Source organism: Ictalurus punctatus, chromosome 5 (genome assembly GCF_001660625.3).
Source record: "Ictalurus punctatus breed USDA103 chromosome 5, Coco_2.0, whole genome shotgun sequence".
In the NCBI taxonomy this organism is placed as follows: Eukaryota; Metazoa; Chordata; class Actinopteri; order Siluriformes; family Ictaluridae; genus Ictalurus; species Ictalurus punctatus.
This window is the reverse complement of record NC_030420.2, coordinates 20,327,989-20,400,077: the sequence shown is the minus strand read 5'-3', so window position 1 is coordinate 20,400,077 and position 72,089 is coordinate 20,327,989. Positions and strand designations below refer to the sequence as shown.

The following is a 72,089-nucleotide window of genomic DNA, read 5'->3' as shown; positions in this document are numbered from 1 at the left end:
TCTTGAATTATATAAAGAGCAGACACCTTCTAGCTAGTCTCCATCTTCATACTTTCAGATCACTTTCAGATAATTAAATGCTACAGTAATTGCTGTAATACTGTCTATTGCTATTAGTTATGCCATTTAAGGTGTATGTCAGCAGTGACTAATTGTCACTACAGTATATGTGACAAATATTGCTGTTATTTTTCTGCTAATTAGTGCATGTTTCTTTATAACAGCTCCACATACAGGTTTTGTGTAGAAGCACAAGTTATCATTATTATAAAGCTTCAGGTTGGATGAATTTTACAATATTATCTTAATCAGCGGAGTTTGTTCCAATTTCCTTCAGAACTAGTGTAGTTTTACTGTTTGCTCATTTACTTGCAAAGTACAAAGAGCAAACTTGTAATCCTGCGACAGTGACCCCATAGGTTTTTTAGACAACAGATCCCCCTTTTTGTGCTCCCAGAAAGCACACAAACAACTGGTCATTGACCCGTCAGTTGGCAATCATGTCCACATAGCACTAACTGGACACAGGGCCTATCTAGCATTCTCAACACTAGCACCCTCACTGGAAACAGGCCTGATCTGATGGATAAAGGGCATGGAGTGCTCATCAGTAACCTTCACTTGCATAGTCTGATGAATGAGCTGCAGTGTCATCTATAACAGTGACACTGTTGAGAAAACATATACTGTAGCCATAGATTTTGTTAATCATAGGCCAACACATTCTTGCCAAAGCCACTGTCTCTGCCCTATCTGTGTACCACATTGGGCAAAAAAGTGTCTGACTGTTTGCAGGCAGATTTCACCTTTGCTGTAGATGTTTGGAATGAACTGATTCACATTCTTGTGGATTTGCCAAACCCTAGGTTTAGGCTTGCTGCAAGACAGCATGTCTACTCTCTGATTTTATCAGCCTGGTAGGTACGCAGCCCTCAAAGATAGAGGTGTGCATGTTGTTTGCACACCTCAACACTGCTTGTGATTTTGTGCCCCCCCTGGTGGTTGTAGTACAATACTACTGTAGAGTGGTTGTTCCATATTAGTAAACGTTTAAAGGATTCCTGAAAATGTTGCTGTACTACAACCCCAATTCCAAAAAAAATTGGGACACTGTAAAATATAAATAAAAACAGAATGCAATGATGTGCAAATCTCATAAACCCATATGTTATCCACAATAGAACATAGCAGGCATATCAAAAGTTTAAACTGAGATGTACCATTTCAAGGAAAAATTAAGGTAATTTTGAATTTGATGGCTGCAAGATGTCTGAAAAAACTTGGGTCGGGGCAACAAAAGGTTGGAAAAGTAAGTGTTACTAAAAACAGCTGGAGGAACATTTTGCAACTAATTAGGTTAATTGGCAACAGGTCAGTAACATGATTGGTATAAAAAGAGTATCTTAGAGAGGCAGAGTCTTTCAGAAGTAAAGATGTGATGGAATCTGGATGGAAGCATATGTTGTTCTAAAACCTGTATATACCTTTTAGCACTGATGTCGCCTTTCCAGATTTGCAAGCTGCCCATTCCTTCTGCACTAATGCACCCCCATTCCATCAGAGATGCAGGCTTTTGAACTGAGCGCTGATAAAAAGCTGGCTGATCCCTCTCCTCTTTAGTCCCCTTTAGTTTAGAGGATGCAGCATCCATGGCTTCCAAAAAGAATTTCAAATTTTGATTTGTCTGACCACAGAAGAGTTTTCCACTTTTCCTCAGTCCATTTTAAATGAGCTTTGGCCCAGAGAAGATGGCAGCGTCTCTGGATCACGTTCACATATGTTTTTTTCTTTGCTCATGCAGTGATTTCCATTACAGAATCATGCCTGTTTTTAATGCAGTGCCTCCTGAGGGCCTGAAGATTACGGGCATGCAATATTGATTTTCACACTTGTCCCTTGCGCACAGAGATCTCTCCAGACTCTTGGAATCTGTTGATGATATCATGTAATGTAGATGATGAGATATTCATAGTCTATGCAATTTTCTATTGAGGAACATTATTCTAAAATTGCTCCACAAATTGTAGACAGTTTTTTTTCGCAGATTGGTGAACCTCTGCCCATTTTTACTTCTGAAAGACTCTGCCTCTTTAAGATACTCTTTTTATACCAATCATGTTACTGACCTGTTGCCAATTAATCTCCAGCTGTTTCTTTTTAGTAACATTTACTTTTCCAGCCTTTTGTTGCCCCCATCCAAAGTTTTTTGAAACATGTTGAGGCCATCAAATTCATAATTACCTTATTTTTTCCTCAGTTTCCTCAGTTTATACATTTGATATGTTTTCTATGTTCTATTGTGAACAACATATGGGTTTATGAGATTTGTCCTAACTTTTTTGAAATTGGGGTTGCTATACTGCTTTCATTTCTAGGATGCTGACAAGAAGGCTTGTTTTTTCTTCCTTTCATTTTCTGGTGTGTCAAACAAAAAAAAAAGCCCAGTCAGGTTCTCTGGCCTCAGGTTTAGCTTTGGATATTTCAAAACCAATGCTGGGATCCCCTGGCAGTCTCAGTAAAACATGGTTTAGAGGCTAGCTTACCAAACTGCCACAAAACTATCTGTTCTAGGCTGCCATGGAGAAACTAATGTGGGCCATGGTGTATCTTGCATAGCTCCTTCAGATTTCTCTTTACTGGAACTAAAGGGTCCAAACCTGTTTCATCATGACAATGCCCAATGACCTCACAAATTAAGGTCGACAAAGACATGGTTTTCCAAGTAGCCCGAGCCCTGACCCCAATGCCACCAAACACATTTGGAATAAATTGGAATGCCTACTGCACACCAGGCCACCTCACCCGACATCACTGCCTGATGACCTCCCAAGAGGTGACCTTCCAAGCCATGTTCCTGTCACAGGTCGAAGAGATGATCTCTCTAGCCAAGTTCCTGTCTGAGGTCAAAGAGACGACCTCTCAAGCCAAGTTCCTGTCCACGGTTGAAGAGACAACCCCTCAAGCCAAGTTCCTGTCTGAGGTCGAATAGACGACCTCTCAAGCCAAGTTCCAGTCTGAGGTCGAAGAGAGGACCGCTCAAGCCAATTTCCTGTCTGAGGTCGAAGAGACGGCCTCCCAAGCCAAGTTCCTGTCCGAGGTCGAAGAGACAGCCTCCCAAGCCAAGTTTCTGTCTAATGTTGAAGAGACAGCCTTCCAAAACACGTTCTTGTCTGATGCTGATGTCAACGAGGCGACCTCCCATGCCAAGTTCCTGTCTGAGTTTGAAGAGATGGCCTCTCACGCCAAATTCCTCTCCGAGGTTAAAGAGACGGCCTCCCAAAACATGTTCCTGTCGGAGGTCGTAAAGGCGACCTCCCACGTCAAATTCCTGTCTGAGGTTGGCGAAGCAACCTCCCACGCCAAGTTAGTGCTAAAGGTCAACGAGGTGATCTCTGACGCCAAGTTCCAGTTTGAGATCGACGATGTGACCTTCCACACCACGTTCCAGTCTGAGATCGACGATGTGACCTTCCACACCAAGTTCCAGTCTGAAACCGACGTCACGACCAACCAAGTTATGCTCACACCAGAGTTTGTTGACACGACCAACCAGTTTCTGCTCATGCCTGAAACCAATGTCACGACCAACCAGGTTCTGTTCACAACTGAAGCCGATGTCATGACCAACCAAGTTGTGCTCATGCCAGAGTCTGTTGACACGACCAACCAAGATCTCCTCAGGCCTGAAACCGATGACACGACCAACCAGGATCTGCTCACGTCGGAAGCTGGCATCACAACCAACCAGGTTCTGCTCATGCCTGAAGCCAACGTCACAGACAACCAAGTTCTGATCACACCCGAGTCTGCTGACATGGACAAACAAGTCCTCATGCCTGAAACTGACGTCACGACCAACCAGTTTCTGCTCACGCCTGAAGCTGACGTCACGACCAACCAGGTTCTGATCACGCCTGAAGATGACGTCACAGACAACCAAGTTCTGATCACACCCGAGTCTGCTGACATGGACAAACAAGTCCTCATGCCTGAAACTGATGTCACGACCAACCAGTTTCTGCTCACGCCTGAAGCCGACGTCACAACCAACAAGGTTCTGCTCACGCCTGAAGCCGACATCATGACAAACCAGGTTCTGCTTACACCTGAAGCTGACGTCACAAACAACCACGTTCTGATCATGCCCGTGTCTGCTGACACGGATAAACAAGTTCTGATCAAACCCGAGTCTGCTGACACAGACAACCACGTTCTGCTCACACCCAAGTCTGCTGACATGGACAACCAAGTTCTGCTCAGGCCCGAGTCTGCTGACACGAATAACCAAGTTCTGCTCAAGCCCAAGTCTGTTGACACCGCCAGGAAGCAGTGTCCCTCGAGCTGACACTATTTTCTTCTAATCTCTATACTTTAAAATGATAGTTTTTTTTTTACCTTTATAACATTTACAAATATCCCTGATACTACTTTAGATAAAACAATCATAACGTTGTGCTGTCGCTAAGTTTTATTGATTCTTACAAACATCCATGACTAGCTTGTAGCCCGCTAGCATCACCTTACCGCTAGCCTTGTTTACATTTCAGATTTATCTCATTTACCGCTGTTTTTTAAAGCAAATAAGTTGGTTGTTTCTCCACTTTTGAGTGCAGATGAGGACTCGCTCAAGCTGCACATGGTGCTGCTGGAACTGGAGGATGTGGAGAAACAGATCCACGGCCTACTCGACACACAGGCCTAGCTGCTGGAGCGAAGAACCACGCTGGAAACATCTTGTGTTTCTGCCTACACAGGGACCGTGCACCCAAGACTTTTCCAGCCGAGGTCTCCGTCACGCTGGCGCCGACTCACCACGGACCTTGGGTGCACCAGCAGTGAAAGCTGAGAGCCATACCCTGGGTGAGGACCTCTCCACCTCCGGTGTTCGAGATCCCAACCAGGAACCGCTTCGCCCCTCTCTGTCAGACCAGACCAAATGCTGCAATCGTTGGGGACTCCATTATGTGAAATGTCCGTGTCGCTTCAACAAAGGGTAAGGTGCACACACAGTGTTTTTCTGGTGCTCGTGTCCTTGATGTAGCTGCGCAGGTACCCGGGATCCTGAAGAAGGACGAGCGCATTGGAGCAGTCGTGCTGCACACGGGGGCAAATGACATCAAGCTGCGGCAGACAGAGGTTCTGAAGAGGGACTTTGCCAGCCTGATCGAGATGGAATGAGGCAGATCACCCACCACGGAGACCTCTTTCCACATACAGACGTGGAGCTGAAAAGTTCAGTAGACTTTAGTTTCTTGGTGTAATGAACAGAATCTGCTGTTTGTTAATAACTGGAATCTGTTCTGGGAGTGTCCTAGGTTGTTTCGTCCTGATGGCCTGCACCCCAGCAGCCTCGGAGCGGAACTGCTGTCAGACAACATCTCCAAGGCGCTACACACCAATCATTAGCAATGTTCAATTAATAGTTCAACACTTGTAGTAAATACTATAAAGACTGTGTCTGTTCCCCGAGCTATACAAATACATACAAAATTTCGGAAAGTTTGTTTTAGTAACCTAATTAACATAAAATTATATCATAGTGAATGCACATCCAGCACCTTTAATCTGAAGCTAGGACTATTAAACATTAGATCTCTTGCGTCTAAGGCTCATATTGTTAACGAAATCATTACTGATCAGGAATGTAATTTAATGTGTTTAACGGAAACTTGGATTAAACCAAACGAGTACATAGCATTAAATGAATCCAGTCCTTCTGGATACAGTTATGTACATCAGCCTCGTTCAACTGGTAGAGGAGTTGTTGGTCTCATCCATAGTCAAAATCTAGGCGTCACACAAAAACCTAGTCATAAATTTAATTCTTTTGAAATTCTTTATACCAGTATAACTTATGTAGCCACAAAAAATAAGCCAATTCCTCTAATTATTATTTACAGACCCCCAGGGCCATATACTGAATTTCTTACTGAATTTGCAGACTTTATCTCAAACTTGGTTGTTTCTGTAGATAAAGCATTAATCGTCGGTGATTTTAATATTCATTTTGAGAACAGCGGTTGTGTCCATCTAAGATTCAGTAGGGGTTAATCAGAACGTGATCGGACCTACTCATAATGGTGGTCACACTCTTGACCTCATACTAACATACGGATTAAATATAGAAAATGTCATTTTTCTGCAGACTGAAGTTGCCTCAGACCATTATCTTATCTTGTTCATAATACGTATTCATCATAATATTTCCACCTCGCCTCGCTACCGCGTAAAACGTACTTTCACATTAGCTACTGCACTGAGCTTCATAAATAACCTCCCAGAGACATCAATTAGATTTGGATCACCGTCTGATCCGATAGAACTCGATCAGGCGAATGGTTAGAGTGAACACTCCGCTACACGCTAGATAGAGTGGCTCCACTCAAAAGAAAATTAATTACAGAGCAAAAAGTAGCACCCTGATATAATGATAAAACGTGTACCTTAAAACAGACCACTTGACAATTAGAATGTAAATGGAGTCAAACCAAATTGGTAATATTTCAAACAGTATATAAGGAGAGCCTACTGAACTATAGAAAATCTCTTAGTGATGCTAGAAAAGTCTATCTCTCCACCTTAATAGGAGATAACAAAAATAATTCGAGATTTCTATTCAACACAGTAGCAAAAAACTAGGAATAAAACCACTACAGAAAGAAGCACTCAATCATTACATAGCAGTGAAGATTTCATGACATTTTTCATTGGTAAGATTGAAAATATTAGATGTGAAATTCAGGCTATTAAATTAAAACTGGACAATATTATAACTAACCCTATAGATGATAATATAGAAATATCAGATCAACATTTAGAATATTTTACTCCCCTTAGAGAGACCGAACTAGCTACATTAATCTCTTCAGCGAATTCATCAACTTGCATACTAGATCCTGTACCTACATGTTTCTTTAAACAGATTTGTCCTGGAGTAATTGAACCACTTTTAAATATAATAAATTCTTCCCTCAGCACTGGCTGTGTACCTAAATCACTTAAATTAGCAGTTATTAAATCCATGATTAAAAAACCTGACCTTGACCCCTCAACTGTCCAGCTATAGACATCAATCCAATCTCCCCTTCATCTCTAAGATCTTAGAAAAGGTTGTAGCACAGCAGTTATGCTCATACTTGCATAGGAATAACATTCATGAAATGTATCAGTCAGGATTTAGACCTCATCATAGCACAGAGACAGCGTTAGTTAAAGTAGTAAATGACCTACTACTGGCCTCTAATCAGGGTTGTGTCTCGCTGCTTGTGTTACTTGACCTTAGTGCAGCTTTTAATACTATAGATCATACTATTCTCCTTGATAGATTACAAAATTTGTTTGGCATCAAGGGAACAGTCCTCTCCTGGCTCAGGTCTTATTTGACCAAACGTTATCAGTTCGTAGATGTAAATGGAGACTTCTCCACGCATACGAGGTTAAATTTGATGTTCCACAAGGTTCTGTTTTAGGCCCACTGCTTTTTACTTTATATATGCTACCTCTAGGTCAAATTATTCGTAAACATGGAATTAGCTTCCACTGTTATGCTGATGATACACAGCTGTATGTTTCAGCGAAGCCAGAGGACAGACAGCGGCTTAATAAAGTTGAGGAATGTGTAAAGGACATTAGACGTTGGATGCTAACTAACTTCCTTTTACTTAATTCTGATAAGGCAGAAGTACTTATATTAGGACCAAATGTAGCTAGAAGTAAGCTTTCTGATCTCATCGTAACTCTGGATGGACTTTCTGTTTCATCATGTACAGCAGTAAAAGACCGTGGAGTAATTATTGACTCCAGTCTATCATTTGATGCTCATGTAGATAATATTACTAGGATAACCTTCTTTCATCTCAGAAATATTTCTAAGATAAGAAATATATTGTCACTACATGATGCAGAAATATTAGTTCATGCTTTCGTCACCTCTAGGCTAGATTACTGTAATGCCTTACTGTCTGGATGTTCCAGTAGGTGCATAAACAAACTCCAGTTAGTCCAGAATGCAGCTGCTAGAGTCCTAACTAGAACCAGAAGATACCACCACATCACCCCGATCTTATCAACACTGCATTGGCTCCCAGTGACATCTCACATTGATTATAATATTCTATTATTAACCTATAAAGCATTAAATGGTCTCACGCCACAGTATCTAAGCGACCTTTTGGTTTTCTATGATCTGCCACGCCTACTTAGATCAAAAGATGCAAGTTATTTGACGGTACCTCGAATAGTGAAGGCTACAGCAGAGGGAAGAGCTGTCTCTTATAGAGCCCCACAGTTATGGAAAAGTCTTCCAATTAGTGTTTGGGACTCAGACACAGTCTCTGTGTTTAAGTCTAGGCTTAAAACGTATTTGTTTACTCAAGCCTACCATGACTACCCTTTCTGTTGCGCTAAGCACAGTCCTAATAATCTTTTCTCTCCCTCTCTCCTTCTGTCGAGCCACAAACGATTTTATGGAGATACTAGAGATCCTGATCCTTTCTGCTCTCCGGACCTGCCTGATCCATTTCGGATGTCCTACCTCTGGATGGAGCTCTCATCTATTCCAATTCCAGATTGCTGGAACTACGGCTGCTTCTAAGGCCAAACAGACTTCATATAGAACCATAATGAACTTTTGTTACCCAGATGAGGATGGGTTCCCTTCTGAGTCTGGTTCCTCTCAAGGTTTCTTCATCTTAACATCTTAGGGAGTTTTTCCTTGCCACCGTCACCACTGGATTGCTCAATCGGGATAAGTTCGCACTTTTAATATCTGTATACCTGTTTATATATTTCTGTAAAGCTGCTTTGAGACAATATCTTGAAAAAAACACTATATAAATAAAATTGAATTGAATTGAACCGCCAACCAAGTTCAACCTGCAGATTCGATGGAGGATGACGCTCCGCTTTCCTGCTCAGCTGAGGATACCGCACAGTCTCCTGGCTCAGCTGAAGACATTTTGCCCAGTGGACCAGGACCACCATGGGGGGTTGTTCTGTCACAATTGCACCTTGAGCTAGCACTGCTGTATTGCAGTGTGCTCGGAAACCCGAAGCGGCAGCTCGTTTCGCGAGTTCGTTGTGCTAGCTAGAAGCGTGAGACCGATTCGCGAGCTCTTAGAGAACGCATGCTTTTGGGTCTTCAGTGACCTTGACTTTGTTTGCTTTGGACTCATACTTTGTTATGGTTTATGTCCTGTCTCCGCCCCTGTATTGTCATTGGTTGTTTCCCCTTATGTCTGCCATCATTGTTTTCAGCTGTCTTGTGTTTCACCCATGATTACGTTTGTCATTTAAACCCCTCGTGTCTCTTTGCACTTCATGCAGTATTGAGTGTTATCACCGTACCAAGCGTTAGTACCCTGTTCCTCGTTTAGTTTCATGATCTTTGACCTTGTTTCTCTTTCTTGATTCTAGCCTTGCCCAGTTTATGCCTGTTTGCCAATCGCTGGACCCATTGCTTGTTTCTTGACCTCACCATTGTCTCCTCTTTTGGATTCGTCTGCCTGTCTCTCTCTAAATAAACTTTTATCTGCACTTGCATCTGTCCTAACCTTCATTAAGTGGATTACGTGACATTATGCTACTGCATTATACTTTATTTTCAGACTGCTCCAAAGTTGGGGTACCAGCACTCTCCACCAAAGTGGACCTCAAGCTTAGAAAAAGAGGCAAAGCCACTGAAAGCACATCAAGATCTGTCTCTGCATGTGAGGTAGCTGCACTAAGCTTACCCAAGCTCTATACTTCATTGCAGTATTTTAATGCAATGTTTGTCTTCCATGAGAACCATCAGCTGAGTCATCTGCCCATTTCTTTTCTGGTCCTAAACAATTTGGGCATTGATCATGTCCATCATCTAACTTCATTGGGGCTTGTCAGAACAAACAAATTGCCATCCTGACCTGAAAACAGTTTGGGAAAGTTGGCAAAACTCCTTTATGAATTTATGGACGCATTGCTAGATGCCAACACAAACAATAGGCCACGTGTCTGTTCAGTAGTCAACCATGGAAAAAATAGTAATATGTTAAATACTAAAAATAACATCACCTGCAGTGCACATTAACAAAATATAGTATATAGTGGGGACCTGTTATAGACATGCGATCATGGTCTCAAGGAGATGGCCTTGATATTGATATCTGGCAGTCCGGAACAAAAGTAAATAAAATATTTATAGCTATTATAATGGTGTTAGTTTTGAGTTTAAATCCGTTTCCTGATTTATTTAAATTAATACGATGTACTGTTTAGGGTGCATTATTATTAATAGTAGTATTATTGCTATTATTATTATTATCTAGCGAAAACATAGAACAAGTATAAACAATGATAAACTGTTATGCTGCTTGGTAATCAGCATGCTTTTACCAACAATGCTGTTGGAAATAGCAGCAGCAGGAAATATGTCTATCTATTAAACAACAAATATATTTGAGGTGCATTCTTTTCAGAATTGACTCTCCTGTGTAAAGGTAAATACTGTATGTGTACTAATGTATGCATATAAAGTTTGGCAGGAATATTTTAAGAGTACATCTAAATGTTTATATATATATATATATATATATATATATATATATATATATATATATATATATATATATATATATATATATAGAGCGGGGCACAACCTAACACGGGGCACGTTCTAACAGGTTTTATATAGTAGATTCCACTGGTATGGCGAACCTTCCTGTCTTTATTGGTTGCCATACCAGCACTGTGTAAAAAACAAATCGCACCCAAGCTCAAACGACTTTGGAAGATACCAAGGGAAGATCATTTTACCACAGCGGAAGTCGAATTTCACACATACGTTAATTTTCAGCTCTGTGATTAGTGTTAATGCAAAACGAGGCAAATGTAGTATCATTTTAATCTTTAATCTCTCAGTTACAATCCTACATAGTCTCTAAATGCTTATATAACCTGCTGAATTTAATATAAAATGCTGAATCTCAGTTGTACACAGGGGTCACATTGTAACGCTGTGTTAAAACTTGCCCCACTATTACAAGAAACTATACTATTCTGTGCAGTTAGCTATGTAAATTTTCACAATACACTTTTATGGTTTTATTTACTGCAGCATGAGAAACAAACCAAGACGGACAAGGATGTACCTGTGTATGTGTTATCTCTTTGTCTTCATTATGTTGGCTTTGTTCTGTGCTCATTGTCAAGCATTAAAATTTGTTGTATGTAATTTGACATTATTTCATATGACTTTGATTTCATAAATTAATAAATGTTTTTACTGACATAATATCATAGGTTATCTTATATGTTTTTTAATTAAATCAGATTAAATTGTTAGAGGGGGTTTTTAAGCTGTCATACGGTCATGTTACAACGTACCCCTCACATGTTACACATTCTCACAGTTCACTTCTCTTCTTTCTGGTTAAATAAATGAAAAATGTATATAATTTATTCAGGAAACAACACCCCATATTTGCACCAGACATTTGTAAAAATTTATGTGAAAAAAGAAAAATGCTTTAAACCCTAAGTACTTTTCCACAACCTTGAGAAAACAAAAAGGACTTGTGCCCCACTCTCCCCTAAGGAGTGAGCTAAACTAGCTAGCCAGACCTTTTGATGTTTTACAGAATGAAAGCTCCGTATTAAATTTAAGATTGCCCATTGTTTAAAATATATATAACTGCTGCAAGGGTCTATAGGTAACACAGCTGACTGTGTAGCTACAGTAGAAGTGTATGAATTAACATGAGCTATCTAATGAACCCAACAAGCTAGTGAAACAAGTGGTTGTTTCACTAACAAGTGGTGTTCAGTTCAGCATTGCTCACTTGCATTAGTTAGTTTATTTATTTGTCAATTGTAGACATATAAAAAAAACATAAATTATAAAGTAATTCCTGTTATTTTTTCATCACATTACTTATTCACCCATACTTAATTTTCTTGATCACTACTCAAGTGAATTATTAGTACAGTAGTAACACGTTTACTCAAATGTGTTTTGTACCCTTTCCATCACTGTTCATGTTAGACAGTAGAATCATGATTAACTGCACTCTTAAAAATGTACAGAGTACACTGACCAAGAATGACGAAACAAAAATGATTTATTTCCCTTAAAAATCTTACCAGTGGGTTAGAAACTCAGTGAAGGTCATGCTGACCTGACAGACCAGCAAGACTTCAGTTAATCCCTAATGCTTCTAATGAGCACAGTACGTGGGAAAGTGTTATACAACGTGGAAATCTGGATGTGGATCAGTTATATTTTATATAGCTGTCTTCCACAAAAAAAAAAAACGTTGGTTTTTAGAGATCTTTTAAATGTCTGCCACAAAAAGCACAACGCATTACTTCGCACTGACTCATCCCATGCTGTCAGATAGCATCTCCATGTGAGTCACAGTCAATCGGAAGCTGCTGTATTGAGTGATATGTATACCCGAACGCGCGTCTTTCGGTTCGCACGTGAACTCTGCCCATAAACATCACGTGTTATGTAACGTTAGCGCAATAGCGCGTACTTCGGTGCATCCTAAGTGGCTCCATACTGATACAGCGCACGTGTTGACAATAAAGACCTTGGTGTAAACAGGAAATAATGCAATCACAGAAAGAACGAAAAAAACCATGATGCATGGTCTATATACATGGTATACGTTACATATAACAAGAAGCACAAGCAAAGGCGTTCTGAAAAGATGAACAAAGACAATAAAACAAACCCACAATAATAATACAAACAAAAAAGCTCAAGGTGTTTCAGGGACATTCTCCCATAACAAGATGGATACATTTTTACAGCGATTCCGTCTTCCGTTCCCAGTGTATTTTACTCTTTGAGCTCAGCTCTCTCTCCTCCTCTCTCCCTCTCTCCTCCTCCTCCAGCTCCATAAGCGCCCGGATGTGAACCCGCAGCTCCAGTCAGCACAACATGGTTGCTTGACTGAGCAGTGTGTTAAAGGAGCCTGCTGGAATCTCAGCGGGTAGCTGCTACAGAAAACCTGACCTTTTCTCCCTCAGATTTCTAGCTTAGCGAATCATTTTGGACTATCCTCTCAATTCTAGGTAAGTAAGAGAGCGGATTTGGATGTCGTTAAGACGTCGATGTTTAAATAGCCCAGACCGTATTGAAATTCAGCACATGTTTAAGAAGTAACGAAGCCTCTTGTTATGACAATGCTTTATAATATCAGTCCTGTCTTTGGGAAAAAGACTGCGTGCTTAGAAACAGCAGAACAACGTTAGCACGAGCGCGTTCGAGTAGTCCGTGGGGTTATTATTATTGTTTTATCCGGGATTGTATTTGACAGTATTGTCGTCACTGAGATTGCACGTGAATCGGATGGAGCAGGACTGAACTGGGTTACACGGACCGGGCGAGATATTTTCGTGTAAATGGTCTGGAAGTGAGAATTGACTCACGTCCACGTTACGGGAAGCGCGTGGACACACTGTTGATGTTTATAGTCTGATAACGATATTATTAACCGAGACACTGAGCAGTTAAGACCTGCGTCGCTTATAGTGCCCTTAAAGCGGTTTGAACAAAACATGGCTCCTTTCCTTCTCAGTTTATAGTTTATAGAACCGCGCGCGCGACTGTCGCACATTGTAAACGCTGTAGCTTGGATCATCTTCTGAGATAGACAAGACAGCGGGGTTTTTTTTTGTTTGTTTGTTGACCGGAAGTTTGCGTTTAAATAAACGCGTCGATACTCTTTCCCATCCTACTGAGTGAAATGATATCTTCCTAACAGAAAGGCTTACCATATGAAGAATGCAGGATACATGCTACAGCTGGCTGGTTTAGACCTGTGCGAGAGATTGGCAAATGTCTTCCTCTGTTTTAGTTCTCACAGACGAGCAGCAGGTTGTAGAATAAATGAACAAATATAATATTTGCCTTCTACTTAAACCCAACGTGTCAGAGCTTGACCATCTCATTTGCACTCCACACAAAAGAATCCCTCGTGGAAATGAGTACTAGCATTTACATACCTGTAGCAGGGTCTATACATGTTATTCAGCTACTGTTTATATAGCAGGGCTGTGCTCAAATAAGAACTGGGATATGTCTTGGCACAGGTGTAAGAGTCAGAACTTATCCAGTCACAAGTATAAGCAGGAGTCGGTTGGCCAGAATTGGCGTGATTCTGCTGTAGGGAGTTTATGTTAATTAAAGCCTTTGCACAACTGCTTCTCCCTTGTGTATAAAGTTTGGACCAATCCAAAAATGAGTTATACTTCTAATATAGGATGAGACAAGGTTTTCCACAATATGGATTGTGAGTCATCACCCGCAGACCCGTCACTCCAGCCCCTGCGCTTTCCATAATACTCTGTCTATGCTCTGAATACCAGTGGACTCACCAAGGCCTTGTGTGTATCCCTGACAACACTTTTCTGTCAGTGTGGCTTTCCCACAGTCTCTTTCCCGCAATCTGCCCATTTTCCCCACCGATCTTTTGCTGCACTGTACGTCTGGTAGTTCATTGATGAGTGTTCTGGTAAATACAGTCCACATAAATAGTCAAGGACAATAACATCAGAGGAAATGCAGTTTATAGAAGCATTTTGTGAGCAAAAAAAATTGAGAGGCCATAATGATTAATTTACTAACCACAAATGTTCTGGTTAAAATGACTCAGTGACTCTAAACATAGAAAAATGCCTTAAAAGGCTGAGAATATAGGGCTTAATTACTTTCTAGTGATGGACTACTCTCACAGGACCAGACATGATCTCTAAAGAGAAGCCACTAGTGAGAAATTTTACTTTGGGATGTACTAGGCAATGGACTCTTCTTTATATATATATATATATATATATATATATATATATATATATATATATATATATATATATACACACACACACACACACACACACACACACATATATATATATATATATATATATATATATATATATATATACACATATATATATATATATATATATACACACACACATATATATATATATATATATATATATATATATATATATATATATATATATATATATATATATATACATATATATATATATATATATATATATATATGATAATATTTCTAAGCTAAACCAATGCCTTATAATTTCAGAAAGAAGTAAGAATGGCATTGACCGAAAACAAGCATACACAACCATATATATATAAGCCAAATTAGCTGAAAAGTTGCCATTAATAACCCTTTTCTACTCGAAACCGTGCCATGGCTCAGCTCTGCAAATGAGATATAATCATCCTGATGGATATTTTCCATTGCCAGGTGAAGTGTCATATTTATCTACCCATGTTGAATTAATAGTTGAATTTGAATCTGAATTTAAATGTGCTTTTATTGCCCTAGTACTATGCAAATCAACATATGGCTGAAAATGAAAATACTGCACACGGTCGATTGATCAAACACACTAGTCACAGAATTGTCCTGATTAATGTTGCTGGCTAGAATTGCTTCTCTGATTATTTTTATTTATTTATTTATATTTTTTTGCTGGTGAATTTAAGAGGTCAGCAGTGTAATGATTTTAATCAGTTTTAAACAGTAAATTATTTTTGTTCAAATAATTTTTTTTTACCCACAGTAGCATTTTCTTATCCCTATTTAGCTTGATCTTACATTTCTTCCCCCATAATTCAAATCCCAAATGGATTTCGAGGGAAAGCCTGTGGATGTAGTGTTGTGATAATTTTTGCAGCAAGTGTGTTGCAAAGACTGTCTCCAAATGTGTATTATCCAAATAGATATTATCCACACTAGGCACTGTGAGACTACCAATGGACAGGCAACCAAAACTAAAGTAAATAACCTGGGAAGGATATATGGAACACCAGAAGAACTAAAAGGAAAGTATATCTTCGAACTGGGTTAAAGGGAATTTAATGAGACACCTGCATAACAATGTTCCTCATGGACTGGTAATGTGATCAGTAGCATTGTAACGGCTCGGATCAGTGGCTGCCTTTACATCCATAATTAGCTGATACCTTATAATTTAGCTAACTATTATTTTGGATGAATTACCTTCATATATTGTATGTGATAACTGCAGCTAACTGTGCTTGTAAGCTCAAAATAATGTGGGTGGCTAAAATTAGACAAGTGATCTGAAGTAACATAGCAAAGGCTGTGACGCTAACAGAAAAGCTAGCAAAGGCTGTGACATTAACCGAATGAATTAATGTAGGCTAAAAAAAAAACGAATGTCACTATATCGTGAATTAGACAGCTAAGGGTATGTCGAATTATTCCAATGTTGTTGTAGCTTACCAATTAACTGCTCCTTTTAAATTGTAAAAAAAAATTTTTTGGAAATATTTTGGTGGTTATTACAGCTGCAATACTAATTCAGACTATTTACAGTATATGGTAAAGGAAGTATAATATTGTATGCATCACTCTGGTTCTTGTGAATGTATGTTTACTGTTCTGACCGTGTTTTAACTATGGGATGACCCTGTGCAGCCTTGTTGTTAAGGAGTATCTGTCATGTTCTCATACCAGGGCGGTGACATTGATCTTACTAGATTAGATGTCAAGAGTTTATAGTCATCTTAATAGCTTGGTTGTTGTGTGTGAATTGATTTGTTTCCTTCAACAGTGAGAGAGCATGGGAAGTCTTCATGTGGCGTGAGTGCTTGCGTGATGAGACCCTCTACAGGAATAATTCAAACTACTGTTGGCCCGCATGTAACAACTTATGTGTTATACTGTAATATCACGATTATGTCATGTCTATTTTCTGTGTGACTGTTGTACTTTAAGGCCATCTGGTGATGCTGAAGAGCAATATGACAGGATAGTTAGTGGTTATAGGGTAAATCCTAATGTACCATAAACCAAAAACCATTTGTTGCTGAGTATAAGATGAGATTTCACTTTTGATCAAAATATAAGGTCAAAGTAATACTATTATATTTATTTCAGCATGAGTCATATAGCTGAGAAAGTTTACATATAACTAATGACCTTTGTATGTATGGTAATAGATACACTTTGGTGAACATCTTTTCGTGTGGAACAATAATGGATCAGCAAGAGCATTTGCTCATAATATACAATACTACAAAAAAAAACCTGCTTTAGAACTTGTTGGACAACCGCAGAACCACAGTGAAATTCTGTTTAAAGACAACCATTATTTGGTATGATTGTGCTGTGTGATGAGGCTATGGCCCAAAGCATATAAACATATAGTTGTTTACATTAGGTTTATTACAAATGCATGCATTGTTTAAGTTTTGATACCACAGTGTTTGGTTAGGCAATAATCTGCACCTGCTCTTGTGATGACAGGTGGCATGTGCATGTATATTTTCTGTAAACCTCTAGCTAATGCTTGAAATCCTCAAGCACACTTTTAGTCTCTGTATGGCACAATAACCATGGTGAGGCAACCAAGTGCTCATCCAAAAATATCAAATTGCTCCTTGGAATTTGATTAGAGCAAAGGTGATAGGTGGGCTCAAGAGGTGCAGTGTGTGGTGGGCGAGTGTATTTTTTGCTGAGAGTGTGTGTGTTCTTGGCAGAGTCTATGAATTACAGTCAAGAGGTGAGTATGTGCATGGACAGCTGGCTGGGCTTTCCTCTGGATAGCCTGTGACAGGACTATTTCCAGTGCCCACGGGTCACGTTGCCACTAGGGAAGATAACACCCCGATAGCACTGTATCTGGCAAATATATTGAGCTATAGAGCCTCTTAAAAGTTAGCTTTTTTTAACAGTGTAAATCCATAATGATATGAATTGAGACAGAATTAAAATCTGAACTTCTCTGAAACCAAAGATTCAGAACAATTTGACTAAACTGCCTATGACTTGAATGGGCAGGACATACAATCATAAGCTATGAATGAACAGGAAGGGAAAGAGAGACTTGACAAAGTAGAGGACGAGCCATGGATTATGGTAGAGATATTAATGTATCATATGGAAGAAATGGTAGAAAATGTTTGTTTGCCAAATGTTCCAGTTCCACTGTAGCTAACATAAAATGAAGAACACACAGGGAGGGGGGAAAAAAGAGTCAAGAAAGGAATTGCCCAAGCGAGAATGTGGACAAGACTGAACATAATGTTCATTGCTGAAAAGATTTGAGGGCTTTGAAAACTGATGCCAAACTTGCTGTGCTGCTTGCAAGGTAATTATTTTACGTAGGAGGTTTTTCTATAATATATTATCCAACATAATTACTGTACTAATCAGACGGGACGAGTTTTCTCTACATATGTCTGTTGGGTAATGTTGCCAAATACGTTTATAGTATTTCTGATCAATTCACATAGGATAAACAATCGTTATATAAATTACAGCCGTGGAAGTGTCTTCATGATGTATGCATGGCTGTACCAATAAAAATTGAATGCCTACTAAGTACTTCTCATGTGAATGCAAACTGCGTGCATTGACCTTTTGTAATATATGCTTGGTGTAGGGCTTGTGATTGCACAAGTTGTGCTTGATTATTGCTAGTAGTAGTAGTAGTAGTAGTAGTAGTATGACCTTACCAATTAGGTAGGCTGTACCTGTGCTAGGAACTCTGTAACTTACCTAGAAGTGTCACTTCTCTGACAAGTCCTTTTAAATATTGTCTATGTTTTATTGTTTGAAATGTAAAACCTGGCCAATACCTGGTTTTGTTCTGGTTTTGGCTGGAGATGGTAGAAAAGAAACTCTTTTCCACAGGATAATAGGCTATTGTAATGTTTACCACCATGTCAGTTTTTGTTAACCTGGTGTTATTTCTGTCTTTCCCAACAAATGCAAATGTAGTCAATAACCATTATATAGTATGTCCTGTAAAAACAGCAGACTTTTTTTTATTCAACTTTAGTCTTGCACAACTAGCTAATTCAATTAATTTAAGCAACGTAGACATTTGTACAACCCCAATTCCAAAAAAGTTTGGACACTTTGTAAAATGTAAATAAAAACAGAATGCTATGATTTGCAAATCTCATAAACCCATGTTATTTACAATAGAACATAGAAAACATTACAAATGTTTGAACTGAGGAAATGTACCATTGCAAGTAAAAAAGGTCATTTTGAATTTGATGGCCGCAACATGTCTCAAAAAACTTGGGACAGGGGCAATTGGGATTGTAGACGGTTCAATTCAGCTGAAGTCAGGTGCGTAAGTGCTTGTGTGTATCAAAACCCTCCACCCTCACTGGCATTCTGGATCTGATGTTCCATTGCACACTGCGTGTGTTGGTGTTGCTTTGGTGAGACTTGTGGATAGATGGCATGGGAGTGAACGGATTCCATCAGTGGCAAAGTCTGGGGAAAAAAATTTGCAAAATCCCCCAACATAGATTTCTGTGGATTTAAGCACATTAAAACAATGTCAATTGGGCTGCTTTGAGCAGATACACGGATACAAATATAGTGCTACACTGCAGAGAAATTCAATACACCCTATAGTGAATAATGATGTTCAGGTTGAAGTCAGGAAGTGACTAACTCACTTCCCTATATAGACTTTACCTCACTTCATTTAAGATAATGAGTGGTCATGGAGATTCTCTGGGTTCAGAAAGTAAAGTTGTTGCCCTAAGGCAAATGTCAGCCTCAGTTTTTTCATCTTGCATCCAATTATGTAGTTATAATAATGATGCACGCTTTATATGTTTAGCTTTGGTTTCCCTTAAGCAGAAATTTGATAATATGATATATAATAACTTTAAGTGCTCTCTTTGACCGTTATGATGGTGCTGGTGAATACTGTGAAAATCAGATTAATTCCTGATCTCTAACTTGAGTAGTGAGACAGAACTGTCTGTCTCATTCATATTATGTTAAAAGCTGAATCTGTCATACTACTGACATTTTGCCAAATGTGAGGTTTGTGGGTGGTGCATTTTAGCCAAAGGAAAAAAAAAACATATTGTAGGCTCATGACGCAAGGATGTTTGATGGAGTATGCAGTGGGTTGGGTAGCTTATTGTGACTTTCCATTCCATTCTGTGACTAACCCTTTTTGATCTCTGCCTGTTTCACTGAAGTTTGTACGCCAGTCAGCACTAATCTCGTGGTTCGGTCAGGTGTTGTAGGAGTGCCATAGCCAGGTGTAAACTCGGCTTAAACGTACTGTATTAAATATGTAGACAGCTCAAGCATGGTTATATTTATATACACTGATCTGCCATAATATTAAAACCACATGCCTAATATTGAGTAGGTCCCTCTTCTGCTGCCAAAACAGCTCTGACCCCTTGAGGGATGGACTCCACAAGACCTCTGAAGGTGCACTGTGGTATCTGGCCCCAAGAGCTTATCAGCAGATCCTTTCAGTCCTGTAAGTTGCGAGGTGGGGGCCCCATGGATCGGACTTGTTTGTCCAGTACATCCCACAGATGCTTCATTGGATTGAGATCTAGGGAATTTGGAGGTCAAGTCAACAACTTGAACTCTTTGTCATGTTCCTCAAACCATCCTTGAACAATTTTTGTAGTTTGGCAGGGTGCATTATCCTGCTGAGAGAGGCCACTGCCATTAGGGAATTCCTAGAGGTCTACTTAGTCTGCAACAATGTCTAGGTATGTGTTACGTGTCAAAGTAACATCCACATGAATGCCAGAACCCAAGGTTTCCCAGTAGAACATTGCCCAGAGCATCACACTGCCTCCCCCGGCTTGCCTTCTTCCCATACCAGGTAAACAACGCACATGCATCCAGCCATCCACATAAAAGAAAACGTGAGTCATCAGACCAGGCCACTTTTTCAGTTCTGATGTTCACGTGCCCATTGTAGGCGCTTTTGGCAGTAGACAAGGGTCAGCATGGGCACCCTGACCGGTCTGCGGCTATTCGGCCCTATACACAGCAAGCTGCGATGCACTGTGTGTTCTGACACCTTTTCTATTATAGCCAGCATTAACTTTTTCAGCAATTTGTTACAGGAGCCCTTCTGTGTGATTGAACCAGATTGGCTAGCCTTCGTTCCTCAAGCACATCAGGGAGCATTGGATGCCCATGACCCTGTTGCTGGTTCACTAGTTTTCCTTCCTTGGACCACTTTTGGAGGGTACTAACCACTGCATACTGGGAAAACCCTACAAGAGCTGTTGTTTTGGACATGCTCTGACCCAGTTGTTTAGCCAACACAATTTGGCGCTTGTCAAAGTCACTCCGATCATAGCTCTTGCCCATTTTTTTTTTTTCTGCTTCCCACACATCAAATTTGAGAACTGACTGTTCACTTGCCTAATATTTCCCACCCTTTGATGGATGCTGTTGTAACTAGATAATAAATGTTATTCACTTCATCTTTCAGTGGTTTTAATGGTACAGTGTTTAAATCTGACAGTGATCTTCTCCAACCATTAACAGATACTGTAAAATACAGAATGTTTTTTATTAAAATGTGAAACAGGCCAAATGTGTTTATTAACACATTGCACAGCTCTTTCTATAGCACTGCATGACACTTTCATTTGGTATTTCATTAAATAAACCCATGCTGAATGACATGACAAATAGTCTGGGCTCAGTTTAGAGTGATGAGCTTAACTGGAACTGGTGACCACTCATTTGACAGGGACACCTGTTGAGACATGAATAAGATTTTTTTAATACAGAGGTCGTGTGACCTTTCACATTGAAATTCAACGCTGTTAAGTTTTTCCTCCTTTCTCCTTAAAGAGGTGGAGCCTCACCTCCAATGACAGTGGTTAAAATTTGATTAACTAAAAATTTTATTTTTGTCAACAAATTTTCTAACCCCAGGCAAACAAAATGCAATCTTTTACTGTATTCATTCTCAGACAAAAGGAACTAAACACTGCCATTCATTGTCACTGGGGAGGTATCAAGTGTGCACCTTTTTGTACCTTTTAATATGTGTCTTTTTACTTAGAATAGTGCATGTAGTGTTGCTGGGGTTAGCAACTAGAAAATTATACATTAATATCCCTTGTTCTGAGAATTTACAATATGAAAGCATGTGTTAAAGTCCAAATTCCTAAATTTCTAGTGCTCTTACAATGGGCAGTTTACTGTAAGAACTTGCCTAATTAGCGGACTCTTGTCTCATTTGCCTCCTGAGTTCTGCTCAAAAGGCTCAATATAATCATATTATTTTTAATATTTATTTCTGGTTGATATGGGTGAGCTCATCATACCCTTAATGGCTGCTGTTTATAACAGCAATCACCATCCATATTTTTTATTTTATTTTATTATTGCTGTGTTTTTTTTTGGTTGTTTGTTTTTTACAACTCTGATAAGTCAGCCAGATTTATTAAGGAACTGTATAATATACAAATATCACTACATACTCTTTGTTTACAAATATCTTTATTTTTGACTATGCAGTCCAGAGTTCTTGCTTCAGACTGATATAGCTATATGTTAAAGAGGAAACTTCACCATTATATATGCATCGTCTATTCAACCACTTTATTTTAACAACCGTAAAGATTGCTATATTCATAGTTGTTGAGCTTTACCTCCTTTAGAGACAGGGTGGAGATGACTGTTATAACTTTGTTTTCTATTGTTCTGTAATCTGAGCCAAGGCTCTCAAAAGGGAAGTGTACAAAAATAAAATGCTATTAAAGGACTAAAAATTGAGAGGACTAAAACACTGGCTACCCAGGCTATATGATTGGCCACAATTCCTTGGTCTGATTATTTTAATTGTGGTGTCACTAGGTTATAAGTAATTGGCATTGAATTATAAAACCTTATTTGCTTTGTTTTGTAGCTACAGTTGCTGCTGTCAGAGTTGTAGCTCTTCTTTGTAACATTCTTTTTTTTTCCGGTGCTTTTTTGTTTACCTTTCACAAGGTGCACTTTCAGAGTGTGAAAGTAGGACAGAGCAGTAGGGAGTAGAAAGGACCTTCTTTGTTTTCCCCTGAAGGAAAGAATATTTTTGAAAGGAGACTCAATAAAAATGCATTATGCAATGTCATGCTGTTCAGCTCACCTGATGTGCTCTTACCCAAGTGACATGTATTCTTCTTGACATTTCAGCAAAGAAGATTCAAATGCAGTCAAAGCTTTAGAGCTTTGTTCTCGGTGGAATGATATTTGACGGTGTGTATCACGTCTTGTGTACTTGTTTGAAAAGGCCAGTTTGGTGTAGTGGCTTGGCTGGACCAGCATCATTGCATATCTTGTGTTTATATTGTTAATTAACATATGCATATAAAGTAGAATAGATTCCAAATGTGAGCCGCCAAAGAGTGTGCATGGATGTCAAAATACATTTATGTAGTTACCAAGGAATTTATTCTTGAATATGTCTAATGTGCCTTCATACTACTTTGGAGAATTCAATGCAATTTATTTCAAATCAGATTTATTTGAACAGACTTTGTCAGAAAGCACATTTACATAGATCTGGACCTAGATTTCTAATCAAGCAAAATGCACCAACAATGAGAGAAACTGAGATGGCTTAAAGAAGAAACCTTTCCCCCCTTTTTCTTCCCAATTTGGTCACCCTGCTAATTCCTACCAGCTCTCCTCTATCATACAACAGCTTCCAACTGGGGAGGGTGAAGGCTAATACATGCTCCATTGAGACCCATGAAGCCAGCCAGCCTCTTCTTTTCGAACTGCTGCTCATGCTGCATCACAGGGCGGCATAACACTCCGTCCTCATCCGCGGTGTTGCAGTCTACCCTCTTCCACATACATGAGCTCATAAATGCCTGTGACTGTCTAGGATCACTGTGATTGGCAGAGGAAAGTGTGTATGCCATCCCTCCCACCCAGCGAGCACAACCAATTTTGCTCGCTTAGATGAATCCGATAGATGGCTTTTAATCCCACAGATTTCTGTGGCATTGTTGGAATTCAAACTCGTGATCTGTCACTAGGGCAGTTGTGCAAAAAAGACTGAGAGCAAACAGAAGAAAAACAGAAATCCATCCTTGTGTAGGATTTTGGATTTAGTTAATTATGGTATAAATTTGATCAAATTGAAATAGTCCATTTGTCTTGCTTAAAGAAAAATACAAACTGTCCTGATGGGGCAATGTAATTTGACAAGTTTGAACTATGAATGAAATTTTTACGGAACGTGAGAAGTTTTAAATGCTTGCTATATATATATTCCACACTTTTTTTTTTTTTCTTTTTTTTTTTAGGAAGGTACCCGAATGCCAGTATGGTAGAGACGACTGTTTAAAATCTATAAAGTACTCTGATATCTGTGAAATGGGTGTACTGAAATGGAGTTTTTAATTGGTACTGACAACGAGGTTGATTAACTGTCTGTGTGTTTAAGGCGAAGGCACTTTTTTTTTTTTTTTTTTTTTTTTTCCTTTTCTTTTAACAAATGAAGTTCCTTGGGGCCATGCTCACTTTTGCCTAGGGTTAGGGTGAGTAATGTTAATTGTTGGTCTTCTCACGTTACTGCCTCTGCTGTGAAAGAGGCAGTCGTTCAGGAGGAAAAGTCAGAGCCACAATAGCTGATGATCACAAGGTGTGCCTTTTATAAACCCTGACAAAACCATGTGAGGGGAGTAGTTGAGTCAGACAGCCCACCCACACCATATTTGGCGCACTTTTGTAAGTGACGTCTCGGGGTAATACATTTGATTAGAAAGAAATCTATATAATCTGGTGACTATACAACTCTTTCTGAATAGAAGTTTCACAGAATGTTCTTGAAGCTACTTGGGGCAGTTGTGCTCTTTGAGTCAAAACCAATGAATCATTGTGAAAGATATGACCCTGAATCAGTGTGACAGTGTCTGATGGACTGCTGCTAACATTGCTGCTTTGACAGCTAGTGTCACAAGAAACACTGCGATTGCTAGAGGCAACCCCAGTGCCAGCTGAGTGGATCTCTTTGTTTCCTCAGGTTTGGCTATTTTAGATAGATGTGTCTTGCGTGAGACTGCACCGACACACCAGCTCTAGTTTGGGTGGTGTGTGATCTCCTGGTGAGAGGAAGTCATCCCAGTTCATGTCTCTCATGTCCCAACAGTTGTTTTGGTTTGAAGTGGTGGGCAGTGAAAGAGGGGGCACATGATAATGAGATCATCCTTGTGAAAGGAACAATTGTTCCAAGCGCTGAAAGAAAATGAGGAATGTGCTAGCATAACACAAATGAATTTGTAATGAATCTGATGTAATTGGCCTGTTGAGAGAAGTTGTCTGTGGTGCATATATTGAGATACGATTGTGTAATTGTTTAATGGTTCCTATTTTTTGGGACAGCTCTGCTTTTGGCTTTGCTATTTTACATATTTCATTCCTCACACATAATGCCGCCATGGTGCTAATCTGATTAATCAGTCATGCCGTGAGAGTTATTTCATAATGCTCATGTGTGCTCATTGTGCTGTGAAGGGGGTGAAAAACCCCTCTCTCTTGTGCCCTTAAGGGATCATGCATTTCCTAATGGGTACAAATGCTTTTATTAGTTATTGTTCTGTGCTGGTTTGTCTTAAGAGAGACGTAATGCGACTGTAGCAGTGTCCGCACTGTAAACACCATTGAATGTCCTTGGTTGCCGACATACCTTTCCTGGTTTGGAAATTTGCATCCCCCCCCCAACCCCCCTTTACCAAGTGCTTCTGTCATTGGCTCAGTCACCACCATCATGCTTTCTTCCCACGCAGAACTGTCCAGTCAGAGGTGCTGGCTGCCTGAAGTGCAACAGGATTGGTCAGCCTTCTCTTGATGCCGATGCTTTCATTTAAGAGGCAGTCTAGACTGCAGTGACAGGCGTTTCATGAGGAGGGTGCTGCAGGATCACACGTCACATCTAACTCTCGACCTCACGATTTTCTATTCTTTCTGTTAAAGTGCTTTTTTCCCCCTTTCTCTCGATCTCCTCTCTCTCTCTGCCGGACACTTTTTTTTAAATGGATTATCTGATCTGATCGCCTTGATGCTTTGTCATTCTCATCATCACATCATGCCATTTTCCTCATTCTTCCCAGGTCATATTTAATCTGTCCATCACTCAGTCTGTCATTTTTCAACCCATTATCCATCCACCCCCTCCCTTTTCAAAAAGGTTCACTCAATACTGCATAGTGTGAAGGTGAGTAGAGCGGATCAGAGTTTACTGCAGTCAGTGCGGCAGTTTTTCTCCGTCTCGTCGCACTTACCTTTTTCCTCATTCCATTTTTTTTCTCCCTGCAGTGCAACAGGTACTCTTTGTGCCTTCCGGATGTGTGTGTAAACATGTGAAACAGTAGATGAAGTGCAGGTGTGTATGTGTGTGTGTGTGTATCATGTAGAGTTTGAGTATGACTTGTATTTCAGAGCTACCAAGGTTTAATCTGTCCAAGCAAAGTCAATGGACTTTTTATTATTGATTAGAGTTTTTCTACATACAGTGTTATCTGGCTATATTAATTACCTGCGTGTTTATTTAGTTATTATTTGGAATTTCGTTCTTTCCAATATCAAAGAGGGTGTTAAAAGGTTTTTACATTTATCTGACTAAATCTGCACAGTGCATGATGAATTGCAGTATTCTCAGGGTCATGTTCAAAGGGACAGTTTATTTGCATGTATCCACGTGTGCATCTTTAAGCTTTGTAAGTAATGAATGTGCAAAGCACTTGTTACTCATTTGCAGTTATATATAGGATTGATTGAGCCATAAAATCTCCCAGCTTGATGCGGTGCATTCTTGTTATTACGACTGATGAAAAAACGGGTGCTCGGTGGCTTAGTGGTTAGTGCGTTTGCCTCGCACCTCCAAGGTTGGGAGATTGGTTCCAGCTGTTGCCCTGGGTGTGCGTAGTTTGCATGTTCTCCCCGTGCTGTGGGGGTTTCCTCCCCCCAGTCCAGAGACATGCATGGTAGGCTGATTGACATGTCCAAGGTGTCTGTAGTGTATGAATGGTGGTGTGAATGTGTATGGACTGGCACCACATACAGGGTGTACCCCGCCTTATGCCCCATACTCCCTGGGATAGGCGCCAGGTTCCCCATGACCCTGAAGGATAAGCGGTATAGAAGATGGATGGATGGTCACGTTGGCATCTTGACATGGGTCTCGGCATGATCACCCTGGCGCTTCAATTCCACTTCAGAGTAGAATAACTATGTCCACTGTCAACAAAATGTTGGTGTTTGTATTAAAATGACTTTGTAATATCCTTTGGGTTTTTGATTTGTACCCAGGGAGCGGTTGAGCAAAGTGTTAGGCTATGTTGTACTTCGTACAGTACCACAGCATTGTTGTATTCTTTGTCTCATTGTAATTTTCAGCACGGTAGTATCAACTGCAAAGCAGATTAGACATGTATTAATCCGCTTTTTCTAATGTTATTCGCCTAGACTCGTATAGCAGATGCTAACAATTTAATTAAAAAAACAAAACCCATAATTTAATTATTTAACAGGGAAAAACTTGTAAGTGTTGTCCTTGTGAAGCTTTCTGTATGGAGACATTTATTTAACATATCTGAATGACTACCCTTCCTTCATGTTTTGCAATGTGGGAAAGTCTTCGGGATTGATTTATTCTGTATGTAGTTTACTGTATACTGAATGTTCTTTGGTTTGTCCCTCTGTTTAAAAGGACTTGTCACGAATCAAGGATTGGTTTGGAAGCAATCGCAGATTTATTAACGTTTATTAAACAATTAAACAACAAAACAAAGACACTAAGACAACTAGGCAAAACTCTATGGCAAGAAACAAAACACAGTGACATGAAAGACGGAGTTCTAAGACAACGAAAGACAGAAACAGTGCAGACAATATATACACACACACACACATGAGTGCTCATTAACAGAACGTGAATCAGGTGCAGGTGGTCATGTGACATGCAGTGCAGTGGCTGATGGAAACTCCCAATGGAGCAGGGAGGCAGAAGGACGTACTCAGCAGTGCAGGAAAGCAGTGGGACGTCCCTGCGGTGCATGAAAGCGGAGCGACGTCCTTGGCGGAGCATGAAAGCGGAGCGATGTCCCCGGCGGAGCATGAAAGCGGAGTGATGTCTACGTGGCAGAACAGCGGGACAACTTCCTCCGCAGGACAGGAGAGGGAAGCAATGTTCTCCACAAGGCCATAGAGGGGAGCGAGGTTCTCCGCAAGGCCCGAGGGGGGAGCGAGGTTCTCCGTGAGGCCCGAGGGGGGAGCGAGGTTCTCCGCGGAGCATGAGGGGGGAGCGAGGTTCTCCGCGAGGCCTGAGGGGCGAGCGAGGTTCTCCGCGAAGCATGAGGGGGGAACAATGTCCTTCGTGGAACAGGAATGGGGAGCGACATACAGCAAAGAAAAGGAGCGACCTCCTCAGCCGAGCGACGTCCTCAGCCGTGCGGGGAGGCCGAGCGACGTCCTCAGCCGAGCGGGGAGGCCGAGCGACGTCCTCAGCCGAGCGGGGAGGCCGAGCGACGTCCTCAGCCGAGCGGGGAGGCCGAGCGACGTCCTCAGCCGAGCGGGGAGGCCGAGCGACGTCCTCAGCCGAGCGGGGCGCCCGAGCGGCATTGAGCGCGAGGTTGTTGAACAGAGGGGAATTCTTGAGTCCGGCAGGAGACGGAGCATCGTCCTGAGACGAGCGGGCAGGCTGAACGAGATCCATAATAGGAGAGGGAGGGTGGGAGATGGTATTAGCCCCGACCACTGACTCCCCCTCCTGTTGGCGTGGCATCCTGATGCCCCAGTTCTCCATCCTAGCAAACTGCTGCTTCCAATTGAAGGTCTTTCGTTCTGTCACGAATCAAGGATTGGTTCGGAAGCAATCACAGATATATTAACGTTTATTAAACAACAAAACAAAGACACTAAGACAACTAGGCAAAACTCTATGGCAAGAAACAAAACACAGTGACATGAAAGATGGAAGTCTAAGATGACAAAAGACAGAGAAACAGTGCAGACAATGACTATATATACACAAGAGTGCTCATTAACAGAATGTGAATCAGGTGCAGGTGTTCATGTGACTTGTAGTGCAGTGCAGTGGCTGATGGGAACTGGAGTCCAGAGTTTCCTGATACATGACACCTAAACAGTAACCCCAGTAAAGGGCTTGCAAGTAGAACCCCTTTGGGATGCTAAGAACATTCAAAATTACCCAAAACACCCTTGAGGAATGCAGTCTTTTTTCTTTTTTTAAAATTATAGTTTCACTTTCATGCCTAGCATGGACTAAGTAATTCATGCCTTTTTTTTATTATTATTTGCAGTAAGGTATGGTATGTGTTGAACTGGTCATAACATGCCTGTCAATCAAACGAACAAATAAGCCAACGTTATAAGTTATATTAGCTGTGCCGTGATGACTAATAGCATTATTTATACAGGTTTGCATCATTATTTATAAAACAGTTCTCAATAGATAGCACGATAATTGAATGTTTTTCCCCGGGAATGTACTAGAGACATCTGTTGGACTCTTGTATCTGTTTAAGTCATAAAAATCTTGCCCTGTTTTTGCCAGGTTTAGGTGTACAAAGGTATTCTATAATAAAACAATTACTGACAAAAAAAAACATGCTTGTCCACCACCATTTGAAGTACAATGTGTGACAAACCTGAAAATGTACATTTAAAAAAAAAAAAGTTAAAACATCCTCTTATTACATCAAACACTACTAAACTTTGGGCTGATATTTCTGTTAATCATACTGAAAAATACAGCACTGTCAGTGAATCTGGGCATATACCAATAGCGCTTTTAACACCCAGGCCTTGTGCCATGAAAAGATCATTGTGCCATTGTGACAGGACATTGTGTATTCTAAGGCATAGACTGGGTGTAAATTGGTTATTTTGTGCACTGCATTTGTGTGTTTATGAATGAGCAGTTTTGATGACTCGTGAACGTGGGAATGTCACCGAACTATCTGATCCTTTGCAAGCATGTTTGGTGTCTCAACCAGCCATGTGATGTTTACATGACAGATTCTGTAGCTCACCTGACTTCTGCATGCGAAATGTTAATGCCTAGAGAATGTCTTAACCTGGCTCTTGCTCTCTTTACATTTAATTCCCTTTAACCAAAAGGTTTAGTGTTTCACAAGAATGTGCTGTAGTTCCTGCCTGAGGTAAAGTGCATCTATTATGGTTTTTCAAATATTACCTTTCATGTAGTGTTATGTAGCTGCTTGTGAATGTAAAAAGTCTGCAAAGTTTAAAAAATCAAAGCACACGACAAACAGCGTTATTGATTCCCAAAAGAAGGAACCGATTCTGATCAGCTGAAACGAATCGTTAGTAATTCCAGACTTACTTCCTTAATTAACCTTCATAGGTTTGTAACAAAAAGCCCCACCTCTGGTCTTCATCGACTGCTGGCGAACAGATGGAGCTGAAACTCGTTATGATAGTGGGCGTTTCCTTTTCCTGACACACGCTGACAGCGGTAGACCAATCACAACAGATTGGGTCATCTGACCAATCAGAGCAGAGTATTCTGTCTGATAGGAGTTTAAAATGAATCCTATAGAACAGATCATTTAACGATCATTTAACGGGGTAATTTAAATTATGAGCACATTAAAGTGTTTTTTGACCGTGGATGCATGTAAATCTATTGTATGAGAGCTTTAAAACAAAATTAGGCATGTTTCAAAACCATAATAGGTGCGCTTTAAGGAAAGCAGAAAGAGTGCAGTAATTATTGTTGCATTCAGCGCACATATCTTTGAGGATTTTTCTGAATATAGAATTAACATTTCATTCAGGAACACCAAGAATGACCTTTTTGGTACAATAATCTTTCAGCTCCTTGATTATCTTTTATGGATTTGTATCCACAACATCAAGCCTACATCAGATTTACATGAATTGTATTTGAGGTTTAACAGGTTGTTAAAGGAAGTGCTGAAAATCAGGGCTTGCTACAGGTCATTTTGTATAGTACAATTATAATATACTGTATACACAATCTTTTTAGTATTATAATTTAGTATTTTGGACTTCATTTATACACGTTTAAGTAAAATTTAAGTAAAATTATAAGAGCATAAAAAAAAAGACATTTGCTTTCATGAAGGCTGCCTTGACTACAATTTGTTAGTAGGTCTAGATCAGAGGTTTGGAAACCTTCTACAGCCACTGACCCTTTCCACAGACCAAATCAAAGCACAGATGTATTATATCGAACTATTCAGATATCAGGTACGTTGCACAAATGTCTTACATCATCTTTGTTTATTGCTGCCATTAGAACATTTATTCCTGAGTATCCTGCCTACAAAGCACAAACTAGTTACAGCATACAAAAGTGTTTACATAAAATGTTATATATTAACAGCAGTTAATATACAAAGCGTATTTTTTTTCAATTGGCAGTTAGTTTCATGTTGCCATTATTTCACGTTTGAACAAATTATCGAGGTGTATATTTTCAGTTAAATTTTCAGTTGAAGCATTTCAATTCAGTCATCAGCCTCAAATCCCTCAATTGGTTTGATGATGAGGAGGAGGAGGAGGAGGATGATGAGGATGATGGTGGTGGAGGAGAGTGCTGTCTAACACATTTTTCAAACTCGTCCATAGGTTTGGGTTTTGGTTACTCGCCAAACGAGTCAAATTGTATGTCCCATGTATGGGAACACTGAAGAGACAACTCCTATCGGGATATAAATGTTTCACCATAAATGTGATCAGTCAGGATGAACTTTATTGATTTGTAGTGACCATACCCTCTCTAAGGAGACAAGCAGACCTACACCATGCTAGAAAAATGCCCCCGCAACATAACACTGCCACCATTTTTTCCCTTTCACCCTAGGTAGAAACATAGGTTTAGGTCAGACACAGAGAATAAATCTGTGAGAATTTAATGTTTACTTGAATCTGTTCATTGATCATCTTTTGTAGACGTTACAAAGTATATAAATAACAATTGTTAGATGTAGACTTAAAACTAATATAGACAAATAATTCTGTGCTATATTTTATTGCGCAACACCTGTGACTACGACAAACTTTTTGTTCACGTCAAGTCAAATTTATTTATAAAGCACATTTAAAGCAGTTGATCCAAAGTTCCGTACAAAACATTCAAATTCATCACATTAAAATAACATTATAACACCAAAGATTTTAAAATGGCTGAAGATGGAGCGGACCCTCACGTGAAAAGGGAGACCGTTAAAAAGTTTGGGACCAACCACGGAAAAGTTTGACAACGGGGGACAGACAATCAAAAGGAGTTGATTACATTATCTTAATGCTCTAGTAGGAGAGTTAAGGTGAAGATGGTCAGTGATGTACTGTGGAGCAGAACCAGAAAGAGCTTTGCATACATAAGTTAGAATTTTAAAATCAATTCTGAACTTGACTGGAAGCTAGAGAATAGATTTCAGAATAGGGGAAATATGATTCCTTTTGAGCCCTGTTAAAAATCTACCTGCTGCATTTTCCACAAGCTGCAGATGAGATAAGGCAGATTGAGAAAGGTCAGCGTACAAAGAATTACGGTAGTCCAACCTTCATGTAACAAGAGCATGGATCACGGTTTCTAGGCCTTTTCTAGAGAGCAACAGTTTTAACTTTGCAATAGATCTTAAATGAAAGAGCAGCACTGATTTATCAAAGTGCAGTATAGTGTTTATATAATGTTTATCACACTATGCTAAAAATGCATTGCAGCATCACATATTGCTGAGTGACAGTTAGTGGCTTTCCCAATGATGATCAGACACAAAAATGAGTAAAACTGAAAAAAACCCTGTACATTTCTGATTTCCATGAACATGGTCAGCATTGCAGCCAACATGTAGTGGCACATTTACAGACCTCCCATGTTCTAGCGAATGTGACTCAACAACAATCTAATCCCGTTGAAAGCAGCAAAGCAGGAAGCCGAATTAGTGCAAATGGGTATTGGGGACTGATACGCCACATTTTTGCTTAGGCTTGAGCATAACTAGTCTGCTGCTGAGTTTGAATGCAAGCCCTGAAACCCTGCTGAGAATCCAACCTGAGGTGCGAATTTAGTACATTCTTTCTCTGTTGATGGCAAATCTCCATTAAGGATCTAACATTCTTATATGAATATGATTTGTGTTTTTATAAGAAGTTCAGTTTTGCTTGAAAGGGACATTCTAAAGCTGTTAGGTTTGTACTGGGATGATTGTCATTTGAAGCTTTTCTCTCTTCTCCCCCCACATGTTTCTCCACCTTTCTGGCCTTTTTGCTCTCCTACAGTTTTTTTTATTTATTTTTAATTTTTCTCTGTCTGTGTAATTCTGCTGCATGCACAAACAGGAGGAGAGTGCTCTGCAATAATTTCTTTATTTATTGTTTTGACAGCTGAGGATTTCTTGGTCAACAGGACACGAAGAGCGCCAAACAATGGAATGCCCTCTCCTGCCTGCATTGCTCACAGCTTCAGAGACTTCAGAGGTTAAACGGCTTAGTTAGCAGTGTACCTTCTCCCCCTAGAACACACTTGGCCAGGGGAAGAAGAGCGTCTAACGAAAAAGAAGGGGATTTTTTTTTCCTTTAAAAACAAAGCACCTTACTTTTGTTTAATTTATCACTCCAGAGTTGTTTAATTTTATTTGAATCAAATTTAAGAACAGACACCATAATGGATTTATCGTCATATCTATGGCTGGTTGTAATTGGGTTCATCATCGCCTTCATCCTGGCATTTTCAGTGGGAGCCAACGATGTAGCAAACTCATTCGGCACAGCGGTGGGCTCGGGGGTTGTCACGTTACGCCAGGCCTGTATCCTGGCCTCCATTTTTGAAACGCTGGGCTCCATACTCCTTGGCGCAAAAGTGGGTGAGACCATTCGGAAGGGGATTATAGATGTCAACTTGTACAATGATACTGTACCTATACTGATGGCAGGCGAGGTCAGCGCCATGGTTGGTAAGTGATATTTTGATTTAAACTAATTTATGACAGCTTAAATTTATGAACTGGGATTAAATGTGAAAATGTAAAGCAACTGTTAATTCGGGTTTATTTTTTTTCCTTTTCCTGTTCAACTGTGGACTGCCAATACTCAGTCCACAGTGGTAGAGTAAACATATGGTCACATGTTGTTTGAGGGCTGACTGATACTCCTTACAGATGCCAAGTTCCTGAATGGGGTCTTTATTTTCCCAGAAAAATGTAGACTAATGGATCCAGGAATTAAAGTGTTCAGAGAGAATGTGTTAAGGAGTACGCAGCATGATTCTTTGTTTGCTTTCCTTCCAAGTTTTTTCTTGTAGTGTTTTAAATCTTTTTAATAATAATGGCTTTATAGAGTATAAACCTAAGAAACAAGAGGGGAAGCATGTGGCTAAAAGACTCCCTGCCTGTGTGAGTTACGTGTTTCACCTTCTTTCTCAGGGTCTGCGGTTTGGCAGCTCATTGCCTCGTTCCTTAAGTTGCCAATTTCTGGAACACATTGTATAGTGGGGTCTACTATTGGCTTCTCTATGGTGGCCATTGGCACCAGAGGAGTACAGTGGATGCAGCTAGTCAAAATTGGTATGTTTTTAAACTGAGCAGTATTAACTTGAACTAAATAACTTTTAAACTGTATTAAGCACTATATACATTGTATTACATGGTTCATATCAGCATACCATTTGCCTTATCGTTATGAAATAACCGAAATAATTTCTGTGTGCTTCAGTTGCTTCATGGTTCATCTCTCCTCTGCTGTCAGGCCTCATGTCTGGCCTACTCTTCTATGTCATCAGATTTTTCATTCTTAATAAAGTAAGTTTAAAGTCGCATGTTTTCAGAATGATCTCTATGCTGTGTAGACACTTGTCTATTTTGTATGTATTGCATTTTGCGTTTGTAATATACAACCCCAATTCTGAAAAAGTTGGGATGCTGGGTAAAATGAATGAAAATGAAACAGAAACAGAATGATTTGCAAATCTCATAAACCCATATGTTACTCACAAAAGAACATAGAAAAGATACCAAGTATTTAAGGGAATGTACCATTTTAAGGAAAAAACAAGGTAATTTTGAATTTGATGGCCGCAACACATCTCAAAAAAGTTGGGACGGGGCAACAGAAGGCTGGAAAAGTAAGTGTTACTAAAAAGCAACGGCTGGATCAACATTTTGCAACTAATTAGGTTAATTGGCAACAGGTCAGTAACATGATTGGGTATAAAAAGAGTATCTTAGAGAGGCAAAGTCTTTTTAAACATTTTAAACATTTGATATGTTTTCTATGTTCTATTGTGAATAACATACGGGTTTATGAGATTTGCAAAACATTGCATTCTGTTTTTATTTACATTTTATACAGCGTCCCAACTTTTTTGGAATCGGGGTTGTAATTGAAGGTAGCCATACACTTTGTCAGTCAGATATGTTTCCTCAGATTGAGCGTACTTATAAGATACATTCCATTTGTGATTCAGTCTTTGTACTTGGACCAGTCTTGTTTTCTAATGTTGCAACAGTCTGTTTGTTTGTTTATTTATTTATTTATTTTTATTTTTTTTATAAAGACATGCACTTGTTTAGACCCACCCTAGGGGCCTAATGACCTTCCCAGTAAAATGGAGTTACAGCAGGAAAAGATACATTACACCTGTAAATAAATATTTCCTCATTGTTTGTCACTGTTGATCAGTATTTTGTTTCTTGTTGTAGGATGATCCTGTTCCAAATGGCCTCCGTGCTTTGCCCCTCTTCTATGCATCAACTATCGGCATCAACACATTCTCCATCATGTACACAGGAGCTCCCTGTGAGTCATCGCTCCCTTAAAGGGACAGCTAATCGAATAAATGTGCTTTATCACATTCAGTGCAAAATGCTGCAGACATTGTGGTTAACACTGCTCATTCTTGTAATTGTATCATGCTTTTTATGTAAAACGCTTTGTTTGCGTTTGCAGATGTGCTTCAGATAGTTTTATATAAACCTGAAAAAGGACAAAATCTAGTTTATTGGAAGACCATCTGTTTAACCCAAGGCGATTTGTTAATCTGCCAGGTGTGCACTCTGTTCCCTGTCGTTCTGAACTGTGTGTCTGTACCCCTGCAGTGTTGGGCTTGGAGATGCTCCCAGTGTGGGCTATCGCCCTCATCACCCTGGCCGGCTCTCTGGTGTGTGCTGCTGTGGTCTGGATCATTGTCTGCCCCTGGATGAGAAGGAAAATAGCAAGTAGGTTCACATGCTAAGATAGTGATTTACAAGCACTCCACAAACCATGTTTGGCTTTGTTTTCAAACGGTGGTTTAGTTTAATTATCCCCAGATTTTTTGCAGTCATAAATCAAGTTTATGCATAACAGAAGTTTGGCTTTTATGAATGTGTTCTTATTAATAATCTAGCTTTTTCAAAACTACAGAGCTTTAGCTCAGTAGGAAGGAGGGTAAATAAGTAGGAGAGAAGGTAGAATAAGTCTAGGGAATCTAGAAAAGTAAAATAAGAGGTGGAGTAAAGCTGAAGTATTTGGTGGCTGAATTTCATTTAAGAAAAATGTATTGTTAATGAATGAATTAATTAATTAATTAATCAACAAAAAACTTATTCACTTTATTTTATTTTTGTCCATGATCACATTCCTTTATCTCTTATTAATACTCACATCTACCATTAAACGGATTTTAATATTTGAGAGGCATTAGGTATTGAAAGCAAAATTACAGCTGTAATGCTATCAAGTCAAATGGCAGAGGTTAATAGGAAATGCATTGTTAAGTAATGAACAGAACCTGGTGGTTACCATCTGTTGCACCGCCGGGAAGCTGCACAGTGGAGCGTCCTTTTTGCTGGCTGTGGCTTGCAGCCTCATGTTGTTGCTTAACCTGTGTCAAAATGATCACAATGAAAATAAACTCTGCAGCTGTTTATTGGCCATTTCACTGTTTTCTTAGTTTTAAAATCGCACGGATTTCTCATGGTAAACTGATCACAGGCGCGTTGTACTCTGGCTGCAGCTTGGAAATGAGTGGGATTTAATATTTAATTGTGTTTGTTGGTCACGTTTCAAGCAGCATGGTCATTGACTTAACTAATGCATGAACATTATGTTTGAAGTAAAAGGCTGGGTTTATAATACAATATAATATTAAGATAAGATAAACTTAATTGATCCCACGCTGGGGAAATTCCCTTGTTACAGCAGCTCATTTACACAAAACAGATAAGAAAGAATACACATTAAATAGGAATAGAATAGAAAAATGATAAATGAAAAATTATTTAAAAAATAGTAATTGAAAAATAAGAATAATAGTAGTAAAAAAAAATAGTAACTGTAATATGAGCACAATGAACACCTCAAAGTATGTACAGATGAATAAGAATATGAATATACAGATGAATAACACCTCGATTATATACAGATAAGTGACAAATGGAATATTGCACAGTAGAGGGTGAGCAACAAATAGTAATAAATGTACGTAGTGTAGAATTTTACGTATGTGTTGGCTGATGTTGCAAAAAAACAGGTAGCAGTGCTACATTGTTATTGATAATTTTATGCAACATTATATATAAAAATTATTTATATAATAATAATTAATAAGACATTTCATGACTTTGCTAAATACTAATGGTACATTAAAGAAACACTCAATATTTATTTTCGTAGCCACGTTATTTAGATGCCTTTCTATCTAACACTATGGTTCATTTCGTGGCGATTCTCCTTGCCTAATGGAGTTGTACATACTGCAAAGTGTTTCGACTGGTGAGACTATGCAAAAGCAATGATTCCTCTATACCCATCTAGAACAAAGCCTGTAGGTTTTTCAGCTCAGAAAATCACACGTCCTCCTTTTGTCCATGTCCAGGTCGTTTGAAAAAAGAACATGTTCTCTCACGCATCTCTGATGAGAGTCTAGATAAGATTCCCGAGGAAGAAGAGGAGGCTCCGGTGTTTAAAGAGCTTCCAGGGGCAAAGAGTAATGACGATTCTGAACTGCCCTTGGCTGGAGAATCCACTGGGGAGCTAAATAGCCTGGCCAATGGTGGCACCGTCCTTCCTAATGGCCGGGTGTATGGTGAGTTTATAGTCATGTATTTTTCATGAGTTATTGATTTTGCTTAGCTGTTTGACTTAGCCCCTATGTCTGTGCATCTTCTATTTATTTAAGTTTTTATTTGAATATTATTTAATGAGATTTTTATTAACTGTTGTGATTTAATGGGAATTTAATGGGACACCATTCATTTTACCACAAGAATTGTGCTAGACACACTTTGAATGGATTTTAATATGCATGTTAAGTCATATGTCCAAACGGATGACAAATTAAATGGAAAAAAACAAAACAAGTAAACAGCATAATGTGTAAGGTGCTGAGCCACCACAAGCCGCGAGAACAGCTTTGCATAGATTCCGCAAGTCTTTGGAAATTCATGAAACCATGAATTTGTGTGTTACACAACGCTCTCTGCCACATTCAGTCCAAGATTTCCCACGTGTATGGGAAATTTTGTATTTAGTAACTGTTATTATATTGTCTTCAGCATGTTTTGTTACTGCGTTAATTTACTATAATCTCATGTAAAACCATTTGTGCTTAAGGTATGAAATGTGGTATTATTATTATTTTTATTATTATTATTATTATTATTATTATTATTATTATTATTAAAAAACAAAATGATCTAAAATAAACATGGTGATGCTTGACTTGCAAACTGCTCATCATATCCCACCAGGTCGCACTCACTCCATGACAAATGGCTGTTTGAAATCGCCAGTGTCCAATGGAAGCTTTGCTTTTGATGGACATATGCGCAGTGACGGCCAGGTGTACCACACTGTGCACAAGGATTCTGGTCTCTACAAGGATCTGCTACACAAGATCCATGTGGGCCGGCTGGAGGAAGAGCGGCCTGACGTCAGCCACCGGGTCCTACGCCGCAACAACAGCTACACGTGCTACACAGCAGCCATCTGCGGCTTGGCCGTACAGCCCCTGTTGCGCTCCGAGTCAAATGCCGCAGCGCCACCTGAGGACAGTGAGAAGCTGGTGGGTGACACAGTCTCCTATTCTAAGAAGCGTGTCCGTTATGACAGCTACTCTAGCTACTGCAACGCCGTGGCCGAGGCTGAAATCGAGGCAGACGAGGGGGGCGTGGATGTAAAACTGGGATCCGAGAAGCATGAGGCTCAAGGTGCAGGAGTGGTGCTGGAGGACTGCGTTGATGAGGACAAAGAAGAGAAGGACAAGCCCCAGGTTTTTCTGCTCTTCCACTTTCTTCAGATCCTCACTGCCTGCTTTGGGTCCTTTGCACACGGTGGCAATGATGTCAGGTAGGCTGCTTGTCAAAAGGTAACCTTTATGTCCTGTTTTATTGGAAATTGTTATTACTACAAATGACTATATAACTAAAAAATATGTTTTCCATTATGTGCTAGATGGACGTGAAAATCACTATATTACAGAGATTAGATAATCATGTCGTCCGTTTGGAGTCTAACAGTATGAAATGAAAGTACACTGATAATGAATGGTCTGGGTAAAGTTGAAGCAAAAAAAGGTAATTTCAGTGAGTGAATCACTGTGATCATTAATTTAGTGATTGAATGTTTTAAATTAATTAATACATGTAGGAGAAGATTATTTTCTTACACGATAAATATCAGTTTGACTCATAAATGATGAAGCACTGATTCATCCTTCATTCATCTTCAGTAACTGCTTTATCCTGATCAGGGTTGTGGTGGATCCGGAGCCTATCCCAGGACCACTGATTGTGAGGCGGGAATATACTGTAGTCTGGATGGAACGCCAGTCCTTGATGAAATATGATTGAACATAATTAAGCATGCTTTTAGCCATACCCAGAAAGACCTTATTGTTGACTTAATATCTATGTATGGTGCGGAGTTGTGATGTTTCTAAGCATAAGAATGCTTTTTCTACCTGGCAGTAATGCCATCGGCCCACTGGTGGCACTGTGGATGATCTATGAACAGGGTGGGGTAATGCAGGACGCAGCCACACCTGTATGGCTGCTCTTGTATGGTGGAATCGGCATCTGCACTGGCCTGTGGGTGTGGGGACGCCGTGTAATCCAGACCATGGGCAAGGACCTCACGCCCATCACGCCTTCCAGGTGAGATCACACCCCTCCTGTCTGCATGGCCGATCTGGTGCATGAGCGTTACGTTTTTCGTTCTATTTTTCACAACATATGAATTTAACTCTCTATATGCATGAATTTCTTCTGTTTTTTTTGTTTTTTTTTACTGTTTTGTTTTAAAAGGTTCCTACTTTCCTTTTCTGGGTTAATAGTGAAATTGTTTTATGCAAACCGCCACGTTCACTTACAAAAGCAGCATTTTTCCAGTCATTATGCTCAGTAAGGATCCAAAGAATTTGCCTCACCAAGTAGGTCATGGCTGTTTGTCCTATTAAAATCTAAGTAGATTAGGACAGTAAAGCTTCAGCTTTGTCGCTCACACATTAGGCTACATGCAGCTGTGGAATGAGTACAAGTTTTTTTAAAGATGGAATGTTTGAGAAAGGACAACTATTATCACTATTTGTTCCCTCCTCATCAAACTGCGCACATCTGCTAAATTTAGCGTTACACTTGAACACAGAACCATTATGACCTTGTGCTCTTATGGTGACAAGAAAAACACATCAAAACAAAACACCCCTCTGTCGAACAACAACCACTTGACTTTATAACTGGAACACAGTACAATTAAAATAAAATGAGCCACTTGTGTATTAAAAAGCTTTTTTTTTTCATATGGGATATTAAACTTCACTTCTTAAGCTGTATACAACACTACATACCCAGTAAATATAGGTTGAAATACCATGAACAAACTTCATGAAATCAGCCCTATTGGGACCAGACCATCTACACCCGCTGTCAAATAGGTCACTCCAGGATGACACAAGTTTTTAAGACTCACCAACAAGGAGAAGACTCACCAACATGTACCTTCTGCCAGGATCCTTTATCCTTGAAACATGTTTTATTAGACTGTACTGGTCTTAACCCTGTGAGAAACCTTTTTTATTCAGTCAGCACTCTGGAAGAAATTTTTAACAAATTCAAACCTAATGCAATTTTAGAGTTTTTAAGAAAAGTAGATTTTAAAAACCTTCATATAGAGTCCGTTAGACATTTCTCGCTGTGAAAACGGCAATAGCTTGCCTTCTTCCCATAGTGCATCCTGGTGTCTTTTTGGTAGGTATTAACCACTACATACCGGGAACACCCCACAAGACCTTCGTTTTGGAGATGCTCTAACCCAGTCGTCTAGCCATCACAATTTGGCCCTTGTTAAAGTCGCTCATATCCTTAAGCTTGCCCATTTTTCCTGCTTCCAACACATCCACTTTGAGACCTGACTGTTCATTTGCTGTCTAATATATCCCCTAGACAGGTTGTAACCAGTGCCATTGTAACGGCATAGTCAATGTTATTCACTTCACCCTTCAGTGGTTTTAATGTTATGGTTGATCAGTGTATTATACAATACATCATCATCGTTGTGGTGCCAGAGCAGGAAACAATAACCTCTGCCATTTTGTAGACTAGACAGCTTAATAAAAAATTGTATAAGCATTTTTACACTCTACGTGTCCTGTATATGTTATAAGAGCTTCAAACTTGCATTAGAAGTGGTAGCTGCTGCTGAGCACTGGTCCATTGAGGATGAGGTGAGAGGGCAAGCCCAGTAGAGCATACCGGATGGACACTGCAGCCAGACTTCTGCAGTTCAGTTGATCTGAATAAACAAAGTCTATGAACTGGAGACTTTAGAATATGATCGATTGAAACATAATGAGCTTTGTCGCAGCCAGAAATAGAGCTCCAAAATGGCTAAAATGCCTGACTCCCTTCTCTCTATCTTGGGCACCATAGATCGCAGAGGTGGTGATGCTGTTATTTAAAAGCTATTGAAGAGCTCTTATTAACAGTTACAAAGTAGAGCATACCGATTGTTGTGATCTGGCACTGTATCTGGGTATTAGCACTTCAGTTGTGGATGATTCCCGTTCTGGTAATGGTGTCAGGCTCTCCACAGAAGAACTATGACCAGTGCGCTGTCTATCTTTTAACTCAGCAGCATCCAAGGTAATTCTGAGATTTAAATCATTATAGACGTCATATTGTCAATATTGAGGCCTGGACCTGTAGTACAATAAACAGATATTTGTGGATCAAGAACACTGAATTAGAGCCAGTTAATATTAACCTGCTACATCAGGGGTGGGGAACCTAGGGCTCGTAAGCCATAAATGTCTCTTTCTGTGATTGCCAATGGCTCGACGGTAGGAATAAATAAATAAAAGCAATTACTATCATGAATGCTAGGGTGCTGATTCAACTAAAACTTTACATATTTTAAAATATATATACATAAGTCATAATCGATGCCTGTTTGTTATGTAGACACCAACCAATCGTGATGTGGCACAACAATGTGGAGCAGAGCAGTGATTTCCCAGTCTAATTCGTAAATCGGTTGAAAACTACATAGCTACATAGTTTTCAGTTTTTTAACAAAGATGAAATGGCTAAAAGGAGAAAAAAACAAAAGATGACTAGTATAGTTCTTTCCAGTTCGAATGGACAGACAAATTTACATTTGTGGAAGTTGCATAAATGGTAAGTAGTGTTCAATTTTCTCTTACTTGCGTACTGCATCTTGCATTGATTTACAAGCTATCATAGTTGGTTAAATGAAGTCCAAGTGCCACCAACAGGCCTATTAGGTGAAGTGCAGGCTGTTGCGTCAAGAACTCGCAAAATGTGAAATGGCCTTTATTACATTACCACTTTTTATAACTATGCAATAATAGTAAAGATAATAATAATAATAATAATAATAATAATAATAATAATAATAAGCATATAAAAACATCAAAAATATGTTCACATTTCTCTGGCTTTTTAAAGAAAAAACATAACTTTCTACCTTTTATGGCTCTGCCAGCTGAAAAGATTCCTGACCTCTGGTCTACATGGTACATTCCTGTTAAAGGTGCTTCCAGTGAAATTGCCATTGCTTCTTCTTTTTCCATCTTCATCTGGCATGTTATAAGTCAAAAGTTATATCATGAAAAATGTCATTTGGCATGTATGCTGATGATGTCGCTAACACTGCTGTAGCAGTGGTTTTGAACTAGGAAATGGGATTTTATGTTTCAAACACTGACTAATGCAGTGATGCACACAGTCAAACGTCCCAGTACAATTTTAGGAAATATAAGCACTCTTGGAACATTGCTTGACCAATCAAGTTAGTGGACCGGAACTGAATAAATTATTATAAACTAATATATACATCTGTCAAAATATCTCGAAAATACATTCATAGAGATTTAACTGTTGCTGTGGCCTGATGTCAGCTCATAATTACTCTGACATGAGCAGTTATTGTCTGAAGTACTTGTGTTTTTAAAAGACAGCAAATAAATAAGTTTCTTTAATGTAGGTTGGTTAAAATGTCTGTATGGGCACAAGGCGGGATTATTCACCCTGGATAGAATGCCAGTTCTTTGCAGGGCACCATGTGTGCACGCACACACACACACACACACATTCATACCTAGGGGCAATTTAGAGTAGCCAATCCATCTACCAGCATATTTTTTGGATGTGGGAGGAAACCTACATGAGCACAGGGAGAAATGGATAGTAACCTGAGCTGTGGATCAAACCAGAGACCCTGGAGCTGTAAGGTGACAACTGAGCCACCACACCACTAAAAATGGAGCTTTTTAAGTAAAGCTGCTTCAGGAAACCAACAGAAACACATTTTGAACAAGGCATAAATTTTGCACTCACTCCATCTGTGTTTGTGTTTGTATATGTGTGTGTGCGCATGTGTTTGTTTGTGGGACAGAATAAGACTTAATTAATACGACACATCTCGCATCTTAACACATAGCTAATCTGGCAATTCAATATATATATATATATATATATATATATATATATATATATATATATATATATACACACAAAAGACATCTCCTATATTTTCTCATGATATTTTTCACACTTTCGCATGATATTTTCTGCCTGTAGTTTTGCATGAACTAAACCAATCATTTCTTTCTGAATGCATGTCCGCCTGGACTGTGCATGCATTGGTGATACTGGTCTCAGTACAGGTATGACCATATAAAATGATCTTTTGTTACCCTCCCCGCAGTGGATTCACTATTGAGCTGGCTTCAGCGGTGACTGTTGTGCTGGCGTCCAATATTGGACTCCCTATCAGTACCACACACTGCAAGGTAAACACTGGTTCAGGTGATGGCTAAAAAAAAAAAGAAAAGGAGTGACCACGTTTTCAGAGGGATACAGAGCTGCTGCAAAATCTCCAAACTTATCAGGCTGCCATAGATGATTGTGGTAAATGATAAAAGAGATGCACGTTACCTGACTTAGTATAAACATCAGGATTCATATACAGCATGAATAGACTTGTAGAAATATGGAAATGTAGCATGTTCTCCTCAGACATGGTAGGGCTTTTTATGAGCCTAAGGCACATGGCCAACAATCAGGTTCTCTGATCTTTATATAATCAACACTGTCCCAATCCTGGCACTGTGTGCCTGGAAATGGTTTCCGATAACCACCAGCCATCTCAATTGCACACAAATATCAATTGAACAGAGTCACGTTCCACATAATTGAATGCAGCTTCTCGGCTGGGGCAATGCAGCACTCTCAGACTCTCTGGAAAAGAGGACAAGAGCTCCTTGCGCTTGTCTTAACCCAAGACTCCGTGCCTCCAGGGTCAACGAGAACTTGACATCTTCTCCCCCTTTCTGTCTCTGTGGCAAATTCCTCTGTTTTTGTGGTGTCTGTATGCTTGGGGTCATGCAGTGTGTTGCTCCATTCTGTGTCTCATTTATCTCTCTGTCTGTTTTCTGTCTCCTTCTGTCTTTGTCTATTCACAGTGGATTTTGTCTTGAAGTAATGAGTGCTCTAACAGTGCTTATTGCTTCAAATGTGGGCATTCCCATAAGCTCCACCCACTGCAAGGTACCGAAGCTGTCATAGGGAAGCTTTGGTAGAGTTCAGCCCCTCATTAGTGTAATCACCTAAGCGCTAATCACGCCTCGCTTACATGCCTAGCTACTTGCTATGTGAAATCATAATTGTAAGATTAATCATTACTCTTGCGAATAAATTCCAGAGATTGAAATTTGCAGCATTTTAACTAAAAGCCATAAGACTACTCCGAACATCTGCTTTGAATATAACTACATTCATTTAATTAGAATGTCAGACTTAGCATTAAGGATAACTATGCTATTAACCTTATTCATAACTCCGATTAAAACCTTTTTTTGTTTGTTTTTCATATTTGAATTTCTGGAAAAATACAAACATGCAAATTCATCTATTCCTCTTTGAGTAGAAATGTTTTCTGGGGGCTACTTGACATTCAGTTTCGTATTATGGAATAGGATGATACAAAGCAGAGTGTGTCTGGTTTTTTTTTGTTTTGTTTTTTTGTTTTCGCTTTCTTTTTTTTCTTTAAAGGTTTTTCAGCCGCAAACATGGGCGATTAGAACAGTATGTCTAGTTCCTAACAGTACTTCTACCCTCAAGACTCTTGTGGCAGAGCTGAGGCTGTCGTTATGCCATTTTCCCCTCACAGTACTAGGAACCATCAAGATTTTGGCAGGTCTGAATGGAGACTCCACATGCAGATGCTTGGCTGTTTGTGGAACCTTATCAGAATGACCTGACCTTTCATGAATGAATAGCATGTACAGTTCCTGACTACTCAAAGCCCCCAGAATGGCAGTATGACTCCATTAGTGGTGATGAATAGCTACAGATTTATCCACTATTTAATAAGGAATAAAACATGATGGGATGTGCTGTTCTAGGAAAACATTCCACAGTGGGTTGGTGCGATACAGCCCAGAGAGGATTCTCTGTCCATAACAGCATGTCCCAAAGTGTTCTCCTCTACTTATACCACAGCGATTTGCCAACGATTACAATTTCCAATTTATTAATGAACAACACGTCATACATTTTTAACCAGATATAATTTACATAATTACATTTAATGTTGTTTTTGAGTCTTCAAGACAAGTTAGTTCTTGTTATCACTCGCATTATAGCAGTTATAAACAGTCATCCCGTATAAACATCTTCCTCTTTATTAAAGTTCATAACTTACTGGAAAGCACAAAGTTCTGAAGACTCTAAATAAATATCTCATTACACCATATCAACAATTAGACATTTTACTTTGTTAAATAATTTTTTTTTCTTTTTTTTTTTAAATAGCCAGTTTATTATTAGACTTATGTAGGTTGTCTGCCAAATCCCTATGATTGAGGAGTTGTTCTAGAAACAATAACATTAGGATGAACGCATTAATATAAACCCCTCACCGCTGTCAGATCTGTTTGCTGTTTTAGAACACTAACACCTTCTGACCAATCAGATTTCAGAAATCAGCAGCACTGTGGTATAAAAAGGAACTAACCTGCACTTGTAAGAAGCCTGAGGGTTACATTTCCATAACATTATGTGCCAGTGACATGTACTTTATCAATGATTAAGCCAGTAATATGCCTCTGTAAATTTAAACTCATAAATCGAGGCTCCACCATGTATTCATGCCTATTGAACTCTTTCAGCCTGAGAGCATCAGATAAGTTCCCCTTAAATCACATTTATCCTGCAGTGTCTATAATGATGAACGTCCTGCCTGTTGTTGACTTTCTGTTGTTTGACTTAACTCCAGATTTAGTCCCCTCAACCTACTAGCCCCCCCCTGCCCGCCACCCTTCCCGCTGCCAGGCAGCTTAGGTTACAGTGACCGTATAAGAACAGGCAGATCGCTTCCTCGACTAGCAGCTCAGGATTCTATCAGGAACCTGACACTTGCAGCATGTATGGAGATGTTCCTCCTCACTCTGTCTTCATTACACTTCCCCGATGTTCCTGCTGAACTAGAGAGAGAAAACAAAGGGTCAGGAAAGAAAGGGCTCTGAAACGTATCTGGATATATTTCGTGATTAAATAGAAATAAACATGTATAAATTAACGTATAAAGGAGTTCTCTCTTTTTCTGCTCCACTACATTGCAGTAACACAGATAGTAAACATCCCTGTGAAGTAGTTCCATAAATTGGCCCAATTTAGTCATTTTACTAACCTAGATTCCCCTGCAATATAGCAATATTTTGAGCGTATGATTTGTGTTCAGTGCTGCTGCTGATCGTGTGTGTGTGTGTGTGTGTGTGTGTGTGTGCAGGTGGGTTCAGTGGTGGCTGTTGGCTGGCTGCGTTCACGGAAGGCCGTAGATTGGCATCTCTTCCGGAACATTTTCCTGGCTTGGTTCGTCACGGTTCCTGTAGCAGGCCTGTTCAGCGCCGCTGTCATGGCCCTGCTCATCTACGGCATCATGCCTTTCGTATGAGGGCAGAGATAGAGAGAATTGTAGTAAGGTGGTTGGGAAGGCGAGGGGAAAAAAAATTTATAGACCAGGAGATGGTAAGATGAAAGGACAGATTGAAAAATAGTTAATGGGGGGAATGGCCATAGAGAGGGTGCTCAAAAGCTGACTGGGATGCATCTAGAATCTTCTGATTAACTGTCCTTTGTTATCTTTACAAATGTATCTTCTTCTTTTTTTTTCTTCCTGTTTTAGCTGTTGTAATGTTACTGAACACTGTAGGTCTCATGTTTCATCCGTAACACAATGAAGCAGTAACACAAGAGTTTCTCATAAAAAAAGTAATCATGCCAACAAAATTTGCTAATCATCCTCAAAGGTGTGACTACATGGGCAAAAGCTCAGATCAGCACATATGAACTTATATATAAATATATACAGTATATACACACACGCGCACACACAGAGATGCATTCATTCTTCAATTAGTACACACCATACTGAGATATGACAAGAAGGTGTTTCATAAAGCACCGTATAGCACAATTTAGCATAATTTTGAAAGCACAAAGCTTCATTGACCTACTTCGCTAAATGGCTATATGGGGCTTTATTTAATATGAAATATACACTGTATGATGATATAACAGCTGCAATATACTATGTCCACTCAAATGGAAAAACTGGTGATGTAAATGTTGGTAAACTGTTAAACATTGGAGGCCGTACAAGGTCTGCACTGCAATAACTGCTGTATCTCTTGGAACTTTGATTGATTTAGGGTCCCTAAACTCAACTACATGTAAATATTGTGTTATTCACCATACCTCAAGTCTCTGCCATTTAAATAAAGCTAGTGAGTCAAAATATAGGGATGGATGGAGTAAAACACTATAAATCTGATATAATTGTCATTGTTGGGTTAAAAAAAACAAAAACGCCTAATCATATTTATTCAGATTATTTTTCATAAAAGTTTTTAAAAATATAACGTAAACAACAAAACGCTATCTTTACTTTTAACAGTAATGCTAACATTTCTTCTGTAGATATATTCCGCAATAGACTTTGGATAAGCTCTTTTATTTATAAAATCTCTAGACAGCTTGGACAGAGCAGTCACAAGCTACTGAAGATTACTAAAGAAAAATAAATGCATCAAGGACTTAAGATTTCTAACAAATCAAGAGCTGCAACACTAAAACAGCATTTTATATGATTTTTAGATATGCTTTAGATAAGCTTTTAATCCAGCCCAGTTATTTTTATATTGGATTTCAAATTTGAGCTAAGAATCAATTCCTGGACAGTAATTTGTAAAAGGCGAAGACTGATGCACACCAAAATATACCACTCTCTTGATAATTAATCACATTTCATTAATAAATCACTAGAATAGGAGAAGAAAAAATACTGTAAGTTTAGGCACTTTAGGTGTTTTCATTAATTATATATATATATATATATAATACACATACCCACATTTTTTAAAAATTATATATATATATATATATATATATATATATATATATATATATATATATATATATATATATATATATAAAATGTGTGTATAAATATAACTGGGAATACATAAAATCGGAGTTAATCTTTGGTAAATATTTTAACAAAGAATAACTCCGATTTTATGTATTCCCAGTTAGACTTAAAGGCATTAAATCATTTTGTCTTTAGTCTCTCATTCGTTATTTGAAAAGCCAAACACAAAGTATCTGTATACAGTATTTATATTCACTGTAACAAGGCATGCCAATAGAGCCCAACAAAAATGCCAAGATAATGCCTAAGTGTGCAGACAGCCAAAATCTTTAACAGTACATACGCAAATATGCACACACACGCACACCTATATACACACCAGCATTTGTGCATACTGTTTGGGAAAGGCAGTGTTAGAAATCGAGTAAGGATAGACCCAACTACTGGTGAGAAAATATGATGACTCTCATTCATTATAGTGTCACTCAATTTAATCCACAGCCTGTCGAGAATCTGGCCATATGAGGTCAGTGTCAGGTTACTAGTTACTCATTTACAAAATATGATGGTCATAAGTGTTTGGTGCTGGTCTGAATAACACCTTAATGCTCTACCTACAGAATGTGGCTTTGAACCAATGCAAAGTGTTAACTTTATTTTTCCTCGTGAGTGTATTATACTTTTTTGTTTGTTTGTTTGTTTGTTTGTTTGTTTATATCTTTCATCATGAACAAATCTATGCTTCGGTGCCCATTTGCCTTGTAATATTGTGCTTTACTGTTTGCCGAATACAGTAACGTCAGTACTGTGGTGTTTACATTATCACACATAGGTAGAAATAACTCATTATGTTGCCTAAAAATGACATACTATTTACTACAAAATAATGTATAAGATATACAGGAATAGTGTGAGGTGTCTCATGTCATTTCATGTTTTAGTTTGTAGCAGTGTGAATTATGATCATTTGTTGCTTTTACACTGCAGTTAAAAAAAAACAAACAAATAAAACTAAAGGTGGGTGTGAATAAAAAAAAATCATTAGATATATAAATTTCATTCAAACTATATTTTTCTACATATCTGAGTTTTACCTTGAGTGCTGAATTTTGGAGAGAGAACTGGGCTAAAATGAGACCTAGTAGAAATTTGTTATATTGAGAAATGGATCTAAATACAGTATGTACTAATAGAAAGTTCTCTCATTAATGCAGTATGTAACAGTATCATTCAGGTAAGGGTTTAATATACTTTTTAAAATGGTCTTGGAGAGATTCCACATGCCCGTTATCACCAGAATTCTGTTTATAAGTGTGGTGGCTTATTGTTCAAACTCAACAATGCTAAAGATGATTTTTAGCAACGTACTTGAACAGAAGTAGTGATACCATTGTTTAGACAAGGCCGTCTTTGACTAATTTCTTTTACAAGCAGCAGATGATGTCATTTTCAGCACTTGTCCTCTTTCTATTGTTAAGATATTACCGCGTGAGCAGTCAAACCTCATGTGACCCATGTTACTTTGGGGATGCAGTAGCATGTGTGGCCACAGGATGGTAGCATTTAACTATTGTAAACGTCCTTCATTTAGGACAAGTGCCAATTGCTGTATTTCATAAAGCTTTATGGATAACTCATTAAATCTCTGAATTGATTTAGCCCTTATCTTTATGAACCTAATATGAATTCGGTGTACAGTATCATATATGAGAAATTGGACGATTTGCAACGTAACCATCCAGTTAACTATGTAGATAACTTTCCAGTTTTGCTTGGCATCATATCAGCATTCTCCTTTAGTGGGTGTACTGATTGCATTTCTTTTTTGTCTTCTCATTCGCATTGAAACCTAGAGCGAATGTAGCCTGCTCCCCTGCTGATGCCTGCTGCGTGTTTTCCCTGTGCTGCCATGCTGTAAACTGTCTAGTACCCTCTTAAAACAGGGCCATAGACCTAAAATACTACCCTTATCTGCATATGTACTGTATTGCAGTTTCTATTTCTTTTTGGAATTTTTGTGAGAGTTGTCTGCATTTTGAATTAATTAAATTATGGGAATTAAAATGACAAAGAATAACACCAATGTGCATATGTTTCATTTACCCTGTGCCGCAACTTTTACGGGTTTGTGTAAGTTCCCGCTCATTCGTTGATCTTCAGTAACCACTTTGTGCTGGTCAAGGATAACGATGGATTTACAAGCCTGTCCTGGCAAGTGTGAGGCAGGAATACACACTGGATGGGACACCAGTCAATCACAGGGCACTGTTCACACATATTCACACATTCATTCGCACCTAGGGGCAATATGGAGTCTGCAATCCACCTTCTGGCAAGATTTTTTTTTGAGAGAGATGGGTTGAAACCAGAGAACCTGAAGGACATGGGGAGAACATGCAAAACTGTATGCAGGTGATAACCTGAGCTTAGGCAATCAACCCTGTAGCTGTCAGGTAGCAACTCTACCTGCAGCTCCAGCATCAACAGTTTAATGAAGCCAGATTATGGACTGTTTAATTGAAAATAATAGGGAAAAGGAGCCTAGAACTAAAATAAGACAAGTACAAAAACAATTTGTATATTACAAGGAATAAGTTTATTAGGTGAAAGCTTTGGAAACAGTAATCAAGCATACCATTACTGTCTACTATTGCAAAGGTGGAGATTACAGTTGTATAAAAAGCAGCTCCTATGCCGAGTGCATGAATTGCCATTTAAAAAACAGTCCATTTCTTCTGCATTTAAATACTGTTGGAAGAACCGTAAAACTACATTCAGTAATGTTTCTGTTATACATAAAGTTTTGTGTACACTTTGGAACTCTATGGATTTCTGCATAAATGGCTCCAAATTGAGCACAAAATGAAAACTTGTTCGATCTAACATCTGTTTGAGGATTCTGCAGTATGACCTTGCACTGATTTGTAAGATATTTAGTCCTAGGGAGAATGGCAAAATATCACAATTTTTTCTCCCCTTTTGAATTTTTCCTCTGAGATATGACCACAGTTTAGGATCCGTTGGAAACCGATAAAATCAGACAAAAATTTTATATATTATATGTCAAACATAAATTAAACTACGCAACCTTGCAAGAGCAGCACTAAGTCATCAGGTATTCAGTCACCCAGTTCTAGGTAAGTCTTCTCAACTCTCCACTAGTTCTACCATTGTTCTTCGTGAAAGCTTTGAGATTTGACCTCATCTGGAGTTGAATTTTGAGTTCTGTAAGGTTTGTGCTCTGAAATCCTAGAGGTACAGCTAATGTTACCCTGCATAGAAGTAACACTGCTCTCACGTTTTACTTGTGAGATGAACACATCCAGGTCAAAGTGAGAATGTTCCTCTCTGCTAGCTATTGGCGAGACTTCGTTATTGTCCTGAAAAGGGGTTAATGAACCTGGAGTAGGGGAGGAGGGAGAGGAAGGCAACAGGGGGGGAGGAGAGGAAAAGAAAGAAGCTGGACTTCTCCTGCCATGCGGAAGAACGTTGGAAGTGTACAGTAGAGAAGGTGCCTGCGTTTGTGCGAGTGAGTGAGGAAGCAGAGTAGGAGAAATGGGTAAAGGGGGTGACCCTGGTGAGGCTGGTGGCTCCTGAGGTGAACCGGGAGAGTGAAGACCCAGTTGTGTGCTTGCTGCCCAGCGTGAAATCTCCTGGAATAAATCAGCAGGTTCCTCAGCATGTAGCTGCTCAGCATCCCCCTCTTTGGGAGATGGGAGAGTGTTGCGCTTCCAATGAGACAAGTCCAGAATCAGCTTTGGCTCAGAATAGTGTTGGGGCTTTCCATCCCTCCATGCTATTTTATCCAAATATGAAGGAGAACCCACTTTGTAGTCACAGGACCGCCCACAGTCCAGTTCCATATAGTGGCCGCAGAGCCTGTCCAAAGACGAGTGCGACTGCTCAAGAAAGCGCTCTGCCGAGCTGCTGTGAGAGTGCTTACCAGGATCCACCAGAGCTTCCTCAATGTGGGCAGAGGAATTGGCTCGAGGATCTCTCTGGACCTCATCCTCCTCAGTCTCTCCCATTTCTGACACACTCTGTATGCAGCCACACTGCTCCTGCTGCTTCCAGCACAGATCTGATGAAAGACTGCACGAACGGAGAGAAGGTTATTAGTTAATCTAGAAATCTAGTGAGTCTGAATGACTAATTGGATTTAGGTTAAAGGCATCTGGAAGACATTTTGTTACTGAGGAGCGTTTTGAATATTTTGATATAAGAATGGATTAAATACTCCCGATCCTGTATCTACATAACATAGGCCACTTTGGTAAAATGTTTAGGTTAATAAGTGATGGCTGTCGTTTTTTGTCTTTGTTGGCTATTGTAGGCCAGCGAAATCCACGACAATAACTTTAGAGGTCTACAGTTTTGGAGAAAATGTTACAGTTGCTGTTTGGCCATTTATTAGACAACCTATTTTTTCACTTTAGCACAGCTAAATACAGACACACCTCTGAATGCACTACAACTCTTTACAGAGTTTGGAAGCAGAAAAAAAGTATTTGAATATGGATTTTGTATATTTGAATTCTATACATGATTGTAGTCACATTAACTCAAATTTTTTTTTCTGTATTCAGTGTACTGCTTAAACTTGCTAGGTGAAAGCTTTCAGAATTTTACAAATCCATCCATCCTCTGTACTGCTTATCCTTTTCAAGGTCACGGAGAACCTGGAGCCTATCCCAGGGAGCATCGGGCACAAGGTGGGGTACACCCTGGATAGGGTGCCAATCCATCGCAAGGCACAATCACATACACACTCACATACCCATTCGTACACTATGGACACTTTAGACATGCCAATCAGCCTACCATGCATGTCTTTGGACTGGGGAGGAAACTGGAGTACCCGGAGGAAACCCCCCCCAGCACAGGGAACTATTATTGACTATATGCCTGAACACTCTGAAAGCACCGGGATGATTCACTTTTGACCTAATTTACATTAAATCTGTATTTTTGACATTTGAATTTCTGGGATTTATATTTAGGATTCTGAATTTTTAATATCTGAAAACACTGGGTTCTGTTTTTTTTTTTGTTTTTTTGTTTTTTTTTAAATAAAATCTGAAACCTTCCCCCTATCAAGTTTAAAACAAAGAAAAAGCAGTTAAAAAGTAAGTTCATTAAATATACCTCAGAAACAAATAATTATATTTAATCTTGTGTTAATTGTCTTAATTAAGTCCACTTCTCTTCATTTAGTACTGTTAGACATTCAGAATGAGCTTAATGAATTATATGCTTCTGACAAGTCACTTGGATCTCAAACTACTAAAGTTCTACTTTGGTCTTTGTCTGTCCTTCTAAGTTAAAACCTAATCATGGCCTTTAGACATCTTTCTTTGAGAAACATTGTAGACCCAACCTGATTAACCTCCACCTGCTTATTCTCTAAGCAGTAAATATTGGCCTTCACCTTACATCATGCCATCTGGCTGCAGCAAGGACAGTATGATATTGTGAGAGATTTAATTAAGAGAATAATTTATGAGCAGCTATATTTAACCAGCCCTTTATGTCACAGAGCCCTAAAGTCATTTGACTTGATTTCTCTCTGTTGTAATCTTGGCTTAATTTTACTGCATAATAAATATTGTTACTGCATGCTGTCTTTTAGTAATCTTATTTAGGGCTAGAGTGAATATTTGACCATCAGGAATACTAAATACAGTCATGTGAAAAAACAAGTACACCCTCTGGCAATTGTTGGCTTTTTTAAAAAAAATATTTGGACAAGCAAACATTTGATCATCTATGAAACAATGCCTATTAATAATGTTAATATACTTGAACAAAACCACAAGGAAAAATATTTTTTTCAATCATTTATTCAACAGAAATATCATTAGATGTGAGATTCTTCTATAGAAAAAGATATTGTAAGATTTAGTATTGTCTCCTTTAGCAAAAATAACTTCTTGTAGGCATTTTGTATAATTGTCCACCAGTCTCTGACATCAGCGTGCTGGAATTTTTGACCACTCTTCCATGCAATATTCTTTCAGGTGCAAGATGTTTGAGAGTTTTCTTGCATGTGCTGCCAGTTTCAAATCCAACCACAACATTTCAGTGGGATTCAAATCTGGGCTTTGATTAGGCCATTCCATAACCCTCCATTTCTTCTTTTTGAGCCATTCCTTGATCATTATACTGTTGAAAGGTCCAGTTTCAGTTCAACTTCAACTTTTGGACAGATGTCCTTCACATTATCTTCAAGCACTCTTTGATATGATGCAGAATTCATAGTCGAATCAATGAATGCAATCTGTCCAGTCCCTGAGGCAGCAAAGCAACCCCAAACCGTAACATTCCCACAACAGTGCTTCACAATTGGTATGAAGTGCTTCTCCTGAAAAGCTGTGTTTGGTCTACGCCAAACATGTCTGCTGTTACTATGGCCAAACAACTCTTATCTATTCTGAAAGGCCTGGTCTTTGCTTATATGCTCATTGGCAAACTGTAGTCTTGTAAAGGCTTCTTCCTGGCACGCCTCCCATGCAGGTCAAATTTGTCTCTTTCTGATTGTAGAAGCATGCACTTTGACACCATCAGTTGCAAGACTTACTAGCAGATCCTGTGATTAAATTTTGGGGTTCTTGGAGACTTGTTTTTACATCAGAGGTTTGCTCTTGGGCTGAATTTGAATTTTAAATCCCTTGTCAGACTCATAGGCATCCTTATAAAACTCTTTAGACACCACACACCTCAATAATCTTCCACCTGCAGTCCCTAAGCAGGTTATAATCACTGGCACCCAATCTTGAACACCTCATTCTAATTTTATGGATTTAAAAGTGTGATAAATGCAGGGCTGTACTTACTTTTCTAGGTGACTGATCTGTTTTTTGTTCATTTAAATTATGAAAATGACAACAAAATGTCAATTTTATGTGTCATTTGGTAGTGTATCACCTTTATTAATAGACACTGTTTCAAAGAGGATGATATGTTTGCTTTTCCAAATATGTAAATAAATAAATAAATAAATAAATAAAAATAAAAATTACTTTCCATTAATTTTTTCATATGACTGTATATGTTCCATAGTGTGTTCTCTTATTCACTGATTTATTAAAAGTTGCTTGTTTTCTCTAGGAGATGTAAAATGTAGAAATAATTAGATTTTAAAACAAAATCAAAACAGCCTATATTTTACATGAACATTGTAACTCTGTAACTGTCTCTTTCACTGGAAGACAATGCAACACAAAGGTGTCACATTCAGTGCACATAATGAAATTCTAACTAGAATATTTTGCTTTTTTTAATAATGCCAAATTTACTGAAATTCATTTTTAAAATGACTCAAGAACACTCAAGCGTCAGTATATGTGTAAGGCAGTGAAATACATAAAAAAAAACAAGCCTCACTTAATTCACCACAACAGCTACCTAGGTCTGCAAAAGCTTAAATTGGGACCTTTTCAGGGAGCACACTGTATTGGAGGCTGTTAAAATGCAAAAACAAGAGAAGGATGTGGGTACTGTACCTGTCCCAGTGGCCTTGTTCGCTCACCAGACTGTCCTCCAGCTCATCCTCTATGCGGAAGGGCTGGAGGGACACAGGCTCATCCTGAGGACAGGAATATTGTCTGAGAAATGAGTGAGACAGAGCTGCTTCTGCTGTCAGCCGGTCCACTGGGTTAAAGGTCAAGATCTTCTCCAGGAAGTCTATGGCTGAGAGGTGGAATGGAAAAGAAGAATCACTGATGCTGGTTTAAATACGGTACAAATAATTTTACTGGATCATTCTTTTGCTTGTTATTTTCAGTCATGATTCTCTCTCACCTTCATACTCCACCTCAGGAAGCAGCTCTTGTAGCGATCTCCTGACCTCCCAGTTGTGGTTGACATAGGACGGCATGACCCTCATCAGCTCCTGCTGGTCCTCCTCCCTAAGCACTGGCACAGTGTCCAGAATTAGCTGCATCTGCTCCAGCTCATGTGCACCTAGAGCATAGCATTCTGATGTTAGACAGTGGTTGTCTTACTTTTAAAAATAGAAAAGTACAGAGATGCATTTTCCTGAACATACACTATGCCAAACGTATGTGGACACTTGACCATCACATTCATATCCCCAAACTTGCCACAAAGTTTGAAAAACACAATTGTGTTCAAAACCATTTTGTTTTGTATACTGTAGCATTAATATTTCCCTTCACTGGAAACCATAAAGACATGGTTTGCCAAGGCTGGAGTAGAAGAACTCGAGTGGCTTGAGCCCTGATCTCAAGTGAGGCTTTCTCACTTGACATTAGTGGCTGACCTCCCCAATAATCTTGTGTCTGAATGAGCACCAATCCCTACAGCCATGCTCCAAACTCTAGTAGAAAGCCTTCCCAGAAGAGTGGAGATTATTATACCAGCGAAGAGGGGACCAACTTTGTTAATGACCATGGTTTTGGAATGGCATATATGGGTCACATATGATGGTCAGGTGCCCACATAATTTTGGTCATATAGAGTAGTTATGCCTATCCCAAAACTGAATTTTTCTGTTATAGGGATTTTTCCAAAATATAATACATTTCATATACACCCTCTGGCTAAATGATTGAATCACCACACTTAGAGGATGTTCACCCAGCTTTTTTACTTTGTAACAAATGAACAAATCACAGATATGACCCAAACCAATTTTTTGGTTTTTTACTAGCTGAACATTCTGACTTTGTGAAACATCCTTCAAACAAATTCAATTAAATTGTTTTAATTAATGCCATATTTTTTCCCAGATCAGATAGAGGAAAAATTATGGAATCACTCAATATTGAGGAAAAAAATATCACAATTAGTACTTTGTTGCTCCTCCTCTGGCTTTTTATGACAGCCTGAATTCTTTGAGGCATGGACCTCACTAATAGAAAACAATATTCTCCATCAAGCTGTTTCAAACTTTCTCAAATAATGGTTGACAGATCAGATTTGCAGGATGGAGCCTTGTCATGGACCAATTTCCACCATAAATTTTCAGTCGGATTAAGATCCATGTTGTTTGCTGGCCATGTCATTGAGTTGAACTGCCTTTCCTGAAGAAAAGCTTTACCACTCTTTGCTCTATCATCCTGAAAAATGACTTCATCATCAACTAACCTATTTTCTATAGATGGAATGAGAAAAGTGTCTAAAATTTCAGTGTACATCTGTGCATTGACTGTTGAGGTCTCCCCTGGTCCTTTAGCTGACATGTAACCCAATATCATAAATGATTAGGGAAATTTGACTATTTTCTTCAGGCAGACATCTTTGTATGTTTCATTAAACAGCACCAGACAAAAGTACCAGCATCATCTCCTTGGCCAATGCAGATTCATGATTCATCACCAAATATTACTTTCATCCAATAATCCACAGTCCATCATTGCTTCTCTTTAGCCCACTGTAACCTTGTTTTCCTCTGTTTAGGTGTTGGCTTTCATTTGGCTTTTCTATATGAAAATCCCATTTCATTCGGCCGATTTCTAACAGTTCTGTCACGGACGCTGACTCTTGTTTCCGCCCATTTGTTTTTCATTTGTTTTGTTGTGCATTTTCTATTTTCAAGGCATATCGCTTTGAGTTTTCTGTCCTGACGTTTAAAGTCTTCCTTTGTCTGCCCGCATGTTTTCCTTTTATAACCTTCCCATGTTGTTTATACTTGCAATAAAATTTTAGATACAGCTCACTCAGAACAACCAACATCTTTTGTCACACTTCCTATTGGATTTCCTTCTTGAAGGAGTTTTATAATCCTTTCCATTGTTTCAAGTGACAACACTCTTGCTGGATCCATGTTTCCTTTCAAAAAAGTCCAAGGTTAAGGTCTGTATGTACTCTCTTTTAACTGCAGAATAATTAGCATTTTTAGACTGGTTTTTATTGTTGGTATTCGTTTTAGAAATGAAAATTACAAGGTAATTCCATGTTTTTTTCCTTCATCAATGAGTGATTGCACATTTTTTCCCTCAATTTGATCTGGGGAAAAATATGCCATTAATTAAACTAATTTAATTTCATTTGTTTGAGGTATATTTCACAAAGAAAGAATGTTCGGGTATTAAACAAAAATTGTTTTGTTTCATATCTGTAATTTGTTTATTTGCTACAAAGTAAAAAAGCTGAGTGAGCATCCTCTAAGTGTGGTGATTCCAAATTTTTGCCAGGGGTTGTATTTGGGGGATGTTAGGCAAAGCCCCTTCAAGGAAGCTTAGCTTTATAAAATGTCTCCCTGACTCTTATGGTAGGTAATTGCTTTGGTAGCCTTATTTGGTAAAAGCTATACACACACCATCCACTTTATTAGGAACACCTGCACATTCTTGCACATCTAACCAGCCAATCATGTGGCACATGAAATAAATCCTGCCAATACAGGTCAAGAGCTTCAGATAATGTTCACATCAAAAATCAGCTGTGACTTCGATCAAGGAATGGATGTTGGTACCACGTGGTCTGGTATCGGCTGATCTCCTGAGATTTTCACATATATGAGTCTAGAATTTACACAGAATTCACACAGAATGGTGCGAAAAACAAAAAACATCCGGTGAGTGGAGGGTCTGCAGGATGGAACACCTGTTGATGAGCGCGATCAGAAGTGAATCGCCAGGTTGATTTGAGCTGACAGAAAGTCTATAGTAACGCAAGTAAGCACCATTTACAACCATGGTGAACAGAAAAGCATCTCAAAATGCACAGCACATCAAACCTTGAGGTGGATGAGCTACAACAGCAGAATACCACATCAGATTCCACTCCTGTCAGCCAAGAACAAGAATCTGAAGTTATTATGGGCACAGGCTCATCGAAACTGGACAGCTGAAGACTGGAAAAAGACCAGGTGATATTTTTTTTTTTTTTTAAACCCTCTACTGTCCAGTTTGGGTGAGCCTGTGACAGGAGTGGAACACAATGTGGTTTTCTGTAGCCCATCTAACACAAGGTTTGATGTTTTGTGCATGCTGAGATGCTTTTCCGCTCACCACGTTTGTAAAGAATGCTTAGATGAGTTACTATATCCTTCTTGGCAGCTCGAACTAATCTGGCCATTTTCCTCCGACCTCTCGTATCAACAAAGCGTTTCCACTCACAGAACTGTCACTCACTCAATGTTTTTTGTTTTTTTGCACCATTCTGTATAAACTCTTATAAACACTGTTGTATGTGAAATTCCCAGGATATCAGCAGTGTCTGAAATACTCAAACCAGCCTGTCTGGCAGCAACAACCATGCCACAGTTAAAATCACAAGATAAGACTTTTTCCCCATTCTGATGTTTGATGTCAACAGTAACTGAAGCTCTTGACCTGCATCTGCATGATTTTATGCACTGTGCTGCTGCCATATAATTGACTGATTGGATAACTGTAGGTGTACAGGTGTTCCTATTTAAGTAGAAGGTGAGTGTATATGGTTTACACAGGTTTTCATATCGTAATGCATTTCTTGCTACCATGTCCTGGCGAACAACATTAAAAGATGAGCTTTAATAAGATAAGAGAATATCATTTATATATTGTGTTTTTAGTTTTAAATCTCAGTGCAGTCTGTTATATCACATAATGGGCATCAATTTGATGCCAACGCTTATCTAATTGCACATATTTTACAGCTCTAACCTGCGAAAAGCATTCGGCCTGTTAGCATCTCAGCCAGTATGCAACCTGCGGCCCACATGTCGATGGCCTTGGTGTAGTTGTTCGGAGAGAGCAGCAGACGAGGGGAGCGATACCATTTAGTCACCATTCCTTCTGAGAGGTAGCCCTGTTTGCACACATAAAAGACACTGCTGCTACCTACTGGCAAAACATATGGGCAGCTTATGGTGACACATAAGAGATTCTCCATGTCCAAAAACAATGGTGCACCACTTACTTTTTGTCTCTGAAATACATCAGGCTTCATTCATGTCAAAAACAAGCGTCATCTCATCAGTCAGGCAACCTTAGTCATAGTGATCCTGAACAAAACCCTACATGTAGGCCTAATCATTGATATGTTGAAATTTTCTGTTTGGAAATGTTTATTTAACGTTTGTGGAAGGACTCTCGGGTGTCGTTGCTTTGTAACAGTAAGTACGATCACTGGTGTTCCAATACATGAAATTATATAAACTAAACTAACAAAAACTATGACATGACATTAATGAGAAAAATTTAATTGCTGGGAGACTGCTGTGGTATATGAGGCATAAAACAGTCTGGAAAGTGCTATCATAAGAAAATAATCAACTTTGGAGTGGAATTTTACATAACATTTTATGTAGTTTTTATTTATGCCATTTCCCCCCAACTGTGTTAGCTGTACTGGTATACAGAAATCTAAAATATCTGCAAATCAGTGATTACAGGAACTGCACTGCTTACAGGAACTCTCATAAGCTTAAGACACAAAACACTTCTTGCTTCTGCCAGAATGCCTCCACTACAGCCCCATGCTTTCCAGAAGAATAAATGACCCAGCATGTCTTCAATCTTTAATGAGAAACAGCTGACGTAGCCACATGGCCTCTAACAGACCCCCATCTTTTCTTTTCCACCTCCCAGCTTCTCTTGAGAGGAGGTGATGAATCATTGACGAGATCGTACCAGGCAGATTCCTCAGAGTGAGGTGGGTCGTGATGGGGACACAGACAGAGATGCCATTCACGTACCCTGGCCATTCTGAATACCCCTGTGCCCTACCTAACAGCTAAAGCCCTTCAATTGACACACAAATCAATTAAATCTGCAACCACTGCAGTGTAAAAAAACAAAACAAGCATTACAAAATGAAAGAACAAATACTGACCAACCATTTTACAAAAAGCACTTACCATTATAAAATTATTTAGCAAGGTAAATTATTTGATGCTACATATCGTACAAGAAATATCTCTCTGAGGAGTGGACAAATCATTAATTAGTTGCTCAGTTGCCCAGGACTAACAAAGTTTATGTCTGGGCTATTCATTTTTATTCCTAGATAACTAACAGACAAGTATGGTCAATAACCAAAAAAAAAAAAAAAAAAAAGCACAGGGGGTTGGGGTGACCCTATTTCTATTTGACATTTACAGATGAAAGGTTTTCATTTAGTATGTAGCTTTATTTAAAATTATGCACTTTACAGTGGTGTGCCACACATCACTACTACAGTATAACTAGAGAAGTATAGTACCCACTAATTGTACTTAATTCCGCAGTCTATGGCACTACACAATTCAGCCGATGCACATCTGGTTAATAGGTGAATGATATTTACTAGCAAAAAAAATTAGCATGCATGGATGACATGCAATCTTTCCAGAATCAGAAGCATGCAGGAAGGTGTAAATACTGAGGAACCTGAACAAATAAAGTGCAGTGCAAAGCTGTCATAGTATTCCTCTCCTGCTAGCCTTAACTAGCTGGCCATACATTATTATGTCACGTTGGTTACCACTTTTTAGCCTATTCAGTTAGGCTTCCGGGCAACCAAAACAATGGCATTTGTTTCTATAAAGGTAAGTAGCCATGGGTAATCAGATTTTTTTTGCTGTTGTTGCTGCAGTGCTTATTGCAAATTGGTGTCACAAAAGTGTATAATTTTTCTACATAATCTCCATTTTGTTCAGTGCAAGTGTTCGAGTGCTTAATGAGTGTATGGATTCCTCGAGGGGAAAAATATATAGTTGCTAATCTTTGACATGTTTAATGTTTTCATTTCACCCTCACTCGTAACCAGGTGCCATTTGTCCATAATAAAGCTATGTGTCACCCTTTCCAGAGTCATTCACAAAAGAACATGGCATCGTGATAGTATGAAATATGAGTCCTTGGTGGCCAATAGACTAATTTTGGAAAACAGCAGGGGTTCGGACATGTCACCCTACTTCAGACTGACTCAGTTATTACTCACAAAAGCTTTATTGTTCATTCAATCTGTGTAGAACAAGGACTGGTTTCATATTGAGCTTGCACTGTGATCCTTTCCAATTGGAACCTAGCACCTTTCCTTTCCTCCTGTAGCAATAGTTGACTCTCACTTGGCTCATCTCACGGAAGTCTCTATTCATTTTGGTCTTATACAGCCTGCAAATATTACAGTAAAGCAGGACAATGTTGGTGGGAGAAACTACATTAATCTTTCACAGCCCTAATCCTGACGTCATAATTTTGTCAGTAAGTTTTTAAAATGTAGTACATAGAGAGTATCAGTCCACCATAAACTTATTGTAGAGACATAGATTTTAGAATGTCAAAGCTTGTAGCTAAACACAGATCTATTCATCCTGTCTTAAGCCACTTTAACTTGAAAACTAGAGGGAATCATTGTAGTGGATTCACAGTGGGAATCTGTTTCATCAGAAAGTGTGAAAATAAGCTATAATTGCACCCACATGAGGGCAGACTCTGATTTTGAGAAAGGAAAGTGGCAAGACAAGGATCGGGTGTCACTTGCCTTAAAATCTAAGAGACTGAAAGTGAAGCAGTTTCTGAGATGTATTCATCAGAGGACAATTTTTGTACAGCTCACCCCCAGAATAACATTAGAGCTGATTGGATATATGGCATCATTTTTAAGACATTAGTAGTGGTCACACCAAAGCAAAACAAGACTTAATGAGAATAGTTTGAAACTTTTGTAAAATAGTTTGAACCAATTGTAATGTTTGTAGTGTTAATAGTTTTTAATAATAGCATACAATACATTCAGTCATCTTTAGTAAGCATTTTATCCTGGTCAAGGTTGTGCTGGAACAATGCCTGGAATCGTATGATCATATGTGTCACAAAGTTTTTTCTGTAAAATTCAAATTAGACAACTACCTGTCAGCTCTGGAGTAGCCATTGTGGTCATCCCTTAGCACCACCCCTGCATGTTAGTTCACTTCATGCCCATAAATCTAGCTGTGTTTTGCAGTACATTCTAAAATCTGAAGATTATTGTTTTACCTTGTGTGAGTAGTGTGGGTCAACAATACGTGCCAAGCCAAAGTCTCCTATCTTTAGCAGCATCTGCTCAGTGTTTATGAAGATGTTGGCTGGCTTCAGGTCACGGTGCAGCACATTGGCTGAGTGGATGAACTTGAGGCCTCGCAGAAGCTGGTAAAAAAGCAAAGTGGCATGGGCCACAGGCAATGGGCCCTGCTCCAATATCCGGGCCAGATCTGTCTCCATAAGCTCTTGCACGATGTAGATCTCTGTGACTTGGGCTAGGTTCTGGGGTAAAGTCTGGCCACATGGGCCCAGTGCCTCATACACCCTTACTATGTTCTCATGCTGGAGACGGCATGTGATTTTTACTTCACGCAATGCATGTTTAATGCTCATGGCATCACGCAGTGCCAGCTTCTTAATTGCCACTTGTTGCCCACTTCGTCTATCAATGGCAGACAACACCAGGCCAGATGCACCCGTGCCCAGGGGTCGAAGGTCATGGAAGTAACTGCCCAGGTCAAAGCCATATCTGAATGCAAAAGAGCTCCACCTGGCCATTGTTCACAGAGGAGTTGCATGGTGCTGCCTGAGGGAGGCTGAGGAAAGAGGAAAACTTAAGGACATGTCCAAAAAGAGGACCACACTAACTGAATAAATGTCATATGTTAGTTAATAAGACGTGATAATGAACATTGTGTTAGGATTACATTTTTGAATACATTTGATTTGGCCGTTTTAATGGCCTTTTTTTGTCAACTGAAGCAAATGTGTGAAAGGGACATTCAAGTGTACTAAATTCTATACAAGGATTTGTTACAGAGTTCAAAACTAATTTGACTCAGTTTTAAATAAAGTATTTTTAACACTAAATATTAACTAAGTGGAATTACTTAAATCATGCACCTATTTGACCAAATGCTCTAATTTGCTCTAATACTGCTGCAATGGATGGCAAGGAGCTGTTAAATGTATTTATAAAGAGATTCGAGTATGAAGCCAAAACTGTTGATCATTACAGTCATCTTTAATTAGCATCTGCTGGACTGATTTCTACTCTGAGTGAAGTCCAAAAATGAGGGAGTGTTTCAATGCACATAGCCATATTAAAGCAAAAAGCAGTAGGTAGAATGCAACACTGTCTTGGTACAGGGTAAGTATTTCCATAGAAACACCCCACAGCCTGATGTGGCCTAATACACATGTATAGCACACAGTTTCTCCCGGGCTGTGAGCTCTTATTCCAAAAGCCCCTCCACCTCTCACTCAAATTGAGTTAAACTCTTGCAGAAGCTCTGGATTGCTTATACTGTTGCAGCTGCACATTAGCCTCACACTAGATGCTGAGCTGAAGCTGGTTTCTGTCTGATACTGAATTGATCATGAACTGAAGATGATCATGGTGTAATCTAAGAGCTTCTACATACCATCTTGGGCTCTGCATTGGCTTTTCAGCTGCATGCTTGCAGTAATCTGTCAAAGTTTCCGTGCATTCACTGCTGAGAGAAAGAGAGAGAAAGGTTGAATCAAACACAACCAGTTATACTCAAACAGAAGGCTGCCCATTTTTGAAGTTTGTCAGAAATTGTAACATTCATAAATGAGACATCATATTGAAACTCTTTTCAGGTGACTAAATAACACATCATATTGAAACTCTGTGTATTGCTCATAGGCTATGAACTCATTATCTGTTCCTTCGCTAATCACACGTGTTCTTGCAATCCTATAAGTCAGAATGTGGTCATGTATAAAAAAGCACTGCCTCCCATGGTTTTGAGCATCAGCATTCACTTTTTTTATTAGCTTGCCAGTCAGGTCACATCTTGGAGGTCAATTGAAAAACAACCAAGAAACAACATTGCTGAACTTACAGTGTGTAGCGTTTTCTAAACACTGTGTAGCTTCAGGCATGAAAGAAGTCTGACTCCATTTTAATTGGCAGGAGTCAGAAGCCAATCAGTGGAAAGAGAGAAAGAGAGCATATAACAGTGTAAATAAATGGGAGTAACACAGTCTGGTATATTTTTCTCCTCTAACTCAATCTTTTTTTTTTTCTTCATTTTAAACAAAAAAAAAATTCTTCACACTGTAGCTTTTGTAAACAAATTGAAGGAGATTTACATGACATCAAGTTGAATATAATTCGATGCTGTTACTTCAATGTTGCAATGTAACTAACGATAACTAGCATTAACAGCTCTGGGACATTAATTGGAATCTGATATTTGCTTCATACAGCAGCCTAAATGTCATCAAAGAATCCTCCTTATAATAGTTTTTATACAAAATTTTGGAAGTAAATCTTATTTTATTGTTTTCTAATAAGAAAAATCTAATCTTGACAGATAAACTTGATCATCTGTCAGTACAATTGGATATAACGAAAAAGTTACTCCAGACAACGCTCCATTTTTCTGATACGAAAGAACCTAAAGGTAATACAACCCTAAAAGGTGTGTTTCCTGTTTTAAAGTAGCAGTTTTTAAAACTGTAAGATGTGTAAGATGAAGTGCAATTGCAGTGAAACAACTGAAAAGCCTTCATCTACCTGACCCCAACCCTCTCTGTTGAAACAACCTATCCTTCATTTGTTTTTTTGATTTTTAAAGCTGAGGAGCCATGTTCCAGCTGAGGGCAAAACTAATATCTGGGCCCTGATAAAGTAAACAGTAACCTGAAATAAATTTTTTTTAAAAACCTAGCAAGATCAGTTGCACAGCAATATAATTTTTCCCCCCAGGATATCTCTAATGTGATTAATCTAGATCTAAAAACAAACTGCAACTTTGATACTGGCCGACAGTGTGTATAGCATTTCTGCCTCAGAGGTCCAGGGTCCCTAGTTTGATCAAGAACTCATGATACTGTGTGGCGTTTTGAATGTTCTTCCCGTGTTTGTATGTTTCCTCTGTCCTCCCACAGTCCAAAACATGCAGGTAGGCTATACTACTGTAAATCATCCCTAGGTGTAAATGTGTGTGTGTGTGTGTGTGTGTGTGTGTGCGTGCGAGCACATGGAATGCTGTGATGGACTAGCATCCCATAATAATAATAATAATAATAATAATAATAATAATAATAACAACTTTATTTATATAGCACCTTTCATCATAAAATGCAGCTCAAAGTGTTTCCCAACGGAGGGTACATCCAGAGCACATTCTCCTGTCTTGTGTCTAGTGTTCCTGGGATATGCTCTGGATTCACCCTGACCAGGATATCACGGTTACTGAAGATGACTGAATGAACTTTAATATAGATCCTCACCTGGTGCTCTCTGGTCATAGAAACTCCTAAGTGACAGAGACTGCTAGACTCTAAAGTTTAGTTATATAAAAGGGTTGATTCTGGTAAAATGCTTGTGTGTGTCAATATATCACATTCAAGAACACACTTTTAATTATACAACAGTCTAAAGACCCCTCTCCACTCTCTCTCTCTCTCTCTCTCTCTCTCTCACACACACACACACACACACACACACACACTTTCCAGTTCTGCATTCCAGTCCTCCAACTTCATAAATAATGTACACTGCTGTGGCTCAGTGACTGCTGCTGTTTCAGTGATGGACCTGTGCTGCAGCAGAAATATAACAACATGGGTTTTGAGCATCTCTTCTGTAAGATAAGTAGGTTATATATCAGTTCAAGGGCTACAAAAAAGAGACTAAAGAAAACATTATGACAGCTAAGTGTGCCTCAGTGTTTGAGGTACGAAGTGAAAATTTCCAGACGACCGCCCAGGACAAACTCGTCACACAATTACAGGCTGTTGTCTTTCTTCACTCCCTTTGTGTGCATGGCAACATTATACCGCCTGTCATATATTAGATTATACCGCTTATCATAAATGAATGAATGAAAGCCAAAAGTGACGGAAGTCGACAGGACAGTTCACTGATATGAAAACGTCCTGCTCAGACGGAGAGTGAGGTGATATAATAAGACTGTAAAATCCGTGTTTCGGCCCAGCATCCAGTGACAGAAGTACAAAGGGAACGATGCGCGAGCTTACCGTACTACACTTCAGGCTTCTTCGTGGCTCCTACGCTTCTCTGTGTAAAGAACAGATTGTTGTCACGGGTTTAATCTATTCACATTCCCCACAATATCTCATCAGTTATTGTGTAGCACCGATGTAGTCTGAGATATCGCGGTCAGAGTATGCGCCCTGTTATCAGCTCTGCTTCTGCGTCAGGAATTTTCCGCCTATCAAATCATCATATTACATCTTCCCCTGTGTGATAAGACTGCATGCGAGCCTCGTGTTGGGAAAACTCATCTCCAAGCCGTTTCTTTTTTTCCCCGCATTGTCTTCCACACTGAGTTTTCTCAAAGCTTCTCTTTCTCCAAACTCGCTGCTGGTAACCCCCGGTGTGACGTCACGTTCCGCCCGTTGATCTGGACACCTGCTCGCGCCGACAGGAAACCAAAAGCTGCTCGCGAGCAGCCGAGTCCAGTGACCAATAGTGACTGAGAGACAAGAGGCGCGAGCGCTGTGATTGGCTGCTGCTCTGGCCGTTAATTTACAAAGCAGCATTTGCTTCTCTCAGTAAAGTGCACTTGAGAGACTGGTAATCAAAATTAGTGTTCCTGCGACAGGAAAGATGCAGTGAACTGATCTACTAGATATAGATATACAGATAAAACACTTGCTAAAAGAATGCGGATTTGAATAATCCCGATTAAAAAGTTTATATGGAGTACAAATTTTGCATGGCTTTAGAACAAAATGAAGAAAACAAAGAGATTACATTGACAGACTGTCCTTCCAGATGTTCCTTCCATTATCCAAAGTGACAGAAATACTAAATGTGATATAATTCTTTTCCAACTTGCTTGCCCATCCTTTAGCACGGCCTCCAACCACTTTGTATATTCTTTTATAAGCTTGTAGAGTCTTTCAGTTGTAATACTCCACACTCAACAACACCCGCCTTCTTCCTAACAGGTCTGTTCTAAGCCTCCCAGGTTGTTAAGCCAACCTTTTAGCATTCTTCACGTATATAACATTGCCAAATGTCATGCACTACTTTCTTGAAATAAGGTCTAGAGACAGAGAAGGTCATGACAGTTAGACCAAATCTGCATAAGTATTAATAATGGAAAGAATATGGGACACAACCAGGCCTTCCACTAAAAGTCAGTGATGGGTTAAGGAGTATATTAGTCAGAGCAGCAACCAAGAGGCAATAATAACTCTGAAGGAGCTGGGGAGATCCAGAATTCAGATGGGATAAACTGTTCATTGGACATCACAAGTACAGGACACACCACAAAGCTTAGCTTTATGAAAAAGTCATTATTTGAGGGGGGAAAAAACACAATATGAAATCCTGTTTGGAGTTTGTAACATGGTGTGTTGGAGACTCTTTGTAAACTTGGAAACTTTTTCTTGGCACAAAGTTTGGCAGCAACCCACACTGTTCATCACCTTGAGAAACCATTCTCATGTTGAAGCATGATGGTGGTAGCATCATGTTGAGTGCATGCTTTTCATCAACAAAAACTGGGAAACTGTTCAGGGTTGAGGGCAAGATGGATGAAGCCAAATATAGGGAAATTACTGTATATAAGAAAACCTTTACCAGTCTGTAAGAGACTTGAGACTGGAACCATCTCAAGCCCCAGAGGTTCACCTTCCAACAGGACAACATTAAACATACTGCCAAAGCTACACTAGAGTGGTCCAAAACCAAGAACCTAAACTTGTTAGAATGGTCCAATCAAACCCCAGTGCTATTGAAAACCTGTGGCAAGACTTGGAAATTGCTGTTCAATAGTCCTAACCTAACAGATGTTGAGCTATTTTGACAAGAAGAATTGGCAAAAAAATATCAGGGCCCAGCTGATAGAGACATTAGACAATTAGTACTGAATGGACCCTGGTTCAATCCTCAGGTTGCTGTCTGTGTGGAGTTTCTGTACATGTTCTCCCCATGTCAGCATGGGTTTCCTCTGGTTTCCTTGCAACTCTAAAACATACTTGTAGGTGGGCTGGGATATCCACCTTGACCTGACAGTGAATGAGTGAGCGTATTCCTAGGAATTTGCAGACTTTCGGTAGAATCTACATTTATGACATTTGGCAGACGCCCTTACCAAGAGTGACTTACATTTATCTCATTTATACAACCCTTGCTCAAGGGCCCAGCAGTGGCAGCTTCACAGTGCTGAAATTTGAACTCACAACCTTCCAATCAGTAGTCCAATGTCTTAACTCCTGAGCTACCACTGTCCACAACTAGAGCCAAGTTGTTTCAGTTGAAAAAGCAGTAATTATTGTAAACCTAAAGTAAACTTGAAAGTCTGGAATGGGCTACAAGACCATTGCCAAGCAGCTTGGTGAGAAAGTGACAACAGTTGGTGCGATTATTCGCAAATGGAAGAAACACAAAAGAACTGTCAATCTCTCTCAGCCTGGGGCTCCATGCAAGATCTCACCTCGTGGAGTTGCAATGATCATGAGAACAGTGAGGAATCAGCCCAGAACTACACGGGAGGATCTTGTCAATGATCTCAAGGCAGCTGGGATCATAGTCACCAAGAAAACAATTGTTAACACACTACGCTGTGAAGGACTGAAATCCTGCAGCGCCCGCAAGGTCCCCCTTCTCAAGAAAGAACATATACATGCCCGTCTGAAGTTTGCAAATGAACATCTGAATGATTCAGAGGACAACTGGGTGAAAGTGTTGTGGTCAGATGAGACCAAAATGGAGCTCTTTGGCATCAACTCAACTCACCATGTTTGGAGGAGGAGGAATTCTGCCTATGACCCAAAGAACACCATCCCCACCGTCAAACATGGAGGTGGAAACATTATTCTTTGGGGGTGTTTTTCTGCTAAGGGGACAGGACAACTTCACCGCATCAAAGGGACAATGGACGGGGCCATGTACCGTCAAATCTTGGGTGAGAACCTCCTTCCCTCAGCCAGGGCATTGAAAATGGGTCGTGGATGGGTATTCCAGCATGACAATGACCCAAAACACACGGCCAAGGCAACAAAGGAGTGGCTCAAGAAGAAGCACATTAAGGTTCTGGAGTGGCCTAGCCAGTCTCCAGACCTTAATCCCATAGAAAATCTGTGGAGAGAACTGAAGGTTCGAGTTGCCAAACGTCAGCCTCGAAACCTGAATGACTTGGAGAAGATCTGCAAAGAGGAGTGGGACAAAATCCCTCCTGAGATGTGAGCAAACCTGGTGGCCAACTACAAGAAACGTCTGACCTCTGTGATTGCCAACAAGGGTTTTGCCAACAAGTACTAAGTCATGTTTTGCAGAGGGGTCAAATACATATTTCCCTCATTAAAATGCAAATCAATTTATAACATTTTTGACATGCATTTTTCTGGATTTTTGTTGTTGTTATTCTGTCTCTCACTGTTCAAATAAATCTACCATTAAAATTATAGACTGATCATTTCTTTGTCAGTGGGCAAATATACAATATCAGCAGGGGATCAAATACTTTTTTCCTCACTGTATAGAGGCACACCCTTGATCTAATGCCGACCTTCTTTTAGCATAGATATAGAAAACTTTCAGTTTATTTATTGAAATTTCACAGATACATTGACTATGATTGATTCACCCTCTGACCCCACAGAACTTGATCAAGTGACTGAATGCTTAGAATCAATGTTTTACTCTAAACTAGATTTCCCAAAAATTTCTTAATAATAATAACAATAATAATAATAATAATAATAATAATAATAATCTTTCCTGGATACCATAGACTTGTACTTACTAAGATCTGCTGCTTTAATCATAATGATGTCCTGTGCACATCTCAGGGCTCCTACTCAGTCCTAACAAACATAAATTCAGCACACTTCATGCTGTTTGTCTTTTCTTTGTACAACAAAGGACCTATCACCCAGAAAAGGATGGGTTCCTAATATATAAAATCTTCGCAAAAAACCTATTCATCAGCCATTAATGTGTCTTAGCAAGAGAATTCATTAATGAAACCTTGTTCTGAAATTACTTGCCAAAGCCTTTCCCAGAAATCCCTGCTAATATTAAGGCTGCCTTTTTCCAATACAGTCATTCCAAAGGAATAATTCCCAAGATTAGTCAGAGTGAGAAGTCAGTCAGGACACTGATGGATCAGCTATGCTCTCCTGCATGGATGCAGAGTATGTGGAGTGGGCAGCAGGAGGGCTGGCTGCCCTCCCAGTGACTCATCATCAGAAGGGTCAGGTTACTGCACTGTGGGATACCAAGAAGGAATAAATAAATGAAGAACTGATATGAATGTTCCTCCTTCAAACTGCTTACTATGCTCTCTGTGGGAGTGACCTGCAATGGAGACTTTCAAGCTTACCGGCGACTGGGCCACAACTGTACAGAGAATCTATTACATGGTTTCACAGTGCAGGGTGCAACAAGATAGGGGCCATGTTATGCCATGGAATGCTTTTATTCAGTACACAAACATGTGTGTAC

At 39.3% G+C, this 72,089-nt stretch overlaps 2 protein-coding genes across 5 annotated transcripts; one reads left to right on the top strand and one right to left on the bottom strand.

Annotated features, from left to right (window-relative positions):
• The first annotated feature begins 12,897 nt into the window (after window positions 1-12,897).
• On the top strand, window positions 12,898-50,816 carry slc20a2 (solute carrier family 20 member 2). Of its 2 annotated transcripts, XM_017467712.3 has the most exons (11): window positions 12,899-13,056; window positions 33,195-33,763; window positions 34,232-34,372; window positions 34,521-34,606; window positions 35,507-35,603; window positions 35,903-36,022; window positions 37,663-37,872; window positions 38,537-39,134; window positions 39,755-39,940; window positions 44,013-44,097; window positions 47,097-50,816. In XM_017467712.3, exons 2-11 carry the CDS (start codon window positions 33,475-33,477, stop codon window positions 47,259-47,261), a joined length of 1,977 nt encoding a protein of 658 aa, XP_017323201.1. In that variant the 5' UTR covers window positions 12,899-13,056; window positions 33,195-33,474; the 3' UTR covers window positions 47,262-50,816. The 2 variants fall into 2 exon arrangements, with proteins under 2 accessions (XP_017323202.1, XP_017323201.1); XM_017467713.3 differs by lacking the exon at window positions 44,013-44,097 and having other exon boundaries at window positions 12,898-13,056.
• mapk4 (mitogen-activated protein kinase 4) lies at window positions 50,284-68,261 on the bottom strand. 3 transcript variants are annotated; one of them, XM_017467714.3, is made up of 7 exons: window positions 67,649-68,239; window positions 65,056-65,127; window positions 63,647-64,227; window positions 60,350-60,494; window positions 56,538-56,699; window positions 56,240-56,426; window positions 50,284-52,829 (listed from the first exon to the last, which is right to left on the bottom strand). In XM_017467714.3, exons 3-7 carry the CDS (start codon window positions 64,187-64,189, stop codon window positions 51,902-51,904), a joined length of 1,965 nt encoding a protein of 654 aa, XP_017323203.1. In that variant the 5' UTR covers window positions 64,190-64,227; window positions 65,056-65,127; window positions 67,649-68,239; the 3' UTR covers window positions 50,284-51,901. The 3 variants fall into 3 exon arrangements, with proteins under 3 accessions (XP_017323203.1, XP_017323204.1, XP_053536273.1); XM_017467715.3 differs by having other exon boundaries at window positions 65,056-65,124; XM_053680298.1 differs by lacking the exons at window positions 50,284-52,829; window positions 56,240-56,426; window positions 56,538-56,699 and having other exon boundaries at window positions 60,345-60,494; window positions 67,649-68,261.
• Between the last annotated feature and the right edge of the window lie 3,828 nt (window positions 68,262-72,089).

What these genes read in the sequence shown, in the direction of transcription:
- slc20a2 (XM_017467712.3), top strand. Translation starts at nt 33,475, where the DNA reads ATGGATTTATCGTCATATCTATGGCTGGTTGTAATTGGGTTCATCATC. An exon ending in TCCTAATGGCCGGGTGTATG is followed by an intron (nt 37,873 to 38,536) that starts GTGAGTTTATAG and finishes ATATCCCACCAG; the next exon opens with GTCGCACTCACTCCATGACA. An exon ending in CACGGTGGCAATGATGTCAG is followed by an intron (nt 39,135 to 39,754) that starts GTAGGCTGCTTG and finishes TCTACCTGGCAG; the next exon opens with TAATGCCATCGGCCCACTGG.
- mapk4 (XM_017467714.3), bottom strand. Translation starts at nt 64,189, where the DNA reads ATGGCCAGGTGGAGCTCTTTTGCATTCAGATATGGCTTTGACCTGGGC. An exon ending in TCCTGAGGTGGAGTATGAAG is followed by an intron (nt 56,427 to 56,537) that starts GTGAGAGAGAAT and finishes TCCACCTCTCAG; the next exon opens with CCATAGACTTCCTGGAGAAG. An exon ending in GAACAAGGCCACTGGGACAG is followed by an intron (nt 52,830 to 56,239) that starts GTACAGTACCCA and finishes CCGTTCGTGCAG; the next exon opens with TCTTTCATCAGATCTGTGCT.